The 72,089-nt window shown below is 36.2% G+C and overlaps 2 protein-coding genes and 3 long non-coding RNA genes across 5 annotated transcripts; 2 read left to right on the top strand and 3 right to left on the bottom strand.

The window, feature by feature from the left end:
- The first annotated feature begins 3,207 nt into the window (after positions 1–3,207).
- Positions 3,208–3,937, top strand: LOC119072328. The gene is made up of 4 exons (XR_005086843.1): positions 3,208–3,471; positions 3,558–3,632; positions 3,690–3,761; positions 3,828–3,937. It is a non-coding gene; the product is annotated as an uncharacterized LOC119072328 (long non-coding RNA).
- A 16,475-nt stretch (positions 3,938–20,412) lies between these two features.
- Positions 20,413–27,193, bottom strand: LOC119072154 (leupaxin-like). The gene is made up of 6 exons (XM_037177306.1): positions 27,083–27,193; positions 24,302–24,349; positions 21,556–21,629; positions 21,379–21,478; positions 20,856–21,009; positions 20,413–20,568 (listed from the first exon to the last, which is right to left on the bottom strand). The coding sequence occupies exons 1-6, from the start codon at positions 27,083–27,085 to the stop codon at positions 20,546–20,548; spliced, it is 402 nt and encodes a 133-aa protein (XP_037033201.1). The 5' UTR covers positions 27,086–27,193; the 3' UTR covers positions 20,413–20,545.
- Positions 27,194–28,065: 872 nt separating this feature from the next.
- Positions 28,066–33,108, bottom strand: LOC119072148 (fatty acid hydroxylase domain-containing protein 2-like). The gene is made up of 4 exons (XM_037177291.1): positions 32,893–33,108; positions 29,895–29,965; positions 29,362–29,817; positions 28,066–29,307 (listed from the first exon to the last, which is right to left on the bottom strand). The coding sequence occupies exons 1-4, from the start codon at positions 32,985–32,987 to the stop codon at positions 28,964–28,966; spliced, it is 966 nt and encodes a 321-aa protein (XP_037033186.1). The 5' UTR covers positions 32,988–33,108; the 3' UTR covers positions 28,066–28,963.
- Positions 33,109–33,653: 545 nt separating this feature from the next.
- On the bottom strand, positions 33,654–45,392 carry LOC119072295. Its single transcript, XR_005086834.1, has 4 exons — positions 45,298–45,392; positions 36,924–36,939; positions 36,417–36,423; positions 33,654–33,667 (listed from the first exon to the last, which is right to left on the bottom strand). It is a non-coding gene; the product is annotated as an uncharacterized LOC119072295 (long non-coding RNA).
- LOC119072294 lies at positions 45,287–45,795 on the top strand. Its single transcript, XR_005086833.1, has 2 exons — positions 45,287–45,400; positions 45,453–45,795. It is a non-coding gene; the product is annotated as an uncharacterized LOC119072294 (long non-coding RNA).
- The last annotated feature ends 26,294 nt before the right edge of the window (positions 45,796–72,089 follow it).

The raw sequence follows: 72,089 nt of genomic DNA, 5'->3' as shown, positions 1-72,089 counted from the left end.
GCTTTTCAAGAGAACACTGACCTGTGCTCATCGGTTATTCTTACCGTAGTTGTCGATAACAGATGAATTGAACTTGAAGTGATTATTTTCGTTTTGACACTAGAAATTTATTTGGATCCGTGATGAACAACTTGCCTTAAGGCCAAGCGCTCTAATTTGGATAGGCGAACAGGATCCCATTACGGTTCTAAAATGAAAAAAAAAAACCTTTTTGTTATTGACTTACGGAGAAAATCGACTTTGAAAATGCATGTCTAGTTTTTCCAGTTATATTTGTGAAACTTAAATGAAAACATACCACACTCACACCTTCACCAAATAATACCTTATCGAAGAACATATTTGATTTCTTGATTGTGTGCCACTGGAAATTAAATTTATTTGAACTTTTTCTGCGTTTCTTTTTTCTTCTCTCGCACAGTTTTATAGCTACATAACATGGAAGAAATTCATGTCGAATAGTTAGAAAATTTCCTGCAAGACTTGTAGGATGCAGTCTACGATGCCGAAATGTGAAAACAATAAAATTAAATTCGAATGTGAGCTATCTCTTTGGGGAACAAATATTTAATTGGCAATATTGTTTGTTGAACGGACCCCAGACGATAATGGTGTAAAACACAAAACAAGCCAATGCGGAAGAATTGTTAACCCGATTTTCTGCAACACGCTCCATAATATGTTTGAAAAAACATCGTTTGTTTTACATGTTTGCTGGCTTTATAACGAAATAAACGACTAAACGGCTCAGCTATAATAGTGATGGTGTAACATTTTCCTCTGTCGTCCGTTATACGTTCCAATACGCAACGTACATAAATGATAAAGTTAAGTTGCATGTTTTCAGTTTCGATTTGTGTCGGAACAAAGCTAACAAAGTTAGACTCGGAAAACTTCAGTACAAATGTGCAAACAATAAGGTAAGAGAGTTGAGAAAATTTGAAATTACGTTAAAAAGTTTCAAATCAAGTAGTATCGCAGTGCAAACATACAAACCAGATCAGAATTCAGGATCGTACTGTCAATCTCGGCACTGTGGGCTGTACTGAGCCTGAAAAGGAAATAATTATTTTTTTACCGAGAGGAGACAGCAGGATACCAACAAAATCGATGTTGCTAGTTGGAATTTTCTATTTCTTCCAGAGGCGAACACATGTAAGTGAGGTGTGATTGACCGTTTTTCTGCACGAAACATAAGACATCAATTCACCATACCATTTTTGAAAACCTAAACAAAGTGACAGTTTCAGTGGGAAAAGTTCTATTTTCTCCTCAGTTGGTGTTAAGGAATCTCGCGCCGCGTCATTCACAATAATTCACAAAGTGACATCTTCCTTATACAAAATGTGTCAAAATGTGAATTATTGTGAATGACGCGGCGCGAGATTCCTAGCAACCGTGGCACATATGAAATAGTTATTGTTCAACGAGAAAAGTTGGAAATTGCATTTCGAGGGTGGTGTCACCCGACACTACGTTTTTCACAACAAAACTTCAAAACTTCAACAAAATATTTATTCGACAGCATTGCTAAATAGGCTGAAGCCCTCGGATACTTTTACTCATCTGGATACGAGATATCAAATTACTTCACGTGTAAAGTATGACGTTTAGGCATGGGCGATAATGAAAATGATTATCGATAATTATCAATTATCGATAATCGAGAATTATCGACTTTTTTTTATCGAAAATTATCAAAAAATATCGATAATCGATAATTATTGATATTTTGATAATTATCAAGATATTGATAATTCGATATATCGATATTTCGGTCCGAAAATCCGATATTTATCGATATATCGGTATATTATCATGAATTTTCAGATAAATATCAAAATATCGATATTTTGATAATTATCGAATTTCGATATTTTGAAAATTATCGATAATTATTAAATTATCGATAACGATATGATTAATCGATTATCGATAATTTCTTTCGATTGATATTATCGATAATTTTAAACGCCTCCCATCCCTAATAACGTTTTATTTTACGAGCGAGGGAAAAGGTTTTCACTAGTGAGGGAATAGCCACATTACCTCACTAGTAAAGTAAACTAAATTTTCATGCGTGCGGTATGTCAAATGTGACACGATGGAATGGACATGTAATCCCACACTGACTAAAAATTTAAATCCCACATTTTTATCTGTGCAGTTTTCCGAGCACATCATTTTCAGTAAACAGCCTCGATGAAGCGGGTCGCACTGTTACCCGCTTCATCGAGGCTGTTTAATTTTCAGCGATCAGTGCTTTGCCCATCCCCCATCGTCTATTCCGACTCTGGGTAGGGTAGGTATATATAACAAGCTTATCTCGTTTTTTTATTATAGAATGAACGATCGTCTTGCATGAGTCACAAAAAAGCGGTTGTCCTGGTGCATTTCAATGCACTCATATTTTCGTCTAAAGATACTGAAATTTCAATAACTATAAAACCCCGGAAAGTCGACGATACAAATGTGTCCTCGAATGCACTTGCCTTCGGTCAAGCGCGCATTCATTTTGCATAATAAAACGAAAACAACAAAACCACATCCTTGTTCTCCAAAAGCATTTATTAATGGAAAATTGTTGCTGAAATTCATAATAATTCGCAGAGAGTGTTCCGTAAAGTTTTAAAACTCAACGAAATAAATTTTCGTTTTCGTCCTGCGGGCATAATTATCTATTAATTTTTCCCTAATTGCAGACTACGAAGAAAATATGTCGAGGGAAAAGTTTTTCACGATGGAATGCTTATAATTCTGTGTAAATATAATTTCTAAAAAGTTTGTTGTTTCAATTATTATGAGGGTTATACGTTCCGTATTGTATATGGCGAGGCGATTTAACAAAATACGATAAAATGATACGAAAATTTCAATGCTCTAAGCGTATTTTACATACAATTTAACTATTTAGAATTGTGACAGAGCTGGTATGCACGGAGTATAAAGCAGAGTTTTGTCTGTGTTCTGTAACATTGTTAAAATCTTGTTGCAATTTCATCTCTTTGAAGCAAATGCAATACTTCTTTAGCAGGGTGGTGCGTTCTTCGCATAACAAAGAACTTTTATTGGGGAACGTAAGATTCTACCTAAACAAATCCAAACGAAGAACAAACGAAAGGGTAAGTTTGACAGGTCAATTGAAAAATAATGAAATTTTCACTGCACGCATTTTAATCAAGCAAAACGCTAGTCTATAACTGTTGGCGCTACAAATCAAAATATCGATAAGAAATACACCACCACCCTATCGGTCGATGATGTCACCAGTCAGTCATTGGCCTAACCAAGTTTGCATCTGTTGACAGCTGCATATCAAGTTTAAGTTCAAGGTTGAAAACGAAAGTTTTGTTGTTGAAGGAGTGCAAAGTAAAATATCTAAATTCCGTGATCATCGGAATCAGTTTTAGTTCCAAAGTACGAAAATAATTCTAAGTCAAACAGTTACGATCGTGTGTGTGAAGATTTGTGGTCAGATCCGGTTTATAATCAAATTGTTGTGAGGGTTTCTTGGAGCCGCGATTCTAATCAAAGCAAATTTTATTTTATTCGAACAGAAACGTCGATAGAACGCGGCTAACTCATCTGCTTGAAAGACCGTTCCTGCAAACAGGACATCCAACGGTGTCAAGGTAGAAAAAAGGAAATTAATTCAAATTCGAAACCGAAAGTAATTTTATTTTGTTTAGTCTTAAGCTTTGAGGTTAGTTTCCCACACGATCGCGCGAGTCAAATTAGAAATCCGCACGGAAAGTACCAAAGTAAGAAATTGTTTTCACTGATTCGGTTTAACAAGGAAATTAACGAATTGTAATGATTGTTCTTAGGTATTTTTAAGCGGTTCAAAACAATAAACACAAAATCAAGAATCCGGTTTTGTTTTGATTGGAACGAGCTATAATAATTTTGGACAGTCGGATTTCTGGAGCTCAAAGGCTTCAATAACCTCAGGAGTCCGGTAAAGTAATTAGTGTTTCAATCAGATCGATATCTGTCAAACGAAACGATTTGTTTTAAGATGCGAGCAGTAAAAATTTAATTATTTTTCAATTAACACATCAAACTTACCCTTTCCGTATGTGCTCGTGCTTTACTTTGGACTTATCGCTCAAAGAATCCGACGTTGCCTATTATTGTACTAATAAGTATTATACGGAACTCGTCAACATATAACCTTACTTAATTTTCCGTTAAGTGTTAAGTTGTCCTTAACCTCAATCATTAAGAAAATGTATGGTACGCCAATGCTTGCGAACTTAATTCGAATTTATTTCCTTCACGTGTACTGTCAAATTTTTAATTTTTTATCTAAGTGTTTCAGTCTTGATCCATTTTACAAAATATAATTCACCTCAGCGATGGATGGAGGTTTTTGATATGTTTTTTGATTCAATCATTCAGAAAATGTATGGTACGCCAATGCTTGCGAACTTAATTCGAATTTATTTCCTTTACGTGTCTCTTCTTCTTCTTCTTTTTCAGCCTGTTTCTGTCCACTGCTGGACGTAGGCCTCCCCAATTCTTTTCCTTTCCGAACGATTAGTTGCCACTTGTTGCCAATTTGCGCCTGCAATTCTCTTTATACCATTACTCCATCTCTCTGGTGGTCTACCTCTAGGTCGTGTTTTAGGTGGTCTCCAGTTCATTATCTTTTTGGTCCAACGTTCGTCCGTCCTTCTTGCAATATGTCCCGCCCAGCTCCACTTTAAAGATGCTATTCTTTCCATGACATCAACGACTTTTGTTTGTTGTCGAATCCATTGATTTGTCATTCTATCTCTGAGCGTAATTCCAAGCATACTCCGTTCCATGGCTCTTTGTGCCACTCTTAATTTTTTTTCGGAAGCTTTTGTTAACGTTAACGTTTCCGCTCCATATGTGAGCACAGGAAGGACACACGTATCGAACACTTTACGTTTCAGACTATTGTTCATTTTGCTTTTGAAAATTAGCTTGAGTTTTCCGAACGCTGCCCATGCAAGACCAATTCTACGTTTTATTTCTGCAGTTTGGTTGTCTAGACCCAACTTCAATTTGTGACCTAGGTACACATAACTGTCGACTCGTTCAATGACAGTATCACCGATTTTAATGTCTCTGTCGTCGTCAATGTTTGTCATGATTTTCGTTTTCGACAAATTCATCTTGAGGCCGACTTTGTTTGACTCCTCATTCAGCTGTTGCAACATAATTTGCGCCTGATCTAGATCAGCTGCCATCAGGGAGATGTCATCTGCGAAACGGAGATTACTCAGGTACTCTCCATTTATGTTGATACCCATTTCACTCCAGTCTAATTTCTTAAAAACACTCTCCAGAATCGATGTGAATAACTTAGGTGATATGGTGTCACCCTGTCGTACACCTCTGCCAATTCTGAATTTGTCAGTGCTTTTATGAAGTTTTATACACGACGTAGCGTTTTTATAGACGTATCGAATTGTGTTGGAGTATCTTGAGTCTACTCTGCACTCGTCTAATGAGTCCAATATCGACCATGTTTCCACTGAATCAAAATCTTTTTCAAAGTCTATGAATATCAATACCACAGCAATCTTGTATTCATTGCATTTCTCAATTAGCGTTCTCATCACATGTAAGTGGTCGTTTGTGCTGAATCCTGATCTAAATGCAGCTTGTTCAACAGGTTGCTAGAAGTCGAGCTTCTTGGTGTTCCTCTTCGTAACTATTTTCATGAACAACTTGTAGAGTGTTGATAAGAGACTTATGGGTCGATAGTTTTCCAACTTTGTTATGTCTCCTTTTTTATGCAGCAATGTTATCACTGCATTTTCCCATGCTTCTGGTACTTCTTCCCATTGAAGACATTGATTAAACAAAGTCGTTATTGCACCCAATAATGAGTCGCCACCTAGTTTAATGGCTTCCACTGGAACACCATCTTCACCGGGAGACTTTTTGTTCTTCATTTCGGCTACTGCAGCCTGTACTTCATCAATAGTTATGTCAGGCATATCTTCCGATCCTACATTTCTTATTATTGGTCTATCTTCTTTGGTATTCGTCGGATCTGGTCGAACTGATGAGAATAAATCTTCGTAAAATTCCTTTGCGATATTTAATAACGCATTTCGATCCGTTTGAATTGTTCCTGTTTTGTCTCGTAATTTGAAGATTTCTTTCTTTGCGTTCGTCATTTTTGACCGTAGGACCTTCATGTTGCAATTAGCTTCAATTGTGTTTTGAGCCAGTTGGACATTATATTTTCTTAGATCTGATTTTACCGCTTTGTTGATAATTTTTGTCAAGTCCTGGTAGAATACCTTTACGTGTACTGTCAAATTTTTAATTTTTTATCTAAGTGTTTCAGTCTTGATGGTCTTGATCCATTTTACAAAATAAAATTCACCTCAGCGATGGATGGAGGTTTCTGATATGTTTTTTGATTCAATCATTCAGAAAATGTATGGTACGCCAATGCTTGCGAACTTAATTCGAATTTATTTCCTTCGATCCTATTTAGTATCAACGCACTTCAAGCATGAGTGACCATAGTCAGGTGCAGAAAGTATTCGATTTTATATGTTTCAGTATTCTATTTTGAATTGAATTGAATTGAATTTATTGACACCGCCAAAAAACTGGCTGAATATAAAAAAGTACAAAATATACAAAATATACAAACGTAGATAACATAAATACTTAAGACTACTTCCGTCAAACACTAAAAACCAAGCTCATCTAAAATTAAACTTTTAAACGTCGTGCTATTCTCACACCTAGTCGCAACCGCTTTATGCTTATTAATAAGTCTAATCAGCTTAACGATCGCTGGTTCTGATAAATACACATTCGAAAACCGCGGCTCAACCAGCAATTTCATAGTAGTCTCTCGAAAACCGTAAACACTTTCACTTCGAACAAATCTAGGCGAGATAATATCATCAGTCACGTATCCTTTATACAAATCAAAAGCAAGCATTACATCAGCTATTGTTCGACGAGTATCCAAACTTTGTAACTTGCATCGATCCTCGTACGGAGCCAACCTGTATGTCGTTGCGTTGCTACGGCTTTCTAGCAAATAGATAACGAACAGTTTCTGTATAGATTCAATATCGTCTTTGTAGATTTGCGCTGCAGGATTCCAAATTGTTGATGCAAATACCAGCCTTGGACGTACATAAGCCAAATAGAGTATACGTTGTGTCTCTTTGGTAAAATTGCCGTTGGAAAAATGTTTAATGCATCCAACCATCTGGCAACACTTCATTCCCATATGCTCAATGTGACTGCCCGGGTGAAACCACCTGTTGACCAAAAATCCCAAATCGTTCATTTATTCGACTCTCTCTATGACGTGATCACCCATTGTGTAATCGGCTTTGATGAACGATGATTCACTTCGGTAAATGCTGAATATGTAACATTTGTCCTTGTTGAATTGAAGACGATTCTCTGTGTTCCATCTATTAACGTTATCGATATCTCGCTGCATTCGATGTATATCGCTGTGATCGAAGATAATGGACGCCAACTTGATGTCATCCGCAAATAGTAGAGGGCACACAAATTCAAGAACGTCGACTATATCATCGATAAACACTGTGAACATTTGTGGGCCAAGAGAATTTCCGGCCGGTACTCCAGATGTAGATTCGTACAATCTTGACTTAAAAATGCTGATTTGAACGTAATTTGTCCTCCCAACCAGATATTGACACATCCACCTTGCTGTTTTCTTCCCAATACCAAATCTCGCAAATTTCACAATTAACAAACGTATTATCAATTTGTCGAAGGCAGTTTTGTAATCACCATAACACAAGTCGAGTTGACATGATCCTTCGAACGCATTGTGAGCCATAATTGATAGACCTAGTAGATTGGTGACAACTGATCTCTTATTCCTGAATCCATGTTGCGCGCTTTTCAGTTGAGGTTGAATAATCTCACTAATCTTCTTCTTCACTGCAATATCATGGATTTTTAGTACGATCGTTTGGATGGCTACGACTCTATAGTTCTTTACGTCTGCTTTGTCACCCTTTCTTTTGTATACCGGAACGATTCGTGATATTTTCGATGTGGCTGCTATTTCACCAATATTGAAAGATTTTTGATACAGCAACCATATTGGCCATGCAACTGATGATGCACACATTTTCAAAACCGATGGTTTTATCTCGTCTGGTCCAGCTCCACTCTTCCATTCCAGTGTATGAATCGCTGCTTCAATGTCAAACAACGAGACATTAATTTCTTCAGCACTTCTTATCGGAACGTAAATATCGTCAAAATCCCAATTCTCTTCATCAGGTACGTAAATCGATTCGAAGTAATCAGCAAACAAGTCAACCACTTCTTCCGTTGTATTGCCAATTTTATCACCGAATTTTAGTGTGTCAGGGTACTTTTCGATGCCACCATTCATTTTCGCAAACTTCCAAAATTCAGCTGGATTCGATTTGATATGTTCTTGTGTCTGGCGGATATATTCGTTGTATCGACGGTCGCTTTCCTCACTGAATAATTTAAATTTATGTGTCTCTTCATATTCCAACGTTGTTGATTCGTTTCTGGCTTTTCATTTAAACAACTTGTCACGACGATTCTTAAGACGCTGTAACTCTGGAGACCACCATTTCGGTTTGTTCGAGTATTTTCTGACTGTTTTTTTTGGCACGTTTTGTTCGATTAGAGATTTAATGGTCTGAACGAAGAATTCGTATGCTGCATCAAAGTACTGCTTATGCTTGAGGTGCAGTGGAAGTATGCGCGGAAAAAATTTAGAAAATTTCATTTAGTTATCACCGTAAGTCACAGATACGAAGACACATGTTAGATGAATTACTCCAATTTTCAGTAACGGCTTAGTCATCTGATATAGTAAATGATGACTAAAACAAATGAAAGATTTCATCGCAAAACGTCTGCCGTGTCGAAAATGTTTACTAATTTGCTCCTCCATTTTACTGAATTTTTATCTACTGCAACCACACACGCCAACACGTATATTCCAGATGGTCATATGCAAGCCAATTTTCTAACGGTTTTTATTTTGCATACAATTTACGACAGAAATTTTTCTTTTCACTTCGGATATTATTCGCTTACAGTCGAAGAAATTTAGTTTTCGGGTTTTCCAAAGGTATTAATCTTATTTAACCCACACTTTATCCCACAACAAAGGAATCCACAAATTTAAATTTAGTTAACTCAGCGGTCGCAATGACGGCGCTGCAGTCACGATTTCAAAATGTGATATAGGGTGGCTAATTAAATTTTGGTTTTAGCTACATTTTCTCTTGGTTTTTAATTATTATATTAGGCTTCTAAATTAAGAGTAAATTTATGCAATATAAACCGTTTGAGTTTGAAAAAAGATGTTTTGTATCAGTGAACGATATAGGAAAGCGTTCAGTACGTCTCAACATACAAAAGAACGTAAAATATAATTGTACATTTAGCCACCCTACGTCCGTCATCGCTTCTATTGTCTTCAAAAACATATTGTGTGCTTGTCATGATATGTATCAGACGTTTGTTTATTTATGTGTCTCATCTAAAATGCTGGCCAGCAAAATTTTGATCATTAAATTCAACGGCAAAATTGATCTAAATGTTAAAATAATTGTGAATAATAGTGAAGTTACTGTGGTTTTGTTTTCTTCTCATAAAGGAATTTGCATCAGTTCGATGTAAAGTGCGGAGCACCATTAGAACAAAAACTTGTCGCTGAAGAATGATCAAAAAGTTGCTGGACGCAATAGCTTCAACTAATGCTTTGCAGGATATAGAATCAAAATTAGAGAAACACCAAGAGCCGTCCATTTGAAATCTTCACAATCATCATTTCAACTAGAGGCTTTTTTTTAACGAAACGGAAGTTCGCTCGCAGATTCGGATCGGAACATCTCATTCGTTTTCGCTAAAGCTCGTAGCCGTCATTAATCATGATTCCCATGAAGAATCGCCAAAAATAAAAAATTGGCAAGGGATGAAGAAACGCCGGCAAAAACAAAGAATGATAAATTTGTCTTTGTTGCGTTTCTTCACACTTTGGCGATTCTTCGTGGTGATTAAACAAATCCTTTGAAATTTATCCTTTTACGAAATTTATCTAAAAGGCGTTATTTGTTCGAAGCTAGTGAATCTATCCTTTTATAAAAGTTACGAAATGCTCCCTGGTTCGATCCTAAGGAAACTCTTATTTTACGTCAGGTAACGGCATCTTGTTCGATCCTAGGGAATTCATACTTTAACGAAAGATCCCGAGGACACTATCATTTTACGAAAGATAATGTAGAGACATTTCAAAAACGTATTTTTACACTTTGGCGTTTCCTCACACTCTGGCGATTTTTCTCTTCTTCTCTTCACACTCTATCGATTTTTCTTGGCAATTCATCATTATGGTTGATTTGTTAAATCAACAAGAAAAATCGCCATAATGTGAAGAAAAACCAAGAAATATCGCCAAAGAGTAAAGAAACTCCAAGGATCATAGAGAATTGAAAATTTGTCTTTACGGCGTTTCTTCACACTTCTGAGACTTTTCTTGATGATTTAACAAATCAACTAAATATGATGAATTGTCAAGAAAAATCGCCAAAGTGTGAAGAAACTCCAAAATATGACAAATCGCCAAATAATACAATATTGTCGATTTGACTATAACTTTTATTTAGAAAAAGATTGTACGGGACAGTATGTACTGCATATCATATAATTCCTCTCTCTTGGGTTTATCTGTGTTCTACGAAGCCAAAATATAATTTCGGACTACAAGTAAACCGTCTCGACTGCCCAGTAGTTATTTTCCTAAGTTCCTAATGAGTGCAAAAAGGCTATTTCAACATTAGTTAGGAAAGCATAATTTTTATGTGAATGTTTCTGAGGTTTTCCATCTTAATATTTTCATGAAGTTACAAATAATCCACAGAAAATTTTATTACCCTAGAACGAGGTCGGAAATACATCAAATAAATCAAATAGAAAACAGACTTGGAAATTGTTATTTTGTCTAAAAGTTGATATTAAAATTCTTTGGAAATCGTAAATCGCATAATTGCATGAGCAGGCATCTCAGGATTATAAATCAGGAACTTTGAAGTTCGTCATATATTCATATTCTTATCTTATTCCTGACCAGATTCTGTTTTCATGATTGAGCTCAATCATGAGCTTCACTTATACAAAGAGTTGAATTGATTTCCTATGCCAAATTGTAATTTGGCGAAAAAGAATGTTCCGAATCTGCGTTTCGTTTAAAAAAAAGCCTTTAGTTGAAATGATGATTGTGAAGATTTCAAATGGACGGCTCTTGGTGTTTCTCTAATTTTTATTCTATATCCTGCAAAGCATTAATTGTAGCTACTGCGTCCAGCAACTTTTTGATCATTCTTCAGCGACAAGTTTTTTTTTCTAATGGTGCTCCACACTTTACATCGAACTGATGCAAATTCTTTTATGAAGAGAAAACAAAACCACATTAACTTCACTATTATTCACAATTATTTTAACATTTAGATCAATTTTGCCGTTGAATTTAATGATCAAAATTTTGCTGGCCAGCATTTTAGATGAGACACATAAATAAACAAACGTCTGATACATATCATGACAAGCACACAATATGTTCTTGAAGACAATAGAAGCGATGACGGACGTAGGGTGGCTAAATGTACAATTATATTTTATGTTCTTTTGTATGTTGAGACGTACTGAACGCTTTCCTATATCGTTCACTGATACAAAACATCTTTTTTCAAACTCAAACGGTTTATATTGCATAAAGGTACTCTTAATTTAGAAGCCTGATGTAATAATTAAAAACCAAGAGAAAATGTAACCAAAACCAAAATTTAGTTTATCCACCCTATATCACATTTTGAAATCGTGACTGCAGCGCCGTCATTGCGACCGCTGAGTTAACTAAATTTAAATTTGTGGATTCCATTGTTGTGGGATAAAGTGTGGGTTAAATAAGATTAATACCTTTGGAAAACCCGAAAACTAAATTTCTTCGACTGTAGAGTTCATATTTCTTAGACTGCTTGCTCGTATTACTTTCATTGTTTATCGCCCATTTGCACACACCACACAAAAAAATGACCGAAAAACAAACTTTTACAGATTTTATTTGTCATCCATTCAGCTGCATTTATTTTCTCCATTCGAGAAGAATATTCGGTTTTGTGTTTGAATAAAAAAGTGAAATACATCATGTCAACGCGTTAGCATTGGGCGTGACGCAAGTTCAATTACAAGACAAAAATTGTTGTCGTTGACCTCGGAAATTTTGAAATTCTTCCCATTTGCACCAAATGGCCTTAAAATTACATTGAAAAATCTGAGGATCTGGTCATCCTTACGAGCTCAACGACCTGTACCACGTCCATATCAGCGGTCATTTGGGTGAGATAAAAATATTAAAATTTTGGGAAGTGTGATTATCGTCTCTAACGATAATATCGTCCAGAAGACGAAAATATGCAATTCTGGGCAATATTATCGCTCAGAGATGATATTATTAATCAAAAGAGAGATAACTATCGACTAGGCATGGGCGATAATTATAATGATTATCGATTATCGATAATCGATAATTATCGACTTTTTTTTATCGAAAATTATCAAAAAAATATCGATAATCGATAATTATTGATATTTTGATAATTATCAAGATATCGATAATTCGATATTTCGGTCCGAAAATCCGATATTTATCGATATATTCCGATATATCGGTATATTATCATGAATTTTCGGATAAATATCAAATTATCGACATTTTGATAATTATCGAATTTCGATATTTTGATTTATTAAATTATCGATAACGATATGATTAATCGATTATCGATAATTTCTTTCGATTGATATCGATAATTTTGAACGCCTCCCATCCCTACTATCGACCAGAGGGTATTATCGCCCCTGTATGAAGCTGAGTGCAAAGTTATGAGGGATTTTTTCGAAAGTGGACCAGGCTCCGACGGAATCATCAAAATTTACATCCTTTTTGTTATTTTCGAATAGTGCTTGAGTACACATTTGATATTTCTCTTTGCCCCAGGTCTCCTGGACAGTACCTATCCAACGAGCCGCCACACATGTGTGTCCATCGTCTGTAGCGGTAGTAAATCACTTACAAAAAACACCCTTTTTTCGACCTTTACACCTTCACCACCAGCCTTGAAGCAAACATGAAAATTAAACGACTGCGGTTTTGGACTATTGGGGCCAAGGGCTATCTGGGCATATGAACAAACCGTCGCAAAAAAAAAATAGCTCCGACGGAGCCTGGTCCACTTTCAAAAAAATCCCTCTATATATTAGGCACGACACGTGTAGCGCTTGGGGAAACTCAATTTTTAATTGGACATTCGGGCAGAGGAGACCGAAACGTCGGGAAATCTCTTGTCCACAAAAAAATTGGTTCGTAAAATTCCGAGAAATTCTTCCAAGCTCGATAACTTCCCACGAATGTGTTGTGCAGCTTTAGTTGCGCAAGATTTCGTCGAAAGCAACAATCTTACCAAATGAAGTCTAATTCCAAAATTTCAGTGATGTTTTGTAAGACCTCGATATCTGCGGCCAGAAGGTTCCCATGAGTTTGAAGACAATTTTACCAGTTACTTCAGGCTTTTAGCAATTGATTTCTGGAACCAATTTTCTTCAAGAAACGACGACGACTATTCTCAGTATTTTAATTTGTGTTCATTTTCATTCTGAGTAGTTTTGTAAAATCCGCTTCTAGGCCTTTGACAACTTCTGACTGTTTAATTGGCTTCCCTTCTCACAATTCCATCGCCCGCCATAGTCCACAATCTTTCTAATTCTAGAACATCAGAATTTTGCTGAATTTTTCAATTTTTCTGGTTTCCTTTCTTATAAATTCAGACTATAGTGAGATGGTTGAGTAAATTTAAAAAAAAAATGAACATAAGAAAGGCAAGACAGCCGAATCATCTGCCACTTCGTGATGTAATTTATGTAATTTTTTACGAAATTTTCTTCACCTAAAATGTTATCAGCGCTTCGTTTGTACTCATACACAGGGACTGGCGTCACATTTCGCATTATAAGGGGTTCTTGCCTGATTTCCCTTATGTGCACGATGTGCATTTTGTGTAGTTAATACAACTAGCAAATAGCTGAAAACATCTTTTCTGATGTTAGAAAAGCTAAAATAAATGTAACAACACGATTCAACAGCTTCATTTTGAAATATAAAAGTCATAATCAACTTTAACGACATAATAAAATGGGTGTACAGTGTACACACCATACCATCATCATGGTGAGTTGTGTGCAAGTTGTTGTTGTTGTCATGATATATAATTACATGTATACAAAAGAGCGACAAAAGGGTAATAATATAAGTTGCTGGCGATGTCACATAGCATTGAAATACACAGGACATCAATGGCTACAAAGGTGGAAAACACATTTTATAATTCGGTGCTCACAGAGAAGAGTGGTACTGGTTTGTGTGCCATTGGGTGGAAGGGGGTACGACGATGTTATGTGGGTTAATATGTTTCGGAATATTGTAAAGATGAGATTCTGTTTTAGAAACTAAATTGTAATTGTTAAGGTTTATGATGCATTGCAAGATTGGGTTACGCCCGTTTATGTGTGTGTAGCACTGTAGCAGTAACAGGATATTTTGGAAATAATAATTCCGGTATATGTGTGTGGATACTACGAGCTTACAAACCATGAGAATTTCATTTTATTATTCCATCGTACGAGTGAGGATATAGGAGGGAAAGCATCATAGCGTGTGTAAAAATAATTAATTACAATCAACAATAGGATGAAAAATAATGTAAAAATGGTCTGGATTCATGCACTAAGCCATACAGCTCATTTGTCTGCAAAAACTTTCACAGAATTACCAGTAAAGCTTCGCCACAATGTTACCATTTTCTTCTCTCCCCCTTTACACACATTTTTTTCCCTATAAATCTATGAACGACATGTTTCCATTTGCACATCTATATAGTTCCCATGTTACACAATTTTTATACCAGCACGGGAGATGAGAATAAATACATCCGCATGGAACCGTGTTGAAGTATGCATTTGGTTAATACGAAAATCTGTGTACGCCATAGAAGGTAGACTGCTTGTTGTTGTATATTTCAACCAAACATATTGTATGGTTGTTGGTTGAAATCACTGCAAATTGATTGGTCGTTAACGTTTTCATTCAATTGAATTCGTGCTCATTTTCATCTATATATAAATATATACATGCGATAAACAACGACGTAGCTGTACAGTCCTATCGATGATGATGGTAAAAAGTGTAATTCATTTCGCACACGAACTATTTAGATGTAGCAGACGTACAAAAATAACTGAAAGCTGTAGAAGAAGCTGATTGGTAGAAATTTACCACTTTAACCAATCAAGAAGTGCTTTCAACGTGAATTTTACAACGTTCTGCCGGTATTCTCAGAAGAATTGTTAATACGGCTAGCACACATTTCGTTGGAAATAACTGAAAATAGGGAATCATTTCCCTAGTTTGAACATTGAATACTCAATGGTGCATGATGAAAGGCAGCTGTTAGCGACAGTAACGGCAAAAATAAAGCGATAATCTGTGCCAAGTGAGGCCTTTTATAGTAGATATTATGTTAGTTAGAACTACCGAAGTAATAGATTTGGTGCCGGAGGCTGGGTGATATTTAAAACACAAGTCTCCTACGAAACCTTTCATCCAGTCACTTCTAAATTCTATTGATAGTAACGGCGTCATACATTAACCGTACTTTTTTTTTGTATCCTAAAATTTCATGGGTATCCTGATGTGTATCTTTTGGATCTTTTTTTAAGTACAGTTAGTGCATAACGCCGTTCGTTTAGGTAACAGCGGGTCAGTTCATAAGAAAAGACCAAGAGCGAACCAGAAAAATCGTCTAGGATAGGAAACTTACCTCTGGTGACTTCAAACTTGGTAAAATCTTTAATGTTAGCCGAAAAAATGGCAAAAATCGTAAGAAATGTCTAGTGTCTACTGTGCCAACGCACTCCAAGAACAGGCACAAGAACCGAATTTTTTATGTTGGTATATGCCACTGCGTTACGGATGTTCCATACAAAATAAAAGGCCAAATGACCGTTATAAAAATCTGTTCTTGTGCCTGTTATTGGAGTGCTTTATTGGACTTTGCGAAGTGAAATCAACACAAAGGGTGAACTTAAATTGAAATTTGTCAAGTTGCCTATAAGCATCGATCTATAAATATCGGCCATACTTCCTAGAAAAGATTCGATTTTGAAAGTTTTCATATAAGTGACTCTTCCGACTGAAAAAACAATTTTCCGTTATCCGGAAAAAAATATTTGTTCCACACGACATGCGGCATGAAACAAAAAAATTCTTAAAGAACCAAAGGGCCACCGAGTTACAAAACTACTACCACCATACCATGGGTTTAAGTTCACGTCAATCTAATCATCATTATTTAGCCATTGAACTTTTTTTTTCTTTACAATCAGTAGTACTGATTCAGTACCGACAACCGATAACTCCTTCGAAAGAATAGGCCTCAGTTTCTGAGCATGATCTTTTTCTGGAAAAATTCTTGATTCATCGGTTTAGTGTATTAAGGCCGGCTTAAATTTTAGGCTGACGAACGTAATTAAGGAAAAATTTTAGCTCTCGTTTGTTTTGGAATGAATTGTTCTCAAACATTGAAACATTTTCACGAACTGTACAATGAAGTACTAGATGGAAAAAAATGCAAATTGCGTTCTGGTCGTTCCATTTCTTCAAACTTTTAGTGAAATTAAGATGTACAGAAGCTTTTCGAACTCACCGAGTTTTTTTTTGCGAAATATAAAACACTCGGGTACAGTGAGATAGTACATTCATTTATACACAGTCATTCAATACAATTCTGAAACAAAACTGCCTTTAGAACGAAAATGAAACTACCATCGCAATGAATGAAATTAGAATTAAAAGTCCTGTTCAGAAACGGCAACTAATTGCACCAGCTCTCTTGAAGCAGTTCCCATCTCTATTCTCCATTAAAATTTTCCAACTACAACAAAAGAACGGTGACATACATTAGCAATTACTCTGAAATTGCTGTCATTATTTACGAAAAGTTCTCTTTTTTGCCCGTAAAATGAAACATAATGGATTTAATGTACTCCTGGTACATCGGAACTCAAATATGGAATATAAAAGATTTCATTGTTAGCATTGAATTACATAAGTGGTTTGTATGCACACTGTTGCCGGGGAATTGTACACTCTGTGCACTGATGATGAAAGGGAAGTTATTTGATGTGCAATTGTTGAATGGGAGAACTTGTGTTTCTCAAAATAGGGATATATGTGTATCACTCGGTATACGAGTAGACTACAAACTTGTAATGGATAAAAAGAGGTAACATGTGTAGCACCGAACACGAACTGAAACGTGGCACCTTTTTTTATATGGGTAGGTAGCTATATGCTCTGAAATGAAAGTGAAATAAAAATTACGTTTGCCTAACGAACAAACAATGGAACGAACATCTTCCATTTCTCACGACAAAAAAAAACACATTTTATATACACCGGGAGTGTATGTGCCGTCATGTTAGTGGAGCATCGTCATGAAGTGAAAAATAAAGGAATTGGGTGTTATGTGTCTTGTCTGATGCCATTAAAAAAAGCGACTGACAAGTAAAGTGTGCGTTGTAGTGCTACCATATGGATTTGTTGAGATGAATGTTGTGTATATTGTTGTTTTTGTGCCCGGCTAATAGAGCTCTATGTATACAACAAACAATAGGAATTCCATTCAGTCGTGACTAATTTTCGGAGAACATGTTGCAACTTACAGGAGGAGAAAAGAAAATCGAGGAAAATATCGCAAAAGCTTTCTTTAGGAAGTTAAATAAAATTTGTAGAAATCGGTAGAGTAGGTAACAAAAACTGTCGACGTTCCCATCGATTCATCGTATAGCATTGTATGATCCAGAAAAATTAACTCATCTCAAAGAGTCACTTCGGATCTTATATGGATTTAGGGAAATTGGATTGTGCATGCAATGAAAGTGCGGCACACTTCAAACTGTGATAGTTGATCCGAACGGGTGATGAATATACATCGTTTGTCCGGAAGATTACTTTTTTCGATAACAGTTCAACGTACTTTCCGACAACACTATTAAACTGCTTATCAAGGTGTGATATCACCCCAGAAATTATTGTAGTTCCATAATGTCAGCAATAAAACTTTAACACACCCTCGTGAAGATGGACAAAGCGAATGATAATATTAGTTTTATTGCTTGCTTTATACACCTCGGTGATGCAATTACAGAATGACCGAAGAAACAGTAAAATTTAGCGCAATGCACGAAATGTTTTAGGCCGAAAAAATACGAGAATATGCGTTGATCGAATCGAAAATTTGTCTTTATTGAGTTTCTTCACAATTTGGTGATTTTTCTTGCCAATTGACAATACTCTCTCTAGCAAACCAACCATCAGCTCTCTGTGTCAAATTCTTATTTCTTTGTATTCTACATACTCTATCCTACATTTTGACTGACTGCGCTGTAATTTACATGTAAATTACAAATTCTTTCACCACCTTAATAAAAGTAGTTTGTTTGCGATAGACTACAAAGTGTGAAGAAACGTCAAGAAAAATCGCCAAAGTGTGAAGAAACGCACAGAAACATAAAGAAATAAAACTTTGATTCTAGCGATTTTTCTTGACGTTTCTTCACATTCTGGTGAATTTTCATGGTGATTTAGTAAATCAACAAAAAATGATGAATTGTCAAGAAAAATCGTCAAAGTGCGATGAAACGCCAAGAATAATCGCCAGAGTGTAAAGAAAAACCTGAATGTGATAAATCGCCGAAAAAAATCTTGGCGATTTGACTTTATGGCGTTCACGGCTGTAATTATCCCAACAAAAATCTCTTCGAGAAAAGTGTGACGCAGTCTTTGAAATACAATTTCTAAAATGAATGATATCGCTAGAGTTGACGCTTTCAGCTTCGTTACGCAAAAATTAAATTTTACACCCAATTAGTTCAAACAAGCTGGCTTAGGTTTTCTCATCATCTGCCAAATAATTTTTACAAAAAATTTTTGACTGGAAACAACCAAAATTTTACCAAAAAAATCTGCGTTGCATGTGGCAGATAAATTTTCTTGCTGGTCTGTTCCCGAACATCTGCCACTTTGCGACGCAGATTTTTTTGGTAAAATTTTGGTTGTTTCCAGTCAAAATTTTTTTTGTAAAAATTATTTGGCAGATTATTTGGCAGACGAAAATCAAAAATTTGACGAAATTCGAAAATTCGACGAAAATTAAAAAATTTGACGAAATTTAACGAAAATCGAAAATTTGACGAAATTCGAAAATTTGACGAAGAAAGTAATTCTCTATCTGCCACCATTCAAGAAATATCTCCAAAACCCCAATTGACCCACCCATTTCCAACTTTCGACATTTTTCGCAAATGCCCCTCTGTTCTACTCGTAAAACTCTGAGACTTTGCCGAAGAAAGTAACTCTCTATCTCTCATAATCGCAAAAATATTAGTCCTTTCATCCTACGCTCGAGTAGCTCAAAATTTGGTCACTCTAATCACTCTAGCTCAAACGAATCTGACCCGATTTTTTTAATTATTTTTTTGTTTGAATCGTGTTACGAATACCTTCCATTTGATGGGTCACACGCTTCTGTAGGTTTCAATACAGCTAAGCTACAGCCGAAAACGCGTTCCCGACCCTCGAAAACCACACTCAGAAACCACTTCGAGGCCAATAAAACAAAATTCTGGTTTTTCCTGCGGTAATGGCGTATCACATTTTCATTTTTATGCCCACCCTGAGGTTCCTGCAAAATTTCATGGAGATTGGCTGACTAGTTTCCGAGATCGACCGTCGATAGATAGACAGATAGACAGATAGACAGATTGAAACATACAGAGTAAGTTGAAAGATTTTGATTGTTTGGAAAACGTTAATTTGGTGCATTTTCTATCAAAATGACCAACTTCAAAACGATGTATCTCCGGCAATTTTAAAGTTACATAGTCGAGTGATAGCTCGTTTTGCTCGTATTTAAAGCGCGAATAAGATAGAATAGGATTTGTGGTGATACAGGCCAAAGGAAAGAAACTTAAATTTTCGCCTATATATAGTTGCCGCGTCTCAAAAAAATTTCTTCGTTCTTTTTTTGGAAGTTAGACTGCGTCAAGTCCTCCGCTATCGCTCCGGACATGATGCTCCGTTTTTCATCCAAACAATTGCTCGTTAGTTGTTGCACTTACTAATTTTATGCACAGAGAAAGACGCCGCAGTTTGTTAGCTTCAAGTGTATGAACATATACAGGAAGTAACATCAGTTCTGGATTGAAATCTATCGGACATCGACGAAATAAATCAAACAAAAAAGTTTTTTTTCTCGTAAATTTATTTCAAATTTCGCTTCAGTATATGAAAGCGAGCAAATCTCAAATGTAAAGTCATGATCCTCTTAATTCTTCATTGTTGTATGTTCATATGTTGGGTAATTCTGCTGATGGATGGTACATTGGTTCATTTGAGTGGTTTGGCTGGCGCTGAAAATATTTTTTTTAAATCAAATATTGGGACGTAGAATTGAACTCGTCGTTGGGAGCTTTAGATGAGCTTTATCAAGAGACCTTTCAATTGTTATTTGAAGAATATTTGAACCTTTAACATAGGACTTCATTGGGAACCGATAGGTCTCTGTTTGACCGATCAATGGCGTCTTTAATACTTTTCCTCGAACTATTACTGCTTGGAATATTCTTAATTTTTTGCGGTCATTTCTTATTTTAGAATTATCCGTTGAAACTCTTCTCAAATGATATTCCTCTCTTACCTTTCTTCGCTCCGAACAATTTGTCGAAATCGGGTTTACAGTAGGGCTTTGATTCGCGTTCAAAGAATTCGGTTCCAGACAGTGGTTTCTTGCAAGGTCCGGAACATACAAAATGATCTTCGTGCCAAACTTGGTTCATCGCCTTCAACACTTTCTAAAAATATCAAACAGAAAATTGAGAAATCGTTCAGAAGGATCAATTTTTCACGTCTATAGATGTTGCGTGACTCAGGCCCGTAACCATGGTAATTTTTACTATATTTTTTGGCCTTTTTCACTCTCTCAAAAATGTCTGGATCGCGAAGTCTGGCTACGGGTCTGGAGTGACTAATGCAACTTATTTATTGGACTTAGTAAAACAATATCCGTTTAGGGTCGTTCATGAATGTCGTCCGAAACATTTTCTAAGCGTTTTACTCTCTTACTGGCCGGGCCCCATGTTTTCTTAAAGTACCACGCTTAACCCTTACCCTTCCCATGTAATAGACCGTCATTTATGAACGGCCCCATTTTGTGTACTTACTCCAGTGATTGGTTTTTTGCATTGGAAACATTTTTCGCAGAGCTTAGCAGTATTACATTTACCACAAACTGGACTGCCCTCATGTTCAACAAACTGTTCACTGGATAATAAACATTTTTGTGTTAGAAACGTTGCTGCATTCTATAAATAGTTGAACGAAACAAACGTTGCTGTTACCTTGTAATTGGTTTCTCACAAAGTTTGCACACGAAATGTTCTGGATGCCAGTTTTGATCCAATGCGGTTAGTGACTGAAAGAACATGGAATGTTGTAAGAATTTTCTTTCATTTTATAATGACGATTGAATAGGCTATAAAAATGGGATGAATCACTTGTTTACAGTGGTGCTTTGTGCTACGATGATAGAGTTATTGTTCGATTACGAAAAAAGAACTAAACTCTCACTCAAATGCTGTTATTACTCATATCTTCTGTCCTGCGGCTATTTTCTTCTTTTATCAAACATCATTAATGGCTAAACACATCCCACGTAAATATGAATTTTAAAAATCTGTTAAATTTCTCTATGAAAATTCCTCCAATTATGTAACCGAATTCTTTTTCCTGGCACATTTCCATTTCACATATCAATTGATTGATGAAGTGTAAGTGTGCTAAACGAAAATGTCTCCTCACCGTCGTTTCGTTATAATATCAAAGGCTGTCCGAGTAAGTATTTACTCTAAACAAAATGAGTTTCAAATTTTACGACCACACTTCAGGGCCTGCTTCAGAGAATTGTCGGGAATTTCAATTATGAAAACTATGCCAGTCAGTGGTCATTGGAATCCTGATGACCGGTACATATCTGATTTATTGTTTGTAAACATCATTCGGGAATGATTTATTGAGAGTGATTTATTAGAGGAATACTTTTGGGATTAAGACTATTAACAAAGGCTCTATACCAGGCAAAAGTTGACCGATTTTTAAACGTCGGATTCGTTCCTTACATCCGCCGTTTATACAATGACAACAAATGAATGAGGGTGATATGGATTTTTATTGTGCGCGAAATTTTTGAAAACGCAAATGATTTTTGTGGAAATTTTTTAATTTTTTTTTTTAAAGGTATTTCAGGTTTTAGGTATTTAGGGTGATCAAATATATATCAAAAAAAATAAAAAAATAAAAATTTCCACAAAAATCATTGCGTTTTCAAAAATTTCGCGCACAATAAAAATCCATATCACCCTCATTCATTTGTTGTCATTGTATAAACGGCGGATGTAAGGAACGAATCCAACGTTTAAAAATCGGTCAACTTTTGCCTGGTATAGAGACTTTGCTATTAATAATCTTGCGACGACGGTCAACAGAAATGTCACCTGTTATCGATAGAGACAGCAAACAAAAGCAATGGGCTCTAAATTATGTGCTCTTTATAGCAAAATGGTTGCTGAAACCAATGAAGTACAAGATTACGATGCTTACATCAAAAGAAGTAGCAGGGTCGATAATTTACAATTAACATCGCGAACGTTTGCCGGTCTTGAAAATGTGCAAGGTTTGATATTAAGCATATCAAAAATGTCAGTGATTTATGCATTTTTAATATATGCATAGACCCGCACAACTTTGTGACGTATTTTTTGCCTAGTTGGGCTGCTGTAGTCGTGCGCTACTTTTTGTTTAGCAAATTTTCGATATTTAGAGCCAAAATTAATAATGACGTTCAAAGGCAAAATTGTTTCCTGCAACTCCACTGACATTTCGTCCTAAGACGTCCACATCTAAAAATTCCTATGTAAAAGAAAAATGTTGGTTGAACGCCCGCTACAGTCGCAAAGAACAACTTTGTATGTCAGAGAGAGAAAAGGGAAATTGGACATGTTTTCTGATTTGGTTGTTATTGTTGTTTGTAAATGATTCCACACACAAATTGTTTACAGTTTGTTCACCCTGAGAAACAGGGTTCCTTAACTTTAAAGTTAAAGCTTTATCAGAAAAGTTTCACTTTTTCACTTCGTTTGCTTTTTTGGTAGGTACAGTTCATAACCAAATTGATATTACGAAAAATTATTTCAGTTTAACGTTATAAAGAGGAACAAAATTTTTTCCGGACTTAACGTTGCGAAGAGAAACAAAATCGTTTTGCAAAGATTGTAAACGTTACAGAAATAACAAAAAAATTGTGTCAAAAAAGTTGCGGTTCCCGCCAAAATATCATAACCTCGAAACACTACTTGACTACAGAGAAATGATAAGATGAATTTTTAAAACTCTAATAAATCTCAAATAGTCAGTTAGTAGTAGTTTGACGCATTTCGTATTGGAAGATTAATAAACATCCTTTGATTTGACGGATCAATTTATTGTTAAAGCGGATTTTGTTTAGTTCTGAACATATTTGAGATTTTTTAGAGTTGTATAAATCATCGATGTTCTCAGTCAATTAAGTATCTTCAGTTTATAATGTTTTGGCGCAAAATTTGAAAAAAGCTTTAGCGCCAAATTAAAAAACACTCATTGGGCACTGAGAACATCGATTACTTTTAAAACTCTGATAAAACTAAAATTGTGTTTTCTGAGGGCGAATCATAATTCTTTATATAAAACACTTTCAGGCTTAATTATGCCAAGTTATTTCTTGCGAAAATAGTGTTCTTTTAACAAGACGAAATACCGAAAAAACCGGTAGCGAAATTCTGAATCCCGGTAAACGGTATTACCGATTTACCGGTCTTGAAAATATCAGTTGGATTCCTCAATAGATAGATACATAGTTTTTGGAGGTTGGATCTTCTCCTTAATTGTCCGTGTTTTACGAAACAGGTCCTAATGTCTAGTGATACAAAAGTTAGGTTTTACTCTCCGTATGACCTTCCAACATCAGGAAAAAATCAACCAGGGTATATTTACCCATGATTCAAAACCGTCCATTACTCGTTATTAATTTAAGGAAAATAATCTCTCTCATACCTCTCCCTCGATAGCTTTTTTGCATTTCGCACAGGTGACTGGATCAGGCTAAAATATCAAAAAAGAAAAAGTAAATTAGTCAACTAAATAAATAACGTCTCGTACATCTGCAAAGAAAAACCACAGTCATTATCATCAACACCATCACAACACACATCAGTCCTTGAATATTGTAAATATTTTGGTTTTCATTTTGTTTTATTAACATCAAAACAATAAACAATGATACGGTGAATTAAAGCCGTTCTCATTTTTACCACACAATTTATTTGAATTTTCTTCTCGTTTTTCGCTTCTTTTTCTAAGTTTATTTATGTCCAATTTGAAACGAAACGAAGAATGAGAAGGCATATCTCATTAAAATTATGTTGTTACGACATTTCAATATTCTTGTCTTTCCACTCGGAGGTGGTTACTATTTTTAATAAATTAAAAATATTCCAACGCTAAAATTAATTTTATTTTGATGATCAATTCGAACACACCGCGTTATGCACCCAGCACTCAATTTTATTATTTCGTTGTTTTCTTTCATTCTCTCGCTGGCCAGTGTATTTTGTATAGAGAAGTGCTAGGTAGCAATATTACTGTGTAGCTATGAAAAACCTAACACTCAAAATTCTCTCATCTTTTCATCGACCGACAGATTATAATTTTGTATTTAACGGCCTCTTATATTTAACACTCTGATTCGATGGATCTAAATATAATGATTTCATCAGGATAAAAATGTTGGGCAAGTAAAGTAAACGACTTCCCACAGAATACGAGATTAAATTTCGTTTGCAATAAATATTTACAATAAATGAGCAAAAAAAAAAATTGTTTACTTAGCCCAAGTAGTCTTTGTGGTGACTATAATATTCGAACCAGGTGTTTGTTTCTAGCCGTTGAGAGTACTAAAATAATCAGCTGTATAAACAGCACTCTATAGGGATTAGTTGCAAAATGTGTAAGCAGTTCCAGTTAACACTTCATAGAGTGTAAACTACTGTTTTCGGAGAAAGTGGCATTTGATCAAATCGTGTTAGGGAACGTCAGATTTTCTGAACAGAAAATTCAAACGAAAACGCAAGTTTGACAGACTCCCTGAAAAATAATTTAATTCTGACTGCAAGGATTTTAATTAAACAAAATTGCCATTGTGTAGCGCTTGATCTCTGGAGTCCGGTAAACTAATTGTTTTCTCAATCGGACCAATATATGCCGAGCGATAAGCATTTGAAAATGTGATGTTTCTATTGACGATAAAGTCTTATCGCTCGGAAAATATTGTCCTGATTGAGAAAACAATTAGTTTACCGGACTCCTATCCATACACTACACAATGACATTCTGTTTAATTAAAATCCTTGCAGTCACAAATTAAATATTTTTCAGTGGATCTGTCAAACTTACACTTTTCGTTTGGATTTTCTATTCAGAAAATCTCACGTTCCCTAATGTAGCGCTGACTTAAACAGTTTATCACATCTTGTTATTATGAGAGTTATCATGAGTTTTCATTTAGGCTCGTCTCCGCTACGTGGGTTGGTTATACACAGTCTCATGCTTTTTAAAGACATTTTACACTGGCAACAGTGGAATGTATTTGACTTTCTCCCCTTGGTCATACGGTATTTCTATTTAACATAAACGGCTTTCGAGGCTTGCGTGTATATAACATATAACATATAACATGCCAAAGGTACAAAACTTTATTTTACCTGGAAAATATACTAATTCCAGGGGTGGCGCCATCTAATATGCAAAATTACTTCTCTTGATCAAGTGATGCAAAACAAACAGAGCAAAAATACTCTTCCCTTTCCCATGGCTCGCGTGAAGCGAATAAAAAGACAAAAATCCTGTTTCGACCTCCGGATCCAGTAGCGGTCAGAGGTTAGCGTGGTCTAACCATCTTCAGTCGTTTCCACTGGTCCGTTACACGAGACAGCCGTAAATTTTCTAATTGAACAAGTTTTTTGAAAATTTACAATAAACGTTTTGCCATCTTCTGATGGAAAATTTGAAGCTTAGCGGAGAGCTACTATGAAAATTTTACCCAAAAAACGTAGCCCAATGTACCTTTGGCATGTTATATGTTATAGGCCAAAGGGTTTTAGGTTTTTTCGTAAGTTGTAGCCCGAACGAAGTGAACGTTGAGGACAAGGAAAAATGCGTTATCCTGGTAACCTCGTTACCAGCAAATATTTTCAACAAAAATTTGGTTACCAGGAAATCAAACCTTTGCCGAACAAACAACTGGTAAATGTATTTACCTTTTTGGTTACCGGAATATAGAGACTAAGTTACCGTGAAGAATTTTTTTTAATCAGACGAAGTAATAGACTCAATTACGAGTTTGTCAAAGGTTGGGGCAAGATTTCTGCAACTATACATTCAATTGACTCATAGCAATATATTATTAGGTAAAATTGAAAGAGGTGGAAAGAGGTACGGGCGAAAATATTTTGGCTGTCGCTTTAGAGATTCTTTGATCGACCGTCAGGTTGCCAGTCCGGCCCTGCTGACTTCGTTTTAACAATTAGGCCAAAGAACACTAATTTCCTGTGAACCGTGTTTGGGTTTGGAACATTTTGAGTCACCAATTCGTAAAATTTTCCAATACAAAAGAGTTCACCGAAAAGAAATCCGAAACCAAAATTGAGTGTTTTTACCGTTACCGTTGTTGTAATTTTCTTAAAAATAAAATCAATCTTTCCAACACTCTTTGCAACGGTCACTCTCAATTAAAGAAAATAAATGCAGGTGGACACACAAGCCAAGACAATCTCTTACCATTTTCGAAGTGGATATAGATCGTAACACAATTTTCTAACGCAAGTGTGTAGTCGTTTCAACGAATGACACTCAACTGACGATGATCACGAAACTGTGCCAAGTCACACAATAATAATAGCGTTACAAATCCATGAAAAATCCATTAATCAAAATTGTTTATGTCGTCTGGTTGGATTAGTAACAGATGTGTAAGGATATTATGCGTACGATTTAACACTTGTTCCATTTGAAAAGATTTTCCAACTTAATTCAACGAAAAGAAAATCAACGGAAATTTGGAGGCCAAGTGAGATGCCCGACTGATTCAGTTGCAATCATCAGTTCAATCAATTTTTAATGAAGGAAGTTCACAGTTTCTCGAAGATATTTTCCTATTTCTGATTTTTTAGTATTAACCTGTTACAGACGGCTGTCATTTGTTATCGACAACGACAGCAACAATTAACGGCAAGGTCTAACTAATGATGTCTTGTATAGCAAAAAGCATGTTCTAAACAAATGAAGTAAAAGATTCCCGAAATCAATTTCTGAAAATCTTCTATCAAATGAATTAATAGTTTGAATAGTAAAACTGTTAATATGCTTGCCGTCTATGACAGATTAAAATCTTCGATATATTAATAAGAGACCGTTCGTCCTGCAACACATTGCCTGCAGATACCATGAGCACCAATTTTTGAAAAGAGCCAAAATGTAACGACTTTCCCACGCCCGCAATTTCTTTAATTAGAAAATTTCTAAAACATTCACATCTCCTCTCCGATCAATGCTTCAAAAGTGTTTACAAGCAGTACTTCAATCTAATTTAAGTTTTGCGATTGTGTAACAACGTGACGGGAATTGAAGTCATCTTTTTGTGTACGTACGAGTATTATGAACACCAAAAATCGGTGCAAAAGTTAAATCCATTAAACCGGAAAGGTTGTTAGCTGACGGTTGAATATTGAGTCGTGTTTTTATGGTTGCAATTTGAAAATTGTAAATTTTTGTGTTAAATTTCTTTATTGAATCGTAAAAAATTGGAATCAGACTTAAAGACGTTCAGGTTATATGGGTCCCATTCATAAAGTATGTCACTCACAAGGGAGGGTACAGACATTTCTTTGAAGTGTACAGTAGAGAGGAGTCATTCATAAATAACATCCTTTTGTTTTCAGTGCTGCTAGCAGATCTAAATCATTAATAACTCGCTAGATATGCGTTCTGGAGACTCCAATGTGTGGCCTATACCCAATTAGGGGTATATTTGGAAGTACAGCACATATTTATCGAGTTATTTACGATTTAAATCTGCTAGCAGCACTGAAAAAGCGAACGTGATTTATAAATGACTTGAGATAGAGATAGAGAGATAGAGAAATTTAAATTGAATTTTCATAGTTTCATCTGTCAGGCAAACTAACACAAGCACATTATTGTTGTGTCGGTATGCGACATTTCGTCTTACATATGAAAATTTTCTCTCTCAATGCACTTTCCCTGTTAGCATAGCAGAATCTGTCAGGTTATTGCGGTACTTTCCTTTCTCCAATTTTTGACGTAAGAATCATAAGAACCATGAGAATCAATGAGACGAACAATAAACTTAAAATTTTGGATTTTTACTGATTGTCCTCATTTCAAATAGAATTTTGTCTTCACGTCACTAACCATAGATTGACTACACTCAAGAGGTGTCAAGGTGGCGCTGTCATTATTTCCCATATATTTTTGTGGTTTCTTTTGATCTACAGCGCCACCTCTCTACAACTCTATGTCACTAACGGGAGGGGATATAGTGTGTTCTATGACACAACTCTGACATTGTGGGGTGGTATAAAGAAGAGAGTTAATTTTGCGCGACATACTTTATGTATGGGAACCAGCTTAGAGAGGAAATTATTCCGTTTTATCCGCTTTCGTCACCAAATCGTCCGGATACAATTCGTTTGCCGATGTGAACGACAAGAGAGTCCGGTGCCGTAAGAAGTGAATCGATTCTTCGAACTTTGACGAAGTTTTGTGAAATCGGTCAAGCATACCGCTCACACCGTAACATTCGACGAACTTCAAATGGTGATAGTCATGGAACTGGGGACTGTGAAGAAACGGCAGATGGTAGCCGGAATGATCACCGAGCGTTGAAATAATAGTTAACGTAAACCAGACCCAGCTGGTTGACAGTGGTGCATTGACTGAAATTAAGCAGATGACGACTGGAGTCAGGTTACTGATGATGTGCTCTGAAAATACATCAAATTGTAAGATTGTCAAATGTCAACTTCATAAACTCTTACCAAACCAATGTGCATATACTGCCATTACACTCACAGGAGCCGTCCATTCGTGGTGAACTTTGTGAATGTATTTATAGAACATCCGGTGATGAAGTAAGCGATGTGAGTAGTAAAACAAGATCTCGTACACAAATGACATTATGACCAAGTCAAGCATTAGCTTCGGGAAGCTAGTAACAACTCTTAGGCCGGGAGAACCAACCAGTTTACTGAGTTGGAACAGTAAGCAGGAATAGGGAATGCCAACAAAAATTTGATTGAAAAGCACTCTCAACGAAGCAGTGAAACATTTCCATTTGTCGAGTGGAACGTTTGCCTCTGGCTGAGTCTTGTATTTACGGACGAACTCTGGTTTGTTGGTTACGTCCATTAATATGAATATTGAACCGAGAGTCCAATACAAGGCCATAGTGTAAGCTGTAGTTGCCCAGACGTAACAAAGTAAGGGATCATCCCCTAAAGAAATATTCGAGTTAAATTTGATTAAAAAAAAGTTCTCTAGTTCTGTAGGGCCTTGGTTAGGCTCAATTTACCGGTATAATCAATAAACTTATTCCAGCTATTTGTCCAAAAATTCTCCGTATTCGTTAACAATTCGATCAACCTGGAAAAATTTCGAATGGATTAAACCTACAGCGTTAAAAAAGCTCTACGCTCCGCCGCGTGTGCAAATTATGTTTTCTTCCCGGTATCCGATTCAAGATTTCCCGGATTTCCCGGTATCCAAAAAGTGACTTCCCGCTACATACATTTCCCGCTGGTTTGTGCAGCTATAATTCGATTTCCCGGTATCCTAAAATTTTTTTCAGAAATTTCCCGGTATCCTGGATACCACCGATACACATAATTTGCACACGCGCGCTCCGCAGACGCCCCTAACAATCATTAATAGAGTACCTTGCTTCGGTCAACAAAATACTTGTTGTTTTGACATTTTGTGTACAAAAAATGACGTTATGTGTCCAAAAAATGACGTTTTGTGTACAACAGCGACATTTGGAAATCGAGTTGCACAATGAGAAATGAGCCTATATGATCCACCATCGATTGGTTCTACTTAACAAAATCCGTAGAAAGTTTCCGCATTCTACCTTCGCTACCTTCGCCCTGTGATAAATCGTTTATAAAAAAAGTGTAAAAGTCCTCAAATATCTGTGGTTGCATCGACTCTGGTCCAATAACATCAGTAAAGTGACAAAGTTCAGATTTAAATTTTCGGATTTTTTTTTTGATAAACATTTTGTAGTAAAGGCAATGACACACCCAAACATTTTCTCTCAAGTGAAATAACGATGAACTCTCTATCTTGCATGTTCTGACCCTAATATTTGTTATTCTCATTATTTTTAACATTTAGGCAAAAGTATGTAGGTCGTGGCAGGAATGTCATCGGAACTCATAACAAGGAAACCTTTTCCAAAAAAAATCGAAAATGAGCATCTTTGGGTAAGTGTTTTTCGTCTTCAAACATTTGATGTTTACTCTGTGCCTGGTCACCTTACACTTCGTTTATCAACACTCTTAACCTCGTTATGTTCGATAATCACATTCCAGTTTTATAAATAATTCGCATTTTAAGAGCTGCTTGAATGACCGATAAAATGAATTCATTTTTTATAGAAACACTCGAAGTGGTAATGATCGAATACCTGCATAGTTAAATAACCCGTCTTCTATAAATATTTTCCATCCGATAAAATGAACTTAATTGGTCAGTTCTATGCTGCTTAAAGTAAAGTCGTGTTATTGTTTCCTATGTGTGCACTAGTTTTTCAAATGATATTGATTTCCGTAGTGTCGAAAGTGGCTTATTACACACCTAGGGAAAACAAGAAACTTGGCTTGGGTTTCAAAAACATATAAAATCCATTACAAATCCACAACTCAGGATAAGAATGAAAAGTCTTGTTTTCGTGTGTTTATTGACATCGGCTTCGCCTCGGATCAACAAAACTCACACAAAAACTCTACTTTTCAACTTTTTATTCCTTGTTATGTAAATGACTATTGATGATGAAAAGCAGAGTTTTTGTGTGTATTTTGTTGATCCTTGGCAAAGCCAACAAAGCTTACGGTCAATTTCCATAGCTCTTTTGAATTGATTTCGTCATACTAGAACTACCGGATGTTTTTTGTACTAATTTTTTTAAACTGAAATAAATTAAAGAAAATTTACTTCACGTTGAAGTTAATTGCGGCTTGTCAACTTTCGGCACCCTCGACTTTACTTAAATCGTCGAGGAATGCCTCCAAATAAATTTCTAAAAATCTAGAATTCCGTTTTGGATTTTTAGAAATTTATTTGAAGGCATTCCTCGACGATTTAAGTAAAGTCCAGGGTGCCGAAAGTTGTCAAGCCGCAATTAACTTCAACGTGTCCTCAGGGTTGTAACAAGCCACTTTCGACCCTAGGGAAATCAAAAGACATGAAATCCATTACAAAAGTCGGGATAAAATTAAAGTCAGTTTTCGTACAGTTGTTGGCCTCGAACTCGCCACGGATAAACAAACCCCAAAACTGCAACTTTATATTTTTTATCACTTGTCAGGTAATAGTTCTTTGTTCACCAAGTGAAGAAAGTTTGGAAATTTCATTTCGAGGGTGTTGTTTTTCACAACAATGACACAATGGAACAATGGTTTCAGCTGAGGTGAGAAAATGACCAAAGGAAGAAAATAACAAATTCCAACACGAAACGCTCGAATCGGAATTTCCCCGATGTGAACACAACGCTTTTCACATGTGCGGTGTAAATTACCTTATTTTCTTCACCCTATGATGGCAGGAGTTTTTTTGGCGATTGGTCAAATGGCATTTCTAGTGTGAAAAACGCAGTACTTTTTCTCTCATGGGAAGAAAATAGAACTTTGCTCGCTCAAAATGTCACTTTGGTTATGTTTTCAAAAATGGTGTGGCGAATTGATGTTTTTAGTTTCGTGGAAATTACGGCAATACTATTGCGCAATAGATGTTTAAACTCTCAATCCGAGGCAAAGCCGAGGTTTCCAACAAATCGTATGCACAAGTTAGAAACAACATTTTATCTGCATGAGTGGGATACTCATTTTTCCAAACATTACTTTAACGCACTAGTGCCTAAATAGGGAAATCCATTTACGCACTTCAGCACTGCAGCCTTTTGAAGTAGTTGCAAAAAAACATTTTCCTTTTATACTAATTTTGCAACCGGGCCAACACTGCCGTGAATTTTTAATCCCCAGATCTATGTTTTACGTCCATCCTCAACGTACCCTTGCTCAATTTCTACACTTTTCTGCTTTCTCATATTCTCGGCCTCGCCTCGGATCGACAATTTTGTACGCAACATTTTCAATTTACCAAATTTTGTTAATTTTACCCACAATTCAAAACGAAAAAATTCCATTAATCCGACACAATTATGAACGAACCGAAATAACAAGCAATCTTCAGGGTTATAATTGTACAAAGGTCGAAACCGGTACGTTCAAAATTGTTATACGTTTTTATGAATCGTTTAAATATGACATTGAAAAATCCAAATGTCTTACCTTGTAACACCATATATAAGTGCCGTCCAATATATCAACGGATTTACACCAAAAAGAAATCCACTTTCGGACACCTTCTTCGTTTCAGCTCCCATTTTCACACACAATTTTTTGACTACTGTGACCAATTAGCGATTTATTACACGCGAACGCAAAGATGCCTATATATACGCTCTTGTGTTCTCATACTTTTGTCATTGATAAACTCTCTTCACTGACTGATAAGATACAAAACAAGTGAAAAAACAATGAAAATAAAAATAGAAACAAACATGTGCGAATAAAAACTTATCACTGGCGATGAGGCCGTCCGCTAATAACGTATACGCATTCAAAGGGTAGGGGTTATCACGGCGTGTGTTGACTATATAGTAAAAAAAACGAAATTTTATTTGTATTTGATAATGTTTGAAGATGAGTAAAATTATGATACACAGAAATCGATGGTTGGGGGTTATGATCGGCACCGAACAACACCATTCATTAGTTGTTTATGTTTGCATTTGCGTCGTTGCTTTGGAGTAATTCTATCTGCACAGAGAGAAATCCTGGATTAGATTTAAATCTTTTTCGGATTACATATAGGACCAAATTTATTTTTGGATTGAAATCTAATTTTTCGAAAGATTACTTGCATTTAATCTTTCGAAAATAATCTTTCGATGGATTAGATCGAAATCTTGCAATAGATTTAAATTTTTTTTATTTTGAAATTAAAATTTTTTTTTCCAACATATATTTGAATATTGAGTCAGATTTACTTCTTTCATTTATTCTGAAATTGAGAATTTTATTTGTTTAGTTGAAATTAAATGTTTTTTTTTACTTACTTTGATCAGGATTTGAACTCTTTCACCTCGGTACCTCCGTATCTCCAGTCCTGTACTTTACCACTGAGCTATTGGGTTCTTAATCTTGGCAAGATTTAATTTCGAACCGTTGTTACGGAGATTTTAATCTTTCAAAGATTAAAAAATAATCTTCTGAACGAAACCTTTGTACCGACTGAGGTAACCATCATAGTCAACGAGTTCAAATCCTAATCGAAGGCAACACTTTTTTTCTTCATTTTTTTAATTATTCAATAAACGATTATTATATTTCATAAATCTGGATAATCAACGATAAGGAAGTTGAGCCTGGCAAAAATATTGAAAAGTAGGAAAATATTATAATAAAACGATATTTTGCGCCCCATATTTAATTGTACAATTGATTAAGAAGTATAACGGACCAATTTGCATGGAAGAATTTATTTAATTTTGCAACGATTTTCAACTCAAAAATTAATATTCCTAAAGAAAAGCAAAAAAAAAAGTCTCAAATATTTCTGTGCTGTGGTTTTTAGTTTTACTTTGAATCGCTAACATATGACAAAAAATTACACATCTACCATCTACTAGATTCTAATCATAAACTCTAGGTAACAACGTTCTTTGAAAAAAAAATTCGTGGCAAACTTTTCTATATTTAACTTCACTTCTCACTGCTACTATCAATTTTAGCCATTTTAATCCGAAACGTAATCTATCGAAAGATTTAATTTTTGTAATCTTTGAAAAAAGATTGAAATGAAATCTTTAGAAAAATTTAAAATGTTCGTAATCTTTCCAAAGATTAAACATTTAATCTGACTTTTTTCTCTGTGATGCAACTGGTTATATGGTTCAATCAACGCACTTCAAGCATGAGTGGTACTCTAAATAGAGTACTGAAATGGGATAGTGTAAAATGCAAATTTTGACACTGTCAAAAAATCTGGAAAGAATTTTCATTCGAAATACTAATCTATTTGGCAGCTGTCACTCGAAGCACTTTTGCTTGAAGTGCGTTGGTTCAATTAAATTATCGTTAAACTTGTAAGTGTACTTTATACTTTTATCAACAAACACACACAGGCCACACAGAAGTGTGTTGTCTTCTGTTGTGTTATTCAACATTTGCGTTTTTATTTCAAACAAATTAATTTAAAATTTAAATTATGAAATCTGGAAATGTAAAAGTATTACAGGGCGAGAAAACTGAAGTTCGTCATGTTTTCTGGTTTGAGAGTTGTTGTGGTTTGTGTTTCCACACAAAATACAAGGCTGTAAACTTTGGGGAGGTCACGCAGATCGCCATTTTATTATATATGAGGGAACACACCACTTCTGAAGAAAAAAAAAATCACCACATCGTCAGGGCGACGAGAATCGTCACAGGAGGTGAATTTTTGCATTAAATCCGTCATTTTATCTTCAACTGTGGTGTGTCACCCGCGTATCTACACTTAACTGTCATTTTCACAAAGCTAACCTCTAAAAAATAAAATTTCATACAAATTTTCTAAACTTTGAAGTTTGAAGCTTTGTGAAAATGAAAACTTATTTGACATATCAAATGCACATGACAATGATCTATTGTTGACAAATGAAAATCTAAATGTTTAATTTTAGTCGTTCATTTTTGTTTCGAGTGCGTGCCTAAAATTCAGAAAAGAAATCTAGATTTTCATTTGTTCAACGAAATTGTTGTGGAACCAATTAGTGTAAAGGAAAACCAAATTAAAATGATCGATTCTGAGAATTTTGAGTGCATCAAAAAGGCATTAGTCCCTAGAAGCCAAAACCACCTTTTAAAAAAATCTTCGAAGCTTGTGTGGCTAGTGGAAACTGACAGGTGATCAAAATCCAAAAACACGCACTTTTCTCGAGGCACAAGAAACGTGCAGGGTCGTGTGTGGTGTCATTGTTAAGGTAATTCAATGTTTTTTTTGTGAAATAGAGTAATCAAACGAGTGATAGTTTTCATTTTCATTAAAGTTTTTTAAAAAAGGTTTTCGCAACAAGTGACTAAAAGTAGGATTTTCTGTTACCTTTATTGCGAAAAAGTATGTGTATTTTCACATCTAGTGCCTAAAAAGCATTTATCACTGTTGGATAAACAGCTATTTTGCAACTGCGCTGCGAAAACTGAACTTTTTAATGCGTGATTTGGTTGGCGATCGAAGGGCCTTTTTTCTCTGTTTTTCTATAATTTACTTTTCGCAACTAGTAGAAATATATTTACTTTTCACGACTCCTTCTGATCCATTAAACGTAAAGAAAATTCTGCCCTGACCAGGTTTCGAACTCCTGACACCAAAACCCAATGCTTATAGAGCAACACCTCTAACCATTCGGACCATTCAGGTTTTGAGATACATAATCGCGGTGAACCAATTTTTGAAGCATTCATAAATGCATACATGAAGACTCATACAACATTTCGTTCATGCAGCAGAATGTATGTCGAAGGTAGGTTTCAAAAGTTCATTTTTAGCAGCTGGTTGCAGAAAACGTTGATAGTTTTAACTTCACAGGCCGCGTATTTCTCGAGTTCTGTACGATTTTATTTTGATGCACTGAAAAGGTGGTCCGTAATTTATGAATGATACCTACACTTACGGAATTTCGAAAACCGACACATTTTCTGTTTTGTGGTTTTCAGGTGTTTTTGAGAATTTTCCATGCATTATATTGCATTTTATATGGAGAAATCAAAACGTCAAAGCTGTCAAACACAGAAACAGAAAATGTGTCGGTTTTCAAAATTCCGTGCGTGTATGAGATAATTTTCGGTTTATTGTGGTCGAAAATCAATATGGGAAGGCCGTCGGAGCTATTTTTTTAGCGACTCTTTGTTTACATGCCCAGAAAGCCCTTAGCACCAATAGTCTAAAACCGCGGTCGTTTAATATTCTTTTATCGACTAATGAACCTCCACCAAAAGTCGGAAAAAGACGTTTCTGTCCGTGATTTACTACCGCCACAGGCTATGCACATACATGTGTGGGGGTTCATTAGATAGGTATTGTCCAGTAGATACGGGACAAGTACAGACATCAAAAACAGCATAATTCGTGTATTTTTCTAAAATAATACTTTCCTTTTTAGTGAAGAAACACTATTCACTTAGAACCCAAAAAAAGTATCCTCAACCTGTCAGTTCTATGGCAAGTGGAGTATCATTGTAAAGCTACGTTAAACCTCTATCAGTGCATCTTGGTCCACTTTCAAAAAAAAATTCCTCTTTTGCAAAATTGATTGTTGTATCTGGAGATAAAATTTTCTCGGAATGTGCTCAAGACTCTAGAGTATCCAGGATGCGCCCAGATATCAAGCTTGTAACAAAAGTGATTTCGCGTAACAATATTTTTACAAATGTTGCACTCACTTACAACATAAATCCCGCCTCATTCACATTCCATACTTTCGAAGATTGAGCTGAACCTACGTAAGATATTATGATATCTATTGCTCGTAAGCATGTAATTTACTACAATAGTTTTCTCGGGGTTTAAGTGCACGAAAATAGCCATAAATTTCGGTTAAAAGTAGAAAAAAAAACGTCGGAGAATATTTTTCTTCCCTTCTATGCGTTTTGTTTTGTGCTTTCTAGTTTGCCTTCGTCTTCTTTTTTTCCTTCTTTTAAATTTATATGTTTTATAGAGACACTTACTCGTCGTCACTCTGGGAAAAAGATCGTAGACGCTTACCAAATGTGTTATCTAATCTACAAACAATAATGTAGTTTTCGGTATAATATCGGAATTGTGTGTGTGCGGATACTACTTGGGGTACAAGAATGTTGGGCAAATTGCCAGATTTAAGAGACAGAAAACCGAAAGGGAAACAGTATATTGAATGGGGATACCGGGGAGATGGGGGGAACTGGAATATAATGCAACAACAAAAAATAGAAATAGAAATAAAACGAGAATAATTTTCCATATATTTTATGAACAAATGGGATGGCACATAAATTCCGGATCGGTCTTCGGAAGTTGTTGTATGGAAATCAGAATGAATGATAATGCGTAATAATGATGAAAAAGTTTGGGTAAATGATTACGGAACAAAGTTTTTGAAGACTCTCCGTTTTATCTCGGATTATGAAACAATAAAGTTCCAGACTCTTTGAAATAATATTTGGAGTTTTGTTCTCTTTATCTTGTTGGCATAACCGACAAACAACATTCTATTCATAATATAATGTCCTACAGTTGGATGGAATTGATAACAAATTTTTTATATTGGAATTCGATGCAGAAACAACAATTTTCTTTCGCATCTGTTTGCACGATTGTTAGATATTAGTTGTGGCTGTTTGTACTAAGCATTTGGTTAAATACATTAAGACTTATTTAACACACATACACACATACAATATTTAACAGTATATCTACGACATAATCAACCAGCTCAAATTTGTGGAATTTGTTGAAGCATTCGCCTTGCGAACATGTACATAATTCCATCACAATTTTGAATAATAAATATATTGTGGAGATGGTGTGAGTGGATGCATCTGATGCATCATCATCTTGTAACCGCATTATAGTGAGCAGCGTAAAGGTCTTCAACTAGCAAATACTACGAATATTTACTTGAATAATTGAAATATTCGAATTGTGCTGTTTCGACACCTTCGAATTCTGGTCTTTTAACATAGTGGTCAAAATGATGCAACTGACATAGAAGGAAGTTGTAAGTTTTAATCACATCACGTTGGTCGATTTTCAGTGCTTTAACTCTTTTAATTAGACAGAGAACGAATATGTTCTTTGTGTCTATTGATCAAGGAAGTAAGTTTTGTAGGAGGGATTTTTTATAGTTATTTGTTTACCGAGAGAAGAAAATAGAAATTTTCAACAAGAGCGAAGGTAAGCGGAGTTTCAAGTCGTTCGAGCTGGTCTTCCAGATGTGAAAATGACCGTATTCTCCAAGAAATAATAAAAATCAGTTCACCTTACCACTTTGACAAATATCAACAAAGTGACAGTTCAAGTAAGAAAAGTTCCATTTTCTTCCCATAGTTCCCCAAAGTGCGGCACTTTTCTCACTAGAAATGTCATTCGACAAATCGTCAACCAAACACAATTTCCTCATGTTCTAATTAGGGGAGAAAATAGGTTAAATCACGTCGCACATATGAAAAACATTTTTCACAAAGCAAACGAGAAAATTATTATTTTTCACCTCATCTTTCGAAAAAAGTTGTTTTGTCATCGGGAAAAAAGTGGGAAATTTCATTTTCATCAACCAGAGTGTAGCGAGAAATTTTCGAGGAAGTTTTTTGCCAACTTTTTATGAAATAACTGCTTTATGTGGGCAAGGTGCGATTAACTGTTTTTCTCCACGAACAGAATATTTATTTTTGAGGCCTAAAGCATTCTCAATATGTCAAGATGCTGCCCAAATGTAATTTTTGCACCAAAGTGTTAAATAGCCTCAACGTTCCATTCACTGATGAATTCAAATTCTCTACGTTCATGCTAAGTATTTTCAAAGGGTCCAAATAAGATCTATCGCTTCATTTGGTGTTGAGGGATTTCGCATTCACAATAACTCACAAAGTGACATTTTCCTTATACAAAATGTGTCATTTTGTCAATTATTGTGAATGACGTGGCGTGAAATGCCTAGCAGCCCTTCATTTATCATCTGTGTTTGGACAAATTTTTTCTGACTATTGGAAAGCTTTTAAGTTAGGTCGACTTATATATAATAATATCAATCTTACTAGTCAAAGAAACACTTTCCGAACGCAACACTTTGTAAAAAGTAACTCTGAACAGTACGTAATGTAGTATCACTCACACAGCCACATGGAACTTCATTTGGTTTGACAGCATTTTTCGCATTTAGAAACACTTTTTAATTTGTGAGTGAGCGCTGAGGAAGCGCTTAGTGTCTAATTATGCTCCGTTTATCATTGTTTAGCCTGTGATGTGTAGCCCCAGTTTCAGACGTTCGATCTATAATATTTTCCTATACTAAGCAATACATGCATCGTTGTTAGTTCAACCTTTCGTCGAAGTTTTCAAAGTTATGCTCAACGCCACACAAAAAAAAAGTTATCAAAAAAAACCAAAACTGTGTATTGACAACGATCATCAACTTTCATAAGCAGAAGATAAGACGAAAATACTTTCTTAAATACTCACAAAAGGGGTGTACAACAAAATAGTCTCTATACCATCCATGTACCGATTTCTCGTTACAAGGAAAACTAAAGCCGAAATATTAATTACGATAATAATATACGCTCCGATAGACACAGGCACTTTTCTATAGAAAAGTTTCCTTCACTTTACACATTACACAACCGAAATAAGACTTTAATTAATAAACTTAACAAAGCTACTCGTCCATGGTTGGATGTATATACATGTATAGATAGATAGATGGTATGTTGTATACGACATACACAAGTAGAGTAGCATTAAACCGATGCACGAGAGAAGAAAATCAGATCCGATTAATAAATAACAGACTTTATAGAAAGTTTTTAGTGAAAGTAAAAGTGTTTTAGTCTCCACAGATATGTAGTACAGAGGAGTAGAGTAGAGTTGCTTTGTATATTTTGTGTGTAGAATAACATTCCGAAAATTATTACGTGATATATGAGCTGAACGTACTTATTATACTCTCACATTATTCTTATCTATAAATACGAAACGTTGTTTTTGCTTTCATTTCGCCGGTTACTATCCACATTAGGGTGGTCCAAATTTGGGTGAAATGTTTTTGTTAATGTCTTGTTCGGGTTCCCCTAACAATTATGAAAGGTCATTGTGAGAAACTAAGACCGGCCTAAAAAAAGCCGCTTGTTAGGATAGCGCAAAATCAGAGAACGAAAATGACCTGAAATGCTTGCCTCCCGAAATTGGCTACAAAATCGAACTCATTTGTTTTTTGTTACATTCTCAAATATTGTCAAAAGATGCACAACGGTTCAACGAATGGAATGGAATAAAAACGGCCGCCTAAATGTAGGCTACAAATTTACAAGTGTCCATTGCTCTTTAGAGTAATCTACGCATGGCTAAATTCTTGCCTACATTTCGGGGCAAAATTATTATTTTTAGCCCCGTACGAAGTACTGGGGACTTATAAGATTAATATGCCGTTTGTAACACGTCGAATTGGAAGGAGACAGTAAGGGCAAAGCATTTGGTTATGTTCATAGATGACGAATCCGCAATAAAAACAAGGCATCAGAACAGTCGGAGCGTTTGCTACGACTGAGCCCCGTACGACCCGTAAACCTATTTAGCCCGAAACCATTATACGTCCATAGCCCTAATAAGCCCGTAACCCTTATTGCGTACTTGACATCATTGTCTATTTTTGCAAATTGTAAACTGTAAGCGTTCATCTTTAAAATTGCGCTTAGCGCAATTACAAAAGCCCGTACGAAGTACTTCTCAAGTATAAAACAAAAGTTTACGATGTAATCTTAGGAATCCGAATTTACAACTTTTTTTTATCCCAATTTTCTTTCGGTATTGAATTATCTGTCAAACGAAACAAAAAGTAGCAAAATCTGATGAAATATACTCGATTTATGTGCAAAAAACACTTAGGGCCGAGCAGCGGCCTTAGTTCAAGGGCCCAAATTTGAAACTTTTTTCGCCACGTTCTTTTCTGTATTATATTACCTTCCATAGAAAACTAAATCAAGCAAAATCGGATGAGATTTACTCGATTTATGTGCAAAAAATACTTAGGGTCGAGTAGCGGCCTTAGTCCAAGGGCCCAAATTTGAAACTTTTTTAGCCACGTTCTTTTCGGTATTCAATTACCTTCCATAGAAAACTAAATCTAGCAAAATCGGATGAGATTTACTCGATTTATGTGCAAAAAACACTTAGGGCCAAGTAGTGGCCTTAGTCCAAGGGACCCAATTTGAAACTTTTTTCGCCACGTTCTTTTCGGTATTCAATTATCTCTCAAACGAAACGAAACAAAAACTAACAAAATCGGATGAGATTTATTCGATTTATGTGCAAAAAACTACTTAGGGCCGAGTAGCGGCCTTAGTCCAAGGGCCCAAATTTGAAACTTTTTTCGCAACGTTCTTTTCGGTATTCAATTACCTTTCATAAAAAACTAAATCTAGCAAAATCGGATGAGATTTACTCGATTTATGTGCAAAAAACCCTTAGGGCCGAGTAGCGGCCTTAGTCCAAGGACCCAAATTTGAAACTTTTTTTGCCATCATTCTATTCGGCTATCAATTATTTCTCAAATGAAACAAAAACTAGCAAAATCGGATGAGATTTATTCGATTTATGTGCAAAAACGACTTAGGGCCGAGTAGCGGCCTTAGTCCAAGGGCCCGAATTTGAAACTTTTTTCCCACGTTCTTTTCGGTATTCAATTACCTTTCATAAAAAACTAAATCTAGCAAAATCGGATGAGATTTACTCGATTTATGTGCAAAAAACACTTAGGGCCGAGTAACGACCTTTGAGCCCTCGCAACAAGCCCGGGTTGCATCCTACCCAAAAACAATGTTCAGCAACTTTGTTCTACTCGTCAATACCTTTCATTTGATACATCACAAGCAGGTATTGCGTGCGTATTTCGGTAGATATCGGCGAAAGACTGAAAAACACCTATAGGGCCCTAGCTCTGGAAGGGCCGGCCCTACCATGCCCATTTTCGAACTTGACCTTACTTTTGTCCATACCAATCGGGGAAAAAAAGAATTTTGAAAAAAGGTTGTGATTTACTCTAGCTAGAGGGGTCACGGACCCCTCTGTGACCCCTCTAGCTTGAGTAAATCACAACCTTTTTTCAAAATTCTTTTTTTCCCCGATTGGTATCGACAAAAGTAAGGTCAAGTTCGAAAATGGGCATGGTAGGGTCGGTCCTTCCAGAGCTAGGGCCCTATAGGTGTTTTTCAGTCTTTCGACGATATCTACCGAAATACGCACGCAATAGCTGCTTGTGATATATCAAATGAAAGGTATTGACGAGTAGAACAAAGTTGCTGAACATTGTTTTTGGGTAAGATGCAACGTGGGCTTGTTGGGAGGGCTCAAAGGTCGTTACTCGGCCCTAAGTATTTTTTGCACATAAATCGAGTAAATCTCATCCGATTTTGCTAGTTTTTGTTTAATTTGAGAGATAATTGAATGCCGAATAGAATGATGGCAAAAAAAGTTTCAAATTTGGGCCCTTGGACTAAGGCCGCTACTCGGCCCTAAGTGTTTTTTGCACATAAATCGAGTAGATCTCATCCGATTTTGCTAGATTTAGTTTTTTACGGAAGGTAATTGAATACCGAAAATAACGTGGCGAAAAAAGTTTCAAATTTGGGCCCTTGGACTAAGGCCGCTACTCGGCCCTAAGTGTTTTTTGCACATAAATCGAGTAAATCTCATCCGATTTTGCTAGATTTTGTTTCATTTGAGAGATAATTGAATACCCAATAGAAAGTTGGCAAAAAATGTTGGGTTTCTAAAATAATGTCGTAAATTGTTGGTTTTATTTGAGAGGTACTTTGTACGGGCTTTCGTAATTGCGCTATGCGCAATTTTAAAAATGAACACTTTCAGTAAATTTGACCATGCCCAACTTGACTTGCATTTTGGTAACAGACGCATTAGAGGGTTGTAGACGTATTAGGGTTCCGGGCGTATTACGGCTACGGACGTATTATGGTTACGGACGAAATAGGATTACGAGTCGTACGGGGCTAAGTCGCAGCAAACGCTCCGACTGTTCTGATGCCTTGTTTTGATGATAATTTTGGACTCGCATTCTTTTTGGAAAAAGTATGACCATCGTTTGGTGTCCGAGAAAACTCTTTAAAATATTTCACGAAAATTAACACATATTTTGAGTTTTCTCGAAATTATGTTACATCACCACAAACATTTAAATTTTTGCTGAAAAACACATTTTAACACCAAACGATGGTCGTACTTTTTCGAAAAGGGATGCGAGTCCAAAATTATCATCAAAATAATAATAATTTTGCCCCGAAATGTAGGCAACAATTTGGCCATGCGTAGATTCGTCTTAACTTCTCAATTTTGTTGTTACAGATAACATCTAAAAAGAAAATTGAGAAGTAAGAACAAGATTTTTCTTATGTCGATCTTAGTTTCAACAAGACTGTATGTAAGCTTCCTTTTTCGTACTTATTTTGTAAAAGATTTCTTGTACGTTTTGTGATATTGGTGGTTTGGTACGTTGCAAAATTATGTAACGTTAAAACGCCCTCTAGGAATGGCCAAGTGGATATTGATGAAAAGTGTACAACCTTGAGTTTCTCGCTATGACCTTTCATAATTGCTAGGGAGACCTGAACAAACCATACAAATAGGTTCTTGGACCACCCTAATACACATTTTCGGGATTCTTTGTGTATATAATATTCCGCACAAGAAATCTTCATAATGCCAGGGAAATGGAGAGATACAGACACACAATTACGAGACGAATATAAAATGCATGTTTGTGGTTATGCTTTTCATTTTCGAGAAAATGTGATGTGTAACTTCAGGATTTTTGGGGACTAAAATGTTTGTTTGTGGTAGTGGTTATTTTTCTCTATTATTAAATTTACAATCCAAAAGTCTAATACACTTAGCGTGTGTGTGTGTGTTTGTGTGGAGCGAATCAAACAATAAATCATTATACCACTTCCGGTAGCCGGAAGGGAACTACGAACGCGTACAATGAACAAAAATTGTGTTACACATTCGGGACGGGGACGTCTAGTTGGTATAAATCATTTTCTAAAACTGAAATTTTGCATTTCACATGAATATAATTTTTAGTTTCAATTTTATGCGGTGGGATAGCGCCAGATTTAAAACAATTTTCATTCTCTCATGCTATGGATTTCGTTTGCATTTTATTTATAGTAAGTCACTGAATATAATATAAGTCGCACCGCACAACGAGTGATGTATCTCCTTTCAATTAGTTGATGGAAAATACTGACGATGACGGTTGGTTGGAATAAGAATTATTTTCATTTATTAAAAAACTTCACTTGCAAGGTGAATAAGACCTTCGTATATGACCGGTTCCATGATAAGTGAATCCAATCGGTAAAAGATTTATCAAACACATCAATTTGTTTCACCATTTTCCAAAACCAAAGCAAAGCGACAATTGGACAGAGAAAAAAAACGCTTGTTCGCCTCATATGACAGATTCTCATCTGAACTGTCACCAGAGACTGTCAATTAAATGCCATCTTCTCTTACGCCGCACGCATGAAATAGTCATTTTCATATGCATAGGGTGGGTTACCTTACGTTATAAGAAATATGCGTTTTGTTTACGATTTTTCGAACGACATTTCTAGTGAGAAAAGTGCAGCCCTTTCTCTCACATAGGTAGAAAATAAGACTTTTATCCCTTGAACTGTCACTTTGTTTATGTTATTAAAAATGGGAAGGGTGTTTTGTTTCTTAGAGAAAAAAGGTAAATCACACTTCACACCTATGAAAAACGTTATGGTCATCACTGGGACACAATAAGAAATTCCAACTCGAGCGAAATTTCGGCTCTCGCTTCGCTACAAACATCGCTCTTGTTGGAATTTCCTACTTTCATGTAAATGGCATAAAAAAACGAAATGACTATTTGCTACCGAGTGCAAATAATCAACATGAACACTATCTGTACCCGAGTGCAAATAGTGAATTCATCTTTCTACAAACTGTGTAAGGAAGGAGGTTGGTCTGTTCCAACCAAATTCATCCTTCTACAAACTGTGTAACGAAGGAGTTTGGTTTGTTCCAACTGAATTCATCCTTCTACAAACTGTGTAAGGAAGGAGTTTGGTGTGTTCCAACTGAATTCATCCTTCTACAAACTGTCTAAGGAAGGAGTTTGGTTTGTTCCAACTGAATTCATTGTTCTACAAACTGTGTAACGAAGGAGTTTGGTTTGTTCCAACTGAATTCATCCATCTACAAACTGTGTAGGGAAGGAGGTTGGTCTGTTCCTACTGAATTCATCTCAAAAATCTCAAAGCGTCAGAAGTAGAAAATATTGATTATTTTTGTTCAGATTCTTGTTACGACTCAAAGCAATTCCCTGAAATTATTTTCTTGATAAATCTAACGAAGCTGCTTGCATTCGAATGGTCTGCTAACATTATGATTTCACGCCACGCGAAAGACAAGAGAACCCATTACTTTATAAAATGTTACAATTCGTATAAATAGCCAACCTTATTATGAAGATACTATTTGCACGTGTATCCGAGTGTCGAGAATATGAGCTTTGTTGGCGTCTACATAATACATTCGCTATTTGCATGCGCGTGCAAATAGTCTCTACATAATACGTTGGCTATTTGCACGCGCGTGCAAATAGTCTCTTCATAATATCCAAGTTGCAGCAGAGGTGAATAAGCACACAAAAACTTCTATCCCGTCGAAAGTTCATGAAATTCGAGGAAAACCCGTTAAACCACGGAACATGCCATATTCATCCATTCATTAACATATTTCTTTCTACCATAAATATTCGTTCTACGATTGTAAACTGCTATCTAATTCTCACATGGTAGTTGTGCACAGTATTTTCTGTATTCTTTGAATAAATTTCTGAAAATCTTTTTTCCACATTTTCCTTTCCACATATTCCGGTTGTGATTAAAATTAATGCATACGCTCTTTGTTTGACGAAATGTTAAACATGAGTAATAATAAGATAATCGCCTTACATTCAATGTTCAGCAGCAAGTTTCCTATCGAACCAAAGAGGTCGCTTGGTATTACTTTTCCAAGATTTTATCCCGCAATTTCGTTTGCTGCGCATGAGTCTACAATGTGTCTTGTAATAGTAAAACGTTTTGTATACGTAAATGCTTTGGGTATACAGTGCAATATGCATACATAACATATGATAGAGAGGAGATTTATGAAATGTGTAGAAATAAACATGCGTATGGTGTATAGTATAGAGGTATAGTACGTATACGTACACACATCCTCGATTTCAATTTAACATTTTCAAGCAAGATAAACTTTTGTTGGATAATGATATAGCCATAATATGATGACTGTGCAAAAGTAATTTTTGTTAACAATCAACTCTTTTGGATTGTAAAGTACCGGATATTGGGTAGTTCAGTCATCTCTCTTTTATTGGTTTTTCTTTCGGTTACAATGGAAAGTTTACCTTTCATAGTCTCGGCATCGTAAACATATCATTTCAGTGGAATCATCGGTTACTTCGTTTGAACGAAGTATTTTCAAATGAAATAGTTTTGGACGGATATTTTAGGAAATTTGTGAGTTGTAACTCGAATGAAGTGAGCGAAAGTGCCTAAGATCTCCCGCCCAAAACAGATACGTATACAACTTTTAATGACGAGTAACCAAATTACGAGAATAATTCTGTTATTTTGTCCCAAAGCATGAAAAATCTTTTACTTCAATAGATTTAACATAAATTTTAACTCGTTGAAGAAGCCTCGTCAACCAGAGGCAATATGGCGTTTATATTTCTCGTATAGCAGCTGTCGATAAAGATAATTTAAGAGGCTATTAACAGCATTTGTGAAAACCAATGGTGCGGACAGTTAAGAGCAATATTCCCTTTCAAAATTTTTAGCCTACATTTAGGCGGGAAAATATTGGTTTTTTAATGATTTCTCCGAACCGTTACTTTTAAAGCAAAATATGGTTTGTGGGTGATGACTTATATATGGAGAAACCTTTGCAGATTGTGTAAATTTATGTAATCTGCAGAGGTTTCTCCAAGTGGGTTAAGTCATGACTCACCAATTTTTCGTTTAAAAATAACGCATTTTTGGGTGCCTTACCTTCTCAAAAAAAAAGATTCAGAGAAATCATCAAAAAACCAAATGTTTTTCCGCCTAAATGTAGGCTTCGAAATTACAAAGGGTCCATTGCTCTTAAGGTCATGTATACTTAAATCAGAAAAGCTCATTTTCTATGGTGTTCAACATAACCAACACAAACCTATACATTAGATATAAGATTGTGCTGAACAAATTATAAAAGTGACGGTAACATGCCAACAATTAATGCTTTATAGATGTGTACAGTCGCATTATGAGTTATAAATTTTTCGTTTAACGGTTTAAGAGGCACTGGTACTTAGCTAAAATTGTAGTCTCTACATTGGCGTGTTTCGTATTGCCTTTTTAACCTGTTACAGACGAGCGTCATCTGTTATCGACAACGACAGCAATAATTAACGACAAGGTCTGACTAATGAGGTTTTATACAGCAAAAACCATGTTCAAAACAAATGAAGTAAAAGATTCCTGAAATCAATTTCTGAAAATATTCTATCAAATGAAGTAATAGTTTGTAATAGTAAAATTGTTAATATGCTATCTGCTACAACCAGATGTATTTTCTGTTGAAAGCTACCACATTCGTGGTAGGAATAAGGGAGGGACTTATCGATTTTATTCGCGATTTCTTGTCAAATATCAATAGAAATACGAAAAATAAGAAACTCGTACATCGGGCATCCTCAAAATATTGTCTCATTTAAAAGATTTTACAAAAAGAAAATCTATGAAAATAGCACTTCCCACTCAATTTCACACCCAAATCACATCCACCTTGAACTTAGTCAAATATGGTTTAACGAAGAAAATCATCGTAAAAGTCGTTCATCGGAACATGATTATAGTTTTTCAAACGTCAAATCGCCAACACAAAAATGTAGTGTTTGTTGTGAAAATGTCATAATTTCGGTGATTTCGGTGTGATTTAATTCAGATTTTGTGAGGAAATGTGCTTCTTGTGTTGTTTTTAACAGTTCACTTATCGGTTGACTTAAAATATTCGTCGAAGCAACCAAAATTATGAAAAAAAAATTATGACCAATCATGTAAACAAACAACAATATTGTCGTTTGGTGGGACGTGAGTTGCAGAAGAGATGACCCAGTAGAAATAAAATGACGGCGGTAATCTTAAAAATTACGTTTTAGCGGAAACGTTTTGCTTTAAATGTGTATCCGTTTCCGGTAAAATAAATTAGTGCGAAAGCAACTACTTTTCATGAGCTTTATAATAACACCTTTAGTTAGGGGTGGGTCACATCCCTTATTGCGGTCGTACATTTTCCTATAGTATATTGGAGCAACGAATGTATGTATCAGGCCAATTCTTCAAAATCGATCGATTTATCTTGAACAGATTCATTATTCATGTCAAATTAATACGAAAATGAGTGCGTTCAAATCCCGAGTCAAATCCGCTTTGAAGCCAATGGATATAACAAAAGTTTCAAGCGATCGAAGTTGTAATATGTCGTCGGTGGATCAGAACCACTGGTTCTTACTCTTATACCACGAAACTGAACGTACACTGAATGTCTGTCGTTAAATATTCTAAGCCATAACTTCTTTCTCCCTTGCTATTATTCTCTGCTGAAATTTTGAGGGACCCATTGACACAATTTCAAATTAAAGTAAAATGCAAATCGGCTAACCAAGCAAAACTATAACGAAACAATCCATTCACATTAACTGTTCCATACACATCTCGTTGCTTCGTGTTCATTTTCCATCCCCAAAAGCGACAAACGACGCAACCTTTTTTATTTTTCTTCGTTTTTTTTATAATTTTCTTTTCCCACTGAGCATCTGACTTGTTTCGGGTATCATAAAATCACATAAGATCCGAATATTATCATTGACATCATTCCATTAGACTTTATAGTGTAACATTTCAAAGCGGAATCTTATTTTCGTTTCGCCTACAGCGGCATTTTGACAAACGGGTAATAATATCAGTCCTTTTGTGGAATTGTTTTTGTTTCCGGTTGAATTGGCTTATCTGATTAAGAAAATATATAAAATTGTTGGCTTCGGGTTTTTTTTACTTCTGGTCGTTGAAGGTTCCACATGTTTTTAGCATGTACATTCACAAGTTGAAGCAGATACGATACGAATGAGATAAAAGAAAACATTTTTGATATTACACCAAATAACTGTTACACACAAACCACAAAATATTGTTCGCAAAATTAATAGAATGGCAGCGTATGAGAATAAGGAAGGAAATTCAGGACACGAACAAAGTTCTTTGAAGGTTTGTTCACATTTCGTACGCATATGATCTCATATTTGGTGTTTTTAGCCCCGTACGAAGTACGAAGGGGCTTATAGGATTACGATGCCGTGTGTAATTGATGGAATTCGAAGCAGACGGTAAGGGCAAAGTGTTTGCCTATGTTTATAGATGACGAATACGCAATAAAAATTTGGGCCGTCTGTCCGTCTGTCCGTCTGTCCGTCTGTCCGTCTGTCCGTCTGTCCGTCACGTCGATATCTTGAGTAAATCAAATCCGATTTCAAAATTTTTTTTTTCCCCTGATAGATAGTCAAAATAGTGAGGCTAAGTTCGAAGATGGGCATATTCAGGTCGGCCCTTCGTGAGTTAGGGCCACCTAAGTGATTTAAGGTCTTTTGGTGATATTTATGGCAAAATAAACGATGGAAATGTAAATGACACGGCAAATTATAGGTATTGTCAATACCAATCTAGGAAAAAAAAGTTTTTTAAAATCGGGTGAGTGGACCGTGAGTTAGGGCCTTAGAAGTGAAAAGCTACTAGGGCCCTATGCGTATTTTACATACAACTCGAGTAAATTTCATCCGTTTTTCGTAAATTTTGTTTCATTTGAAAGATAATCGAACACCGAATAGAATGCTGTTGAAAAAAAAATTAAATTTGGGTCCTTGGACTAAGGCCGCTACTAGGGCCCTATGTGTATTTTACATATAACTCGAGCAAATTTCATCCGTTTTTCGTAATTTTTGTTTCATTTGGAAGGTAATCAAAGGCCGAATAGAATGTTGTTAAAAAAAAAAATTTGGGTCCTCGGACTAAGGCCGCTACTAGGGCCCTATGTGTATTTTACATATAACTCGAGCAAATTTCATCCGTTTTTCGTAATTTTTGTTTCATTTGAAAGGTAATCAAAGGCCGAATAGAATGTTGTTGAAAAAAAATTAAATTTGGGTCCTCGGACTAAGGCCGCTACTAGGGCCCTATGCGTATTTTACATACAACTCGAGTAAATTTCATCCGTTTTGCGTAATTTTTGTTTCATTTGAAAGATAATCGAACACCGAATAGAATGTTGTTGAAAAAAAAAAAAAATTTGGGTCCTTGGACTAAGGCCGCTACTAGGGCCCTATGTGTATTTTACATATAACTCGAGCAAATTTCTTCCGTTTTTCGTAATTTTTGTTTCATTTGGAAGGTAATCAAAGGCCGAAAAGAATGTTGTTGAAAAAAATTAAATTTGGGTCCTCGGACTAAGGCCGCTACTAGGGCCCTATGTGTATTTTACATATAACTCGAGCAAATTTCATCCGTTTTTCGTATTTTTTGTTTCATTTGGAAGGTAATCAAAGGCCGAATAGAATGTAGTTGAAAAAAAAATTGGATCCTCGGACTGAGGCCGATACTAGGCCCTATGTGTATTTATACTCAATAAATTAAAATTTTAGGGCTATTTGAAATTTTTGTTTTATTTGAAAGGAACGTCGTACGGGGCTTCGTAATTGCGCTATGCGCAATTTCTAAGATGTACACATTACATAATAATTTTACTTTAACTACTTTAACCGGCGCATAGGCTTACGGTCAAAGTAGGGTGACAGACGCACTAGGGTCACGTACGCAATAGATATACGGGTTTGTACGGGGCTCAGTCGCAGCAAACGCTCCGACTGTTCTGATGGCTCGTTTTTCTTTTGTTGCTTATGTTAAACTGGACCCAATACATGGCCTAGTTTTAGGAATTTAATTCCTAAAAATTCCATAAAATTCTTAAGAAATCCATTTGTAAACTCAGAAATTTAGGAATTTTAGGGATTTTTTGAGTGGAAATTTTTGAAACTTTTAAGAATTAAATTTCTAGAAACAGGGCCAGACCCAAAGCTCACAAATAAATATATTTGGTTCTGTCAACACACGTCACGCAAAAGTGATAATAGTCGACAGCTGCCCAATAGAGTACAATGAACCTTAGCACTAAAATGTCAATTTTTGGCCTACACATTCTTAAAATCGATTTTTAACCGTGAAGCCAGGGACTTAAGTAAGGAACAAGTGTGTGCCCCTAAAAGTGGCGACATTGCCATCAACATTTGCCACCACAGAAATTTCACTGTATCATTGGCGAAACGGTTTTTTTTGACTGATGAGCATATTTACAGCATTTGACTTCCCCCTATGGCTCCAATCACCATGCAATTAATGCTTCGACTGGACTCAACAAATTTAACTAACAAATTACCAACAAAATTTGCGTCACAAATGGTAATTGTTGAGGAAACCACACCATTTTCAAGAAAATTTTAAGGATAAAATAAAATAACTTTAAAGAAGAAAACCGAATCATTGGTAAAATTTGTTGAGTTCAGACGCAGAACGCGACCCCTAGCGGTCATGAGTTCGAAAGTTTGAATTACCACGTCAAAATTCTATTTTCAAGTTTGCAGACATAATACACCTATCTATCTAGATATTTCCCGGTCAGTTCTTCCCGCTGAGCTGATAGAAATTTCTACACCAGAAAGTTTCAACCCAATGAATTATTACTCCTTTTGGTCAGCTGGTCTGATCATTTTATGGAAGATTTTTTTTCTTTAAACTATGATTTTGTGCTGCCGTAAGATCGATTTTTGAAAATTTCGTCGTTGTCGGTCTTCGTCAGATTTATCGATTTTCAACGGTCAGTGCAGTGGACATAAAAAGTTGAGTTCATATGTTAATCTAATCTCTACACTTCACAGATTATTTAACAAGAAAGATAAAGCCTACAATAGTACATCTCATACCTAGGACTTAAAGCCTTTTTTAGCGTGTGAGAAGCTTCCAGACAGAGCCGAAGGCGACACTGCACTGACCGTTAAAAATCGATATATGTGACGAAGACCGAAAACGACGAAATTTTCAAAAATCGAACTGACGGCAGCACAAAATCAAAGTTTGAATTTGTTGTTCGTCTATGAAATGATCAGACGGACCAGATGAGTGGATTTCCGGCTGAGCCTTAAAAGAACTAAGACATTTTGTAAAAACCGCTACACGCAATTAAATAATTATTTACTTGAATCAGAGATTTATTTATACTTTAAGAGTTGGGCAGTTTTCTATTTTTGCATCATCAAAAGTCACTTTAAAAAAAATATCAATTGCTCCGCTCGCGATTTCTCTTCCTTCAAGAAAAATTCTGCAACTTGAGAGAACCTTCAAAATTTAAAATGAATCCTAAAATGACTTCGCATTGAGCCTCTCTCAAATTCAGAAACTGAGAACCATTGGTCCCAGTTAAGGAACATGATTAAAATAAAGTCTGTGACTACAAGTTTATTCACCCAAGATCACTTATTTCAAGTTTTGTTTTACATATTAGATTTGGCCCCTTCAGAGCGAAAACATGGGCCCTGACAAGATGTGGCTACACCGAAAAAAATCCCTATTTTAGTCCCTGCTTGAATCCATGATGGCACATTTTTTGGCCAAATGGAGAAAAATGTAGAAGACAGCATGATCTACATTTCGCTTCATTTGGCCAAAAATGTGCCATCATGGCTTCACAGTTAATAATCGATTTTAAGAATGTGTAGGCCAAAAATTGGTATTTAAGTGGTAAAGTTCTAACAGTACTGACATTTCTAACAGTGTTTTACTTCTATTAGGGGTACCGCTCATTTGATTCGATTTGTTTACAGACCTTACTAACAGTTTTTTACTGCCAACAACAAGTGCAGTCTGGACCACTGTCCTAATGTGATTTCCGAACCACGCCTCACAGTATGCAAATACTATCTGAGCAAAGTTAGATGCCAATTGATATCGCGCCCAAATATAGGCTAGACATATGAACCCAAATTCATCGTATTGAGGTTACGTCGAACCCGGATCATTTTGGTGGAACGCCAGTACGTAACCACTGAGCCATCTCATCTCATGCTTGAATTGCGTTGGTTCTGGTAGAAGCGGGGATGTGTATCATCTCAGAAACTTTTTATTCGTATTGTGTGTACTACCCTGCTACTCATCTGTTATCGATAACGACTACAAAAAAAATGACAAGCTCTGCGTAATATGGTCATTTATATGGTAAAATGCATGTTCAAAAATGAAGTACAAGATTTAAAATCATCCGATTAAGAATACTTTGATCGATGGAAGTAATAGATACCATACATTGAGAGCATGCTATTTGGGACGATTGAAACCTACAGAATTGTTAAGTTTTGGGTAAACCAGAGGGTTTGAGGACCATACATGGGCCAAATAGAAAGAGAAAATTTCAAATTCGAGCAAAATTGGTCTTCGAATCCAAAACAAAAAATTTCCACAAAAAAACCAAAAAATCATTTCAGCCTTCGCATTCTAAAAATATTTTCAAAAAAATAACAATGCGTTACCGGAGACCGGCGACAATAACTTTGTCATATATTTCATGTTTGAATTATTCATGCGATATTTTCGTTCCCCAGAATTTTCCATTTTTTTTTTTTGCTATAACAATTTTCCGGTAGCAAAGGTGAGTGAGCAATAAGTTTGAAAACTTAAAACCATTATAAAGCACTCTAACGTTACATGAGTGTGTTTCGGGATATGGACGATTGTGCACACTCAATATAATCGAAAAATATGAAAATGAATATTTATAACAACATTTTCTGGTCCGGTGCACACACATCAAGTCCTATACATATACATAACCTAACACAACGGAAAATTGTGAAAATTTACCGATATTTCAAAGTAAACAGTTCGTTGTTCAACACGGCAACCGTGATATAACACAAAAGGCCACGTTATTTATACGTTAACTTTTCCATCATGAACGGCAAAAATACTCCCTTTAATCACTTAGTAATATGAAATCGTGATTTGTATAACATTGTCGAGTATTAAATTCTAATTCCTTCCACAAGGTACCGACCACACATTATTTGTTCAATGCATACATACAGGCGACCTCAATCACAAATCTCAATTTTATTAAAAGAGCAAAATCAATAAAGACATTGTTCGGCGAGTTTCAATATTTTATAAAGATTTTTACTTAAATTGATTGGATGGTAAGCTGCTGCTACTGCTGCTGTGGCTGCTGTATGGGCTGTGTGCAATGGATATTTAAACTATGCAGAATGGATGTCATATCCCGGGTATGGTATGGATATTATGTGGATATGTAAGTACTGTATAAGCGCGTTTACTTTCTAGAAATCATGTGTGTTCCTTGTCTTTTATTTTTTTGGCAACATCACAAGAAAGCAATCAGTTAAATTGATACTTTGTTTAACGTATCCATGGATAGCAATTGGTATTTGATTTAACTGGAATAAAATATTGCAAAATCGGAATAAGATACGTCGTTCCGTTTCAATTTGTAAAATATTTTTCGTCGTGTGATAGTTTTAGGACGCGCCGCTTGTTTATTTATTGTGCTTTTAGAGATTGTAGGGCATTGTGTTTTTATAGAAGAGGAAAACTGTGGTGCACTAATAGTCCATTTGATTTTTCAGTGGCGCTGAGTTTTGGGGGCGCCTGTCACTATGGAAAAGTTTGTTAAATAAGAAGTCATTTTTGAGATCAGAGTAGCAAACAAAACCGATTTCTAACACTGACTTAGGTGAAGTCCAGAAAAAACATAGCTAACGCCGACCCGTACGAAACACCTATTCGTATCAAAAGCCTTTAATGTGAAACTCTTCATTTCTCTTACTTCATTTTCTTCTTTGCTGAAAAACTATTCTCCCTTTAAAATCACTTACATTATCCACTCTTTGCCTTGTTATCATATACAACTAAATTGCCGGAGGCAATATAGACAGCCCCGTACGAAGACAAATTTCATAAATTCCTATTTAAACAGCTATATACCGCTATATTTAACTATATTTCACTATAAATAAACATTTCACAGATAAATATATGCTATTATATAGCTCTATATGCCTGTATATAGCTCAATATAGCTGTATATAGGTATATATAGATGTCCGTATATGGAATCCCTGAAACCCCACACACATAACAAATTATTTCCATGTTAACAGAAACTCTCTAAGTATCATTTTTCCCAAGATATTTCTATTTTACTAAAATCCAATATGGCCGCCGGCAGCCATTTTGTTAGGAGACCGGAAATAGTACTGACGCTTTACATTCGTTAATACCTTTCAAACAAAAAAAAATTCATGAAATTCGGTCAAAATTTACTCGAGATATTGTCAAAATACACCACGTTCACTGTACTTCCGAGTAGCCAGATAAGAGCTCACTCCAAGAGACCTAGCTCACGCTCCGGAGAACATAATTTCATAAATTCTTTTTTCCCTGATTGGTACGGTCAATACCTATCTAATAAAGCTAAAACAGACGAAATATGTTCAAATGTGGCCGACCTACAAGCAAAAACTGCTTGCCGCCCTGTGCCTGTTCCACACCAAGGGGTCTAACTCACGAGTCGGTCATCCAATTTCCATAAACTTTTTTTTTGTCGATCGGTATTGTAAATACCTTTTATTTGACGTATCACTTACAAGTTTAACGTTTAAATGTCCGGAGATATCTTCGAAAAACCGTAAAGCACTTATTGGGCCACAGCTCGGGAGGGGTCGATCCAAAATCACTCATCTTCGAACTTAGCCTGTCTTTTGACATTACCAAACGGGAAAAAGAAGAATTTTCAAAATCGGATGCGTTTTACTCAAGTTATCGTGCAGACAGACGGACAGACGGACAGACGGACAGATGGACAGACGGACAGACGGACATTTTTTTTTCGCGGATTTGGCATCTCTAGACAACCACAATAGGTTTCCCCTTACTCAGGGAGTCCAATTCGACGTGTTACAAACGTATGCGTAAACCCATAAAACCCCAGTACTTCGTACGGGTCTAAAAATCTTGCCCCCATGGGAAGTTCATAAAAAAAATTTAGTCTCCATGGGAAAAACCAAAGACGGTGCCACTGTGATTTTTAATACTCTTTGACAGCTTAGATGTTAAAGAGCTTCGCAAGACGCATGAGTTTTCTTGTCAGTAGTATGGATCTCAGAGACAAAGTGTCCGTGGATCTCAGTGAGTAAGTCGGTCTCGATGTGAAATACTATTTTACACTTCTCTAGTAACTGCAACAAACGGTAAAGTACATGGGAAGTTGAATCTATTACTTCGTTTGTTTGAAGTAGCATTTTGTTGGACCACAACATTGTAAAGTAGATTACGATTTGCACGTTAGGTATGTGTTTCCCACTTAGGTGGACGCACGGGGATTCAGGAGGTTTTGAAAGTTGATTTCTCTATGTCACTCATCCACAGTTGAGTGTCTATTACCCCCAAAAGCAATCTTCTTTCTGAATAAAACCAGTCGCTACTTTCACTGAAAGATGTCGTTGCAATTAACCTGGTGTCAACCGAGAAATTGGATTTTTACTCGACCGATTTTAGTCGAATTGAATGCTCATGACCTTTGTACTCCGGAACGGTAATTAGCTTTTCAATCGGTCTGATATGAGGCTTCAGTCTGGAAAAACTCTTGCTCTCATTTGATCACATCCTTTTGCCAAGGTCTTACCGTCTAGCAGATATTGGGCTGATTGAAGAACTAACAACTATTGCAGCGACACCTTTCAACGAGTTTGCGAAGCGTATGTCTCAATAGAATTGAGAATATCGTCCGTAAAACTGTTCCCAGTTCAGTTTATTATGTCTTGATTTGACGCAAAATCTTTTACTTCAATAGTTTAACTCACATTATGTTATAAGAGGACAAAATCCAGAGCACATCGCTTGTATGGTTGTAGTCTCTGTGTGTGTGTTGGAATTTCACGGATTCCAATCCGGACTACTAATAAAACGACATGTTTACACTTTGACCGTTTATTAGTGAGTGAAGTGTTCTACGAACCTGCCCTTCACTTGAACATTCATCAATTGTGATGCAGCGACTTTCCTTTATGTCCGATTGCAACTAATCCGTAGTTGCCACGAATAGCATTTAGCTATTTCCATGACTAAAATCCGTAGTCATCACGACCATCGTGTGTCATCTTGACCATCGTGCGTCATCTTGACCATTGTGTGTCATCTTGACCATCGTGTGTCATCTTGACCACCCTCGGCATCTTGACCACTGTTGCTATCTTGACCATCGTTGTCATCTTGACCACTGTTGCCATCTTGACCACCGTTATCATCTTGATCACTGTTGCCATCTTTTTTTTTTGATGCTGAACCGTTTGTGAGATTGTACTGCTCACCCAGTATTACGCCTACCGACCGTCATCGAAGTGACCATTTGTCATCTGCCATCTGTCATCTGTGACGGGATGGCTCAGTGGTTACGTACTAGCCTTCCACCAAAATGATCCGGGTTCGATTCCCGTGACAGACAAATTCCGCATGGAATTTTTCTAGCGATTATATCGCATTGGTAACGTCCTTAGTTCACTCAAGCTTCATAATTTGGGTAGTTGCGGTGTGTTTGGTGGCTGCAACGATGTACACACTGAATGAATCGTATGACGTAACCCAAATACGATGAATTTGTGTACATATGTCTAGCCTACATTAAGGCGAGATATCAATTTCGCACCTAACTTTCCTCAGAGAGTAATTACATACTTCGAGGCGTGGTTCGGAAGTCACGTAAAGCCGGTGGTCCAGACTGAACTTGTTATTGGTTGTAAAAGGCTGTTAGAACGGTCTCAAAACCAACAAATAAATAAATAAATGACTCGACCAATTTTGTCGTCTGCCATTGACTTGACCATCGACCATCATCGACGCGACCATCTGCCATGTGACTACCTCCTCAGACGAAACGATGCCATACCAACCGCCATACTTGGAGTTACCGCCACCACTTTGTGACTACCTCCTCAGACGAAACGATGCCATACCAACCGCCATACTTGGAGTTACCGCCACCACTGCCATAGCGCGAATCAGCGCCGAAACTTTCCGCAGAACACACAACAATCACAATTTAATCATACAGCGAGTGTTATTGACACCCCTTCCAGTACAAACTGGCGCTGCAGATTAATTGCCACAGTTCAATGTGTCTGGGCCCCATAACCTATTGGAATTTCACGGATTCCAATCCGGACTACTAATAAAACGACATGTTTACACTTTGACCGTTTATTAGTGAGTGAAGTGTTCTACGAACAGAACACTGTATTTATACCCTAAGGCTACGTCTACTACGTTAACATTCATTCAATTAGGTTACTATTCTCTATTGTGTTTGTCCAGTGATTCACTTGATGAGTATATTAATTGTATAACTCCAACAGTGTGTTCTATAGATGATGACTATAACTGGTTTGGCTCTATTCTGTTCATACCGTCAACACACTCAGAGTTAAAAAAAAGACCAATAACCAGAAACGTCTCCAAGGAAATTATTAGTAGAAATAGAAAGTCTCGAGTTGACTGTTCCAGAAATTTCGTTTCTATCGCAAATGTAACAGTTTTTTGAAACAAAAATAAATTTAGAAGAAAAACATTCCAATATGATCCTTTTTTTGCAGAGCACATCAGTGCTATGCCTGACACAATTTTCTTGGAATAACGCTATCATCAACTCGAATATAATTTCTATTTATTTAGTCATTCAGTCAAATATCGATGCAGACTAACGCAACAATGAATTATATTGTTGGGATAGACTAGACAGCTAGACGTGTCATATATACAATGCGGTGACTTGTTTTCTTTCCAGCCATTGTGTTATTATGGCATTTTGCATTTATTCAAAATTGAACGCCATACCAGTAAAATATCATCATCAATTAAATTTAAAAGCACATTACCGTTTTAATTGCCAAAACACATAAAACCGTTCATGAACTTTCATTAACGCGATGAAATATTATTGATTGCCCTCTTAACCGTCGCTATCTATAATAGCCATTTTAATTGCCTAATTATCTACGTTAATTAATTAATTTATGACAATTGACAAATTTGCATCCAAACGGAATTATACGAAATTAAATTTTCGGTTTGTGCGGTTTTTTTTTGTCTCGACTGGTTCGATTGTAACGTTACATAGATGTCCACGGTTCGGGGAAGTCATTACTTTATTAAACTCGGTCTGTGTGGACAGGTATCGAAGTAGCAAAATGGAAATGGTAAATATTCACTTTGGGAATGTCGTGCAGAGAATTGATTTCAAAGAAAAAATAATTTTGAAATGGGAGAAGAACGGAGACCGGAGAACGGAGAACGGGGCCCCATATCAATTGTATCACAAGTTTCCTGGTATTTCGGGGTAAAAGTGATAATTTCAAACTCTTCATTACAATTTATGGACGGGATGGCTCAGTGGTTACGTACTACCCTTCCACCAAAATGATCCTGGTTCGATTTGTGTGTAGATCCTGTGGAATTTTTCTAGCAATTTAATCGCATTAGTCGCATTTCCTAAGCATCACTCAAGTTTCATAGTGTGTTTGGAAGCTGCAACGATGTACACACTGAATTACTCGTATGATGACGAGAGTTTGATTGCATTTACGCAAATACTTTCAGAAAAACTAGGTGCTTGATTGACATATCGCCTAAATGTAGGCTAGATAAATACGATGAATTTGTGTTCATTTATCTAGCCTACATTTAGGCGATATGTGCCAATTAAGACCTACCTATACTGAGAGTATTAGCATACTTTGAGGCGTGGTTCGGAAGTCACGTTAAAAGCTGATAGTCCAGACTGAACTTGTATGTCAGTAAAATGCTATTAGTGAGGTCCATAAACAAACCAATAAAAAAAACGAAATTTAATTTTACTTTTTACTAGAGGTGCGGGTCAGGCGAGACAGCTCTGCCAATCGGTAATTTACAGTAAGGAGTGCAAACAAGCGGAGAATATTTTATTGAAGAAATTTGTTTTTCCAATGCTGCAAGAGCGGTTTTTGATTTTCGAACTATTACGGAAGGTTACATATATCGCTGAATGATTTCTCTGAATTGCATGAGATGACGTACAAACATTGACTAGAGTTTCCCAACCTTGACTTTTCGACAAAAATAGTTTGGCTTTACATGCGGAGAAAGTATAAAAATCACGACATGTAAAGTCGCTTGAGACATGCCTGTATGGGACATCTCATAGAGGAACCAGGAGAGGTGCTCGGCTGATCACTTTTTTATGGAAATGCAATTTTTTATGCGAAATTTACTGTTTTGAGGCGAAACCATTGCCAAGCCAAGTAAGGTATTTCACCCAAAAACTCGAGTTAAAGTTTCGCCGCGGTGAAGTAGAGTACCAATTTTGAGCAAAGTTATTTTGCAACTCGTTGCAAATCCTAAATGCACCTTTGGACTCTACTTTCTGAAATTATGTTGTCCAAGTAAACGAAGTCGCACATGTCATACAAATCAGTCAATCTGTTACTTCTTTTGTTAACAAAAAGTCCTAAATGTTTGTTACGAGATCTTTTACTTCATTTGTTTCAACATACGTTTTGCTATATAAAAGGTAGAACTAGCCAGAGCTCATCGTTTATGTTGACCGTCGTTGTTGATAACAAATGAACCGTTTGCTAACAGATTTCTGGAGCGGTTTTATTCTAGGAAAAGACGTAGACAATACGAAAAATTGAGCTCCTGACAAGGAATGTAAAATTCATAATGGAAATTGCACCATCGCGGTCCTGAGTTTTTTTCTCCAGAGATTAATGAATTGACTGAGAGCTCTGCCGTTTTCGTTAGAAGGAATGTTTAATGTATTGACAACGAAGTTGTGGTGAAAATTTCATCGAAAAATTATTCATCAAACATCTGGGGAAATATTATCATTAAGGGTAGACTGGTTGTAGCATATTTCGATCCAGGGAATGATTACCACAGTGGCAGTGGGGGGCTAGATTTATATAGTTTATGTAAATAGAAGTTGTTAAATTGGAAAATTAGGATAATTGACATACAGAATGCCAAATAGGAATATCAATTATTTGAGTAATTTGCATAACATAACACATTTTGTATCAACTTACATATGTTTCCACTCTCTCTCCATCTCTCTCGTATATTATATTTTATTCAGCTACTAATGCGATGTGTGTTGTTTGGTTTGTGTGTACATTGTACATTAGCATCGCAATATTATATTTATCTACACACATATAATTACCATACACACAATTCCAGGCACTCGAATCATATAATTTATTTAAATAAATTTTGTACTCGGTTAAACTTTATTAACGATAAGCAGCATCACATCAGCCAGAAACAAAACTCTAAGCCACTAAAATGTGTGTTAATGTATCACTATACACAATTATTATCTCGCTGTTGAAATCACGCAATCAAACACGAATACATTTGAAATAATATTTCACCTTTCCCAACATAAACATTATAAAAGCTCAACTCTCTCTCTCTCCGTATGGATGAGTTAAAATTCCTTTCCCCCCTTTCCGTTTTATGTTTTGTACGTATCTGTATAATACCGAGTGGTGTATATGATAAATTATGGTAACTTAAGCCTGAAACAAGATGAATGAATGATATGTGATGTAACATTAATTTACAACTCAGGTGTTGGATTTTGACATTTCAAGCATTTATCTCAGCAATTGTTTGAAATAAAAAACAAGATAATTTTTTTTCTGTGTGCTTGGCTCGGCTCCCCCGGTATAATAATAAATGTGAACGGTTTTCGGGGGGTGACAGCCACAATACCTATAACTACAAGCTTACAGGGAAGACGAACAAAAAAATGCGTCCGCAAATATTGAACTGACGGCTTCATAAAGCTTTATTTAAATTAGGTAATTTTCAGTCTAAACGATTTAGATTTGCAGAATCATTTGTTTCATTGGAAATCAGAACCTTATTTTTTTCGTATTCATCAAAGCCTGACCGATGCACAATTGATAAGTTTACCGTATAACCGCCCGCCTTTTTTTAATGCTTGAATATGAAGGGTGATACGAGAGGATGCGTTAAATAGTCGTTTACCTAACTAAGGATAAAATAGCTATTTTGCTAACATGTACCTTACTGGAAATTTTGCGCAATAGATGTGAAAATTGTCAACCCGGAGCCGAGGTGGACAACACATTGTATGCACAAAATTCCAGTTTAGGCACAAGTTAGCAACAAGATTCTATGTACAGTAGTGGGATCTTCATTTTTCCAAACGTCACTTTTGCGCACTAGTGCGCAAAATTATATATGAAAATCCATTTACGGCACTACTTTACTCGCTTAAAATTTTAGAATTTTGGTTCATTTCGTCCGTCTGTCCTCTACAAAAACAAGGCATCAGAACAGTCGGAGCGTTTGCTGCGACTTAGCCCCGTACAACCCGTAATTCTATTTCGTTCGCAACCATTATACGTCCGTAGCCCTAATAAGCCCGGAACCCTAATACGTCTACAACCCTCTAATGCGTCTGTTACCAAAATGCAAGTCAAGTTGCGCATTGTCAAATTTACTGAAACTGTTCATTTTTTAAATTGCGCATAGCGCAATTACGAAAGCCCGTACGAAGTACCTTTCAAATAAAACCAACAATTTACGACATTATTTTAGAAACCCAAAATTTTTTGCCAACTTTCCATTGGGTATTCAATTACCTCTCAAATGAAACAAAAACTATCAAAATCGGTTGAGATTTACTCGATTTATGTGCAAAAAGCACTTAGGGCCGAGTAGCGGCCTTAGTGCAAGGGCCCAAATTTGAAACTTTTTTGCCATCATTCTATTCGTCATTCAATTATCTATCAAATGAAACAAAAACTAGCAAAATCGGATGAGATTTACTCGATTTATGTGCAAAAAACACTTAGGGCCGAGTAGCGGCCTTAGTCCAAGGGCCCAAATTTGAAACTTTTTTTGACACGTTCTTTTCGGTACTCAATTAGACTACATAAAAAACTAAACCTAGCAAAATCGGATGAGATTTACTCGATTTGTGTGCAAAAAACACTTAGGGCCGAGTGGCGGCCTTAGTCCAAGGGCCCAAATTTGAAACTTTTTTTCCCACGTTATTTTCGATATTCAATTACCTTCCATAAAAAACTAAGTCTAGCAAAATCGGATGAGATTTACTCGATTTATGTGCAAAAAACCCTTAGGGCCGAGTAGCGGCCTTAGTCCAAGGGCCCAAATTTGAAACTTTTTTCGCCACGTTATTTTCGGTATTCAATTCCCTTCCATAAAAAACTAAATCTAGCAAAATCGGATGAGATTTACTCGATTTATGTGCAAAAAACACTTAGGGCCGAGTAACGACCTTTGAGCCATCCCAACAAGCCCGCGATGCATCTTACCCAAAAACAATGTTCAGCAACTTTGTTCTACTCGTCAATACCTTTCATTTGATATATCACAAGCAGCTATTGCGTGCGCATTTCGGTAGATATCGTCGAAAGACTGAAAAACACCTATAGGGCCCTAGCTCTGGAAGGGCCGACCCTACCATGCCCATTTTCGAACTTGACCTTACTTTTGTCGATACCAATCGGGGAAAAAAAGAATTTTAAAAAAAGGTTGTGATTTACTCTAGCTAGAGGGGTCACGGACGGACGGACGGACGGACGGACATTTTTTTTATTGCGGATTCGTAGTCTATGAACATAACCAAATGCTTTGCCCTTACTGGCTGCTTCCAATTCGACATGTTACAAACGGCATATTAATCTTATAAGCCCCCAGTACTTCGTACGGGGCTAAAAACTCTATGAGACATTTTCAGGCTGTATCAAGTTAGTTTTACTGACTATTATCTCATAAACCTGTAAATAATAAAATTCCAAAATTTGATGGGTTGAGACACATTGTGGAAAATCAACTCCATTTCTTAATGGGACGGTGGGTATGGTCGAGTGGGGTGTCAATGGATAGAGCTTGAAGTAAGCTACAAAACTCCGGATTAGAGCTTCCTGCTACTAACTTTCCCAGCCGCCCAGAGCCCTTCAAAAATTTCTGTTTTCTAGAGGTTTTTCACTTGTTGCGGCGGCTGGGTGGGCCGAACATCGGCCTTTGTTGGTCAATAATATTCAGCTCATTGACCTTTATAAACGTACACAATTTGACATTATTCACATCTCGCATGTTGGAGTAATTGATAAAAAACGATTTTCGCGACCACTTCGGAGAAAAATTTTCTAAGGGCCATGACAGCCCAACAAATATTTTTCGGAAAAAAAGTTGTTCCACGATATTCTCAGAATTGAACGACGATTCATTTGAGCCATAGCTCGATTGGATCGCCGTCGGCTTCAATCCCGACTGTTCGAAGTTTTGGCGAATTCACTCTTAATTGACTGGGAACATCGATGACTTTCAAAACTCATTAAAAACGTAGTGCTTGAATGAAACATGAAAAGCACTGCAATCGTAAAATTGCACATCTAATTGTTACAGATTGAACATAGATTGCTTTCGCTCCAAGTCAGAAAAGGTGTGTTTAGCCATACATCCATAAGTTAACATTAGAATGGTCCAAATTTGTATCTTGTTTGCTTTCCTGGCAATTGTGATTTCCGATGATAACTGGGCCGAAAAATTGGAGGGCTCATAATATTTTCATCGTCGTTTCTTTCGACCAAAACATAGATCGTAATATCCCGGCGTCTGACCTTGTTCCTGTTCATTTATTAGCTCTGGTCCGAACAAAACAGATTTCCAAAACGATTTATCTGTTACCAACAACGACGGCAACTAGCTCTGGCTGGTAATATTTCTGACAAAACAAATGAAGTAAAGGATTTACCGCAGAAAAATCAACAAGAGACGTAGGATTGTTTCCAGATCCGCGTGCTTTTTGTAACAGAATGGTTTGACTCAATACTCTCTCTAGCATCCAAACTCTCTCAAAAAATCGACTTAGGGGGGAAAATAAGTTTGAGAAACGCTGATTTTTAATATGGCTTAAACACAACAACAACAACACGAGCGAACAAAGTAGCAGTGATTCATAAACGTATCTACCACCTTAATAATTGTAGTTTGGTTGCTAGGGAGGGTATTGTTTGACTTTAATTAAAGCAATGAATTTTTTACGAAATTAATTTGTTTGTAGCCAAGTCAAAGTTGACATTTGTTGACCCTCAAATGGTTCGTTCATTGGCTCGTTTTTCTCAAGATAAACGTTGAATATTCGACAACGTTTCGACATTTCTTTTTACACTTTCAAAACGTTCCGTTGTCGTTTACTCAACCAAACAGCTCAATTATTGTCTTTCGTTAATTACAATGGGACCCTGCGAACGTCTATGGAATACGGAATTTAATTTGAAAAAAGAAATTGAATCCGAAACGGCTCTAAATGGTTCAAAACATCCATTTTGAATAAACATCTACGAATTTACATAACAAAACCGAAGGACTGTGTTGTGTTCCTGATTTTTTTTTTCGTCGTACAAAATCTGCAAAGTTGTTCTAGATGTTGCCGATATATCCATAGCACACATTTTATCAGTATGTATAGTTAACTGGAATTGATTTTAACAGAACACTCCAAATCACCACGTTACTGGGTATGAATATGTATATCTATATTGTACGTAACGGATTTTGTGTGTTTACGTGTACAAAGGAACATCTATATTCATTCAAGTTCCAAACGATGTAACGTATATCCCAGCAATAAAATAGTCTTGTTTGCACTTTACACCAAAAAGCCGAATACGAACTGTAGATTTAAGAGCTTTTGAACAGGATAAAGCTAATGGAAAACATAAAATGGGGAAACATAAATATTGAAAAAGTTTATAGTTTTGCTTGACTGGGTACGAAGAATTTTTTTTTTTCTTTTTCATTTTATTTAAAATAATGGACTAAAAGTTTATATGGAAAATCAATGTTCGATGGGACTTACTCGGTTGGTACCAGAAAATAATAAGCCTTTAAAACGGAAAGCGGTTTTATGCGGTTTTCAAGGTTAAACGAAATTAGTGATGGGAGAAACTTACAATATGAAAACACATTAGGAGAATGTGTATGACAGATGGTAACGTACTAGCCTTCCACCAAAATGATTCGGGTTCAATTTGCGTGTCCGACAATTCCACATTTTTCTAGCGATTATATCGCATTGGCTACGTCCTAAGTTCACTTAAGCTTCATAATTTGGGTAGCTGCAGTGTTTTCGGCGGCTGCAACGATGTTACAGACTGAATGACTCGCATTACGTAGCCCAAATACGATAAATTTGTGTGTAGAGTGTCTAGTCTAGATTTAGGCGAGATATGCGTACTTTGAGGCGTGGTTCGGAACTTGTTATTGGCCTTAAAAGGCTGTTAGTGAGGTATCTAAACAAATCAAATCATTGCAGAGTGCAGTTGGTCAGTTGAAACTGTTACCAGCAATATCGAAAGTCGCATATTGCTATAGCAGTGATGATTCGTAACGGCAGCCTTTTGGAGTAGTTGCAAAAGTTGTTGCAAATAGTAGATTACAGCAGAGCCTATGTAAATGAGTAATACATGTGTGCGATGTTTGAGGCGTGTGAGCCGAAGGCGAACCGCGTAATATCGCACACATGTATTACTCATTCACATAGGCTCTTCTGTACTGTTCTTTAATGTGTAGGCATCCTGTGCGTTGTATTTACATTGTCTAAGATGAAAACTACGAAACAATTTTGCATAAAAGAAGCATTTCGGAAGCTTTCCACTTCTAAACATTTTGCACTAAAATTTCATTTTCATTTAGTAGGCATCGGTCGTGCCTGCCATTTCGGCGATATTTATTTGACTTCTTTATTGGGAGATGCGGGAAATCAGAAACAAAACTACATTTTTTATTTACATCTTTAAAAAAAAAATCTATTTAAAATCGCTTGATAAGATTTTAGTGTAGACAATTGAGTCGTACAACTTTACTATTGCATAGAAAAATAGGTCAGCATCCTCTTAAATTTTTTGTGTAACAGTAACTTATTAACCGTACGAAGAAACACCTTTGGATTTTTGGCTAAAACATGAAGAATCGATTTTTTTAACTGTGAAAATTCTATGTCTCCAGTTTCGTGGCTGATCACAATGTGAATGTGAGATACTCTCAGAGTTCTACAACAACCAAATACAAAGTATACAGTAGAAGGTTCCAAAAATAACCAAATAAAATTGTACCAAGTCATACAAATCGAAACACTCCGATCCGAAACATGTTTCGAAGACTCTGCAGAATTCTGTGAATCTTGAAGACAGTGATACCGTACATCAAATGCAATGGAAGCGAAGGGAAAATGAATTTTGCCTGGTTTATGGTCCTCATAGACAGAGGACCTCGGCATTGCACGATATTTGTTTCTAAATTTGGTCACCCATGTCAAAAATGGTCTAAAATATCAGTCGATACTGTCCAGAATCTGGAAATAATCTGCAATTCTGGAAAAATTGGTCACTTACATCAAACGCAATGGAGGCGAAACGAAATTTAATTTTGTCTGGTTTATGGCATACATAGACAGAGGACCTGGGCATTGCACGATATTTATTCCAAAACAGGGTCACCCATATCAAAAATAGCGTGAAAAATGGGTAAATAAACCGTCGTTACCGTGCAATATTGCACGGTATCGACTGATTTCAAACTAATATTTCGACTTATTTTTGATATGGGTGACCCTGTTTTGGAATAAATATCGTGCAATGCCCAGGTCCTCTGTCTATGTATGCCATAAACCAGACAAAATTAAATTTCGTTTCGCCTCCATTGCGTTTGATGTAAGTGACCAATTTTTCCAGAATTGCAGATTATTTCCAGATTCTGGACAGTATCGACTGATATTTTAGACCATTTTTGACATGGGTGACCAAATTTAGAAACAAATATCGTGCAATGCCGAGGTCCTCTGTCTATGAGGACCATAAACCAGGCAAAATTCATTTTCCCTTCGCTTCCATTGCATTTGATGTACGGTATCACTGTCTTCAAGATTCGCAGAATTCTGCAGAGTCTTCTAAACATGTTTCGGATCGGAGTGTTTCGATTTGTATGACTTGGTACAATTTTATTTGGTTATTTTTGGAACCTTCTACTGTATACTTTGTATTTGGTTGTTGTAGAACTCTGAGAGTATCTCACATTCACATTGTGATCAGCCACAAAACTGGAAACATAGAATTTTCACAGTTAAAAAAATCGATTCTTCATGTTTTAGCCAAAAATCCAAAGGTGTTTCTTCGTACGGTTAATAAGTTACTGTTACACAAAAATATTTAAGAGGATGCTGACCTATTTTTCTATGCAATAGTAAAGTTGTACGACTCAATTGCCTACACTACAATCTTATCAAGCGATTTTAAATAGAATTTTTTTTTAAAGATGTAAATAAAAAATGTAGTTTTGTTTCTGATTTCCCGCATCTCCTTGTTGTCATTCTCAGTTTCAGTGAAATTTTTTTTATTTTGTTGTTTCAAATTACAAATTCAGTTGTGATTTTAGTGTTTTTTTAATTGTATCGATGGCACGTGTACCAAAAAATAGTTTTGCCTGTGTAAATTCCAATTTATATCGCGATTTGTGAGAAGTGAAAACATAAACAAAATCATCGAAAAATTTCCGACCGAGCATGTAAATGATCGCGCATAGCATGTAAATCATCGAAAAACCTAACATGTAAATTTCATTTACATTCTCATCGCAGACAATGTAAATACAGCGTACAGGATGCCTACACATTAAAAAACATTTTCCTTTTATAAATTTTGGAACGACTTCAGGTGGGTGTTGGTAATTTTATTTACTGAAATTAATGAAATCTACCAAAAACTTCTAAACTTATATATATTACACACTTGTCACGAAGAAGTCGATGCTTGCCGAGACTGATAGTGACAAGTGTGGTAAGTATGTACTCTATTTTATCATATAAGCGAAAACGAGACAGCTTCTCTTTCATTGATTCAATCACTTAACGTGAACCGTGGGTAAGGGAAGAGCATAAAAGCTCTGTTCGTTCTTGCAATCAAGCTTTGACGATTCGTTGGCTGAAATCCCGAACGAATTTCAGTTGTTTAGTTAAACTTATGAGGCATTTCAGTTATTTAGCTAAATTCGTAGGCATTTCAGCGTTTAGTTATTTGAATTTGTAGGCATTTCAGTTATTTAGCTAAATTCGTAGGCATTTCAGCGTTTAGTTATTTGAATTTGCAGGCATTTCAGCTTTAAGCTGCTTCAATTTGTAGGCATTTCAGCTTTAAGCTATTTCAGTTTGTAGGCATTATTAACCTATTAGCCTCGTGCTGTAGGTGGTAATAGGTTGGTCTTCATCGTTGTTCGTTTAGTTCGTTGCTAAAGCGCAACGTTAAAAAGACCAGAAAGAAGCTTTATAGCTATCTGATGTGAATGCGATGTAAAACTTGTAACGTGTATTACCGACTAAACTTACAATGATGTTGACCATTTCACGAGTCTTTACGGACGTTATGACTCGATGGAGAATTTGGATGGTGGGCAGCTACGAAACCACTTGGACGCTTGTATGGCAGTTAAATAACGAAATCGGAGTTACCTGCAATAGAATATTGTCTTGAGGCTGATTCATTCGGTGTGCTGTTTTCATTTTGTTGATTGAAATTCGTTGAATTTCCTTGGTGTTTCATGGATTCTGGCGTGGTTTTCGTGTTTAAATGTGCGTTTGCGAGCCAGGAGATCAATTTGGTGATTCATTATGAAAGAATTTGGTTGAAATTGTGTGATCGTGAGTACGATGTCGCTGACTTTGTGTTTTGTTTGTTGTTCAAATGTGATGAATTTTCGCTCGTGTTTTTTGCTACATGTTGGGTTTTCAAAGTAGCCATCCATTAGTATCCGAACATTCCATCGAAGATGGCAATTTTTCTATGTAAATTTTCAAAACTTGTTCAATCGAAAATTTACGCTGTCTTGTGAACGAATACGATGGAAGCAACTGATGATGGACAGTTCTATACTGTCCTGTGACCACCATCGTATTCGGAGGTCGAAACAGCTTCTCTTTCATTGATTCAATCACTTAACGTGAACCGTGGGTAAGGGAAGAGCATAAAAGCTCTGTTCGTTCTTGCAATCAAGCTTTGACGATTCGTTGGCTGAAATCCCGAACGAATTTCAGTTGTTTAGTTAAACTTATGAGGCATTTCAGTTATTTAGCTAAATTCGTAGGCATTTCAGCGTTTAGTTATTTGAATTTGCAGGCATCTCAGTTATTTAGCTAAATTCGTAGGCATTTCAGCGTTTAGTTATTTGAATTTGCAGGCATTTCAGCTTTAAGCTGCTTCAATTTGTAGGCATTTCAGCTTTAAGCTATTTCAGTTTGTAGGCATTATTAACCTATTAGCCTCGTGCTGTAGGTGGTAATAGGTTGGTCTTCATCGTTGTTCGTTTAGTTCGTTGCTAAAGCGCAACGTTAAAAAGACCAGAAAGAAGCTTTATAGCTATCTGATGTGAATGCGATGTAAAACTTGTAACGTGTATTACCGACTAAACTTACAATGATGTTGACCATTTCACGAGTCTTTACGGACGTTATGACTCGATGGAGAATTTGGATGGTGGGCAGCTACGAAACCACTTGGACGCTTGTATGGCAGTTAAATAACGAAATCGGAGTTACCTGCAATAGAATATTGTCTTGAGGCTGATTCATTCGGTGTGCTGTTTTCATTTTGTTGATTGAAATTCGTTGAATTTCCTTGGTGTTTCATGGATTCTGGCGTGGTTTTCGTGTTTAAATGTGCGTATGCGAGCCAGGAGATCAATTTGGTGATTCATTGGGAAAGAATTTGGTTGAAATTGTGTGATCGTGAGTACGATGTCGCTGACTTTGTGTTTTGTTTGTTGTTCAAATGTGATGAATTTTCGCTCGTGTTTTTTGCTACATGTTGGGTTTTCAAAGTAGCCATCCATTAGTATCCGAACATTCCATCGAAGATGGCAATTTTTCTATGTAAATTTTCAAAACTTGTTCAATCGAAAATTTACGCTGTCTTGTGAACGAATACGATGGAAGCAACTGATGATGGACAGTTCTATACTGTCCTGTGACCACCATCGTATTCGGAGGTCGAAACAGCTTCTCTTTCATTGATTCAATCACTTAACGTGAACCGTGGGTAAGGGAAGAGCATAAAAGCTCTGTTCGTTCTTGCAATCAAGCTTTGACGATTCGTTGGCTGAAATCCCGAACGAATTTCAGTTGTTTAGTTAAACTTATGAGGCATTTCAGTTATTTAGCTAAATTCGTAGGCATTTCAGCGTTTAGTTATTTGAATTTGCAGGCATCTCAGTTATTTAGCTAAATTCGTAGGCATTTCAGCGTTTAGTTATTTGAATTTGTAGGCATTTCAGTTATTTAGCTAAATTCGTAGGCATTTCAGCGTTTAGTTCTTTGAATTTGCAGGCATTTCAGCTTTAAGCTGCTTCAA

The sequence above is a fragment of the Bradysia coprophila genome, assembly GCF_014529535.1.
Source record: "Bradysia coprophila strain Holo2 chromosome IV unlocalized genomic scaffold, BU_Bcop_v1 contig_81, whole genome shotgun sequence".
NCBI lineage: Eukaryota > Metazoa > Arthropoda > Insecta > Diptera > Sciaridae > Bradysia > Bradysia coprophila.
Note: the sequence above shows the minus strand (reverse complement) of the source record. Positions and strands in the feature narration are given on the sequence as shown.

Coding starts and splice junctions, on each gene's coding strand:
- LOC119072154 (XM_037177306.1), bottom strand. Junction 21,479..21,555: donor TGTGAGAAACCAATTACAAG/GTAACAGCAACG, acceptor TTTATTATCCAG/TGAACAGTTTGTTGAACATG. Junction 21,010..21,378: donor GCAAAAAACCAATCACTGGA/GTAAGTACACAA, acceptor TGATATTTTTAG/AAAGTGTTGAAGGCGATGAA.
- LOC119072148 (XM_037177291.1), bottom strand. CDS start 32,987: ATGGGAGCTGAAACGAAGAAGGTGTCCGAAAGTGGATTTCTTTTTGGT. Junction 29,966..32,892: donor CTTATATATGGTGTTACAAG/GTAAGACATTTG, acceptor AAATTTTTCCAG/GTTGATCGAATTGTTAACGA. Junction 29,818..29,894: donor TAAGTTTATTGATTATACCG/GTAAATTGAGCC, acceptor ATATTTCTTTAG/GGGATGATCCCTTACTTTGT.